The 72,089-nt window shown below is 40.3% G+C and overlaps 1 protein-coding gene across 1 annotated transcript; it reads right to left on the minus strand.

The window, feature by feature from the left end:
• Window positions 1-20,728: 20,728 nt before the first annotated feature.
• LOC114686541 (60S ribosomal protein L26-like) lies at window positions 20,729-21,153 on the minus strand. Its single transcript, XM_037200330.1, has one exon. The coding sequence runs from the start codon at window positions 21,085-21,087 to the stop codon at window positions 20,746-20,748; it is 342 nt and encodes a 113-aa protein (XP_037056225.1). The 5' UTR covers window positions 21,088-21,153; the 3' UTR covers window positions 20,729-20,745.
• Window positions 21,154-72,089: the final 50,936 nt, after the last annotated feature.

Below are 72,089 nucleotides of genomic sequence, written 5' to 3' on the forward strand. Positions count from 1 at the left end.
AGAGACCCACAGAAGTCTTCATACTTAGAAATAATGATCTGGAAGAACTGAGTCCACAGAAGATTCACTTAAAATGGCCCATAACTTTGCAAGGCTGCCATAGAGACATAAATTTGAACTTCTGTGAATCTTTGCTGTGGTTTGGATGTGGATCATCTCTGCCAAAATTCATGATGAAATTTGATTCACAATATAATGGTGTCAAATGATGATGGGAGATTTTGAAGGTAATGACATCATTAAGAGGGATTAATGCTTTTTTTTTATTTACATGATTTATTTCCAAAAGAGCAGCTGGTATACACCAAGATTGCCTGACTCTTGTGTTTTATTTCTTCCTCATGACCCACCAACTCTTCTGCTTCCCATTTGAATTGAAGCACCCATATCCTGAATGGCATCTTGGGTTTTCCAGACCCCAGAGCTAAAGCCACGAGAAGCACCTATTTTAATAAATTAACCAAATCCCAGTGTTTTGTTACCAATAGAAAATGGACTAGAACAATCTCACAGTTGCTTTTTGTTTTTTCACCCCGCGCGCATCCTAAGAGTCACTAAATTTTCTGGCCAGCCTGTAATTTTCTGGAATTTTATCACCACTGGATGAGCTCTTAGTTTCTCTTAGCTTCTGGATGCCCAACTTAGGTGTCAGTTGGCCCCTCAAAATTTCCCCGTGGTTACGTGTTCAATTACTTCCCAAACCATTCACTTTAAGCAGGACACAACCTTGAGCCTTGTAGCTCCAGTTACGTTCACTTGCCAGCTGGGTGTGTGCGTCTTCACTACTAACTTCAAAGACCTGTGCATGTTAAGGGTTAATGCCACAATGTTTAGAAACCAGCACCCCTGCACCTTTTAGATGGTGGCCATAGTTGCTACATTTCTGCTGGTCACCCTGCCACAGAGGGCCGTGTTTATCATTACTATAGTAAAATCCCCGAGGCAGCTCAACTCTACAGGAAATAGATGTATTTAGCTTATAGCTTTGGAAGCTAAAAGGAAAATAGTACATCTCTAGTGATGACCCCATGGTGGGGGGAGATCATATTGCTGTGATTTCATAATCCTTTTCAAGCTCCCAGGTGATTGTAAGGACCTCTTAAAGGTACCACCTCCAAGCGTTACCTGGGGATCAAGTTTTCAATATATGAACAAATAATTTATCTGTTTTCTCTTTTAAGTCTCTACTCTGGCTGATTGTCAATAGCTTTGGACCCCAAGGTAGGTGTCAACTCCAAACCAATGCTTTCAAGTCCTCAAAGTGTTGTAGTAATTTCCCATCTCTGAAAGGCATTGCTGCTGTGGAAGATGAATAGAGGGCCCTTTGGGAAAAGCTAGGAGAAGAATCCATTATATGTGTGCCTTTGTCTTAAGGTCCTGGACATTGATGGATATCCCCTGGGGAGAGAGAGAGAGAGACAGAGACAGAGAGAGAGAGAGAGAGAGAGAGAGAGAGAGAGAGAGAGAGAGAGAGAGAGAAAGTTTCTCCTAGTTGAACAGCACTACTCTAATTATTGAAGGAAATACAGTGGTGTATAGATTTCAGATGAAGAGAGCTATTAAAATCAATTGTTAAAAACACATATAGCTGTTTAAGCTGACACAACAAATTTATTATTTCCTTAAGTGTGCATATGGCAGTACTTTTGAGCTGGTCTAGTGACCTAGCATTCATTTCCAGCACACTTTCTGTGTTTTTTTTTTTCTTTAGGTATGTTGGTAGAATCCTTAAATTATTTGACTCTTTAGTCTGACTGTCCCTTGACAATCACACTCCTGGTTGGTTTTGGACTGAGTTATGTAGCTTAGGGGCAATGTGGAGTCATGGAGGTAGAGCTTGAGTATACCAGTGTCTCCTTGTAAGGCAATTGCATCTGGTGGTGTGGAAGATGTATTTTATGCTCATCAAATGTCCATATGTCCTTTAACTTTTGGTCTCATGACAATGACAAGGGGTAATGACAACAGATAAAATAATAACTGACATTTTTAGGCAGAGGCATTCAGAAATGGCTTGGGATCCCCCCTTTTTCTCTCCCCATGACAGCCACTATGTGTCTCAGCAAAGTAGCAGCAGGATGACGAATCTTCCACCACCACTAAGTTCCCTGTCAATCCATTGAACAGAGCAAATGGCAGAGAAATACAGCTTTGTTTGTTAGACTTGTGGCTGTTACTGTGTCACAGATGACGCATTTTCTGACTTAACCCAGTGAAAGGTGATTAGGGTTTCCAATTATGGACATGTGACCTAAGAGAGGGTGGGTATTTGCTGACAGAGGGGGTACTTCATTCCTAGAAGATATAGTTCATATTTTAAGCAAGCATCTTCCTACAAAGGCAACCAACATTCGTCTTTCTTTTAGTAATGAAGTCCTTATTACTTTCAAGTATAAGCAGATTTGATACATAATCTTAGGTGCCTAAACTCAAAGATTTGCTTCTGATATCATCCCTAGTACAAAATAATTTAGATTAGAGGAAAGTATTCTCATTTATACAAATTTGTTTGTAAACAATTCTGGGAAAAAGTGGTCTCCCAGCTTTTAGAGTCTTCTGTGCCATGGGTAGGATGGCATTAGTATTTCAACAAACATTTTTCTTCAGTATCTGTGTAAACATGTTCTGAATTCCTGGTGTGTACTTTTCTGCCTCTAAAAATGTGGGAACCACAGGAAAAATCTTGTGGGCTTTGAGTAGCTTTCAGATATTAAATGATTAATGTACACAGTGAAAATGATTGATGTGGAGAATACCTTTGTCTAGGAACATAACCATTTTATGCTTAGCATTTCTCAGCAATTATAGAATTGCCTGATTCAGTTCTGGGTTTACAGTGCAGTGAATAGAGCCTGGAATATAATAGGTGTTTACCAGAATTTTGTGGAGTAACTGAATATGTTAGGATTCACTTCAGCAGTTTAGTCCAAAATATGAATATTGAGAGACTACTGGGCTATAATTTAACAAAAAGAGATAATTTTTAATAAATAATGTTGGACAAAATTTTATAAGTTGAAATTCAGAACGTGTTTAAGCATAGCAACCAGAACATAGAAGAAGCAAAAATGGCGGTACCTGATCTAAGTCTTGAAATCCTGGTAGGGATTGTTAAAGGTAAAGTAGGATAGGAAAAGAAAGCATTGCTCTAGAAAGAAGTGACATTCTAATTGGGAAAAAATGGTTCAGGACTCATTCACTGGGGAGTAATGTAGGAAGGAGTCAGTCTGATGCCAGCAGAAGCCAAGTCAAAGCCATGGAGATGACCTAGACCTGACTATTGCTCAGCCTACTGGTAGATGCTTACTTTTTAAAAAAAAAATCGTGTGGTTCCTGTGATGGACGGAATGTTCATGTTCCCTCCTAATTCATAAATTGAAATGTAACCCCAATCTGATGATATTAAAAGGTGCACCCTTAGGGGGTAATTACACAACGAGTTTGGTGTTCTCATGGATAGCATTAGTGTTCATACAAAAGACATCCCATGGCTTCGCTTGCTTTCTGCCCTCCACAAGAAAATGTGAGAACCCATAAAACCTGGAGGATAATTCTCACCAGAAATCACCCATGCCTGTACCACAATGTTGGGATTCTGCTTTCCAGAACAGTGACAGGTACATATCTGTAGTCTGTAAGTCCCCATTTATAGGACTTTGAATTTACTATGGTCACTCCTCTTGTCTCTAATAATAAAGTCCTGATTTGAATGTCAATTATATAACCAAGGAAAAGTAAAATGATGTCAGTGTGAGTTTTAAATCTTCAATGATTATGTAAGCCAGGCAGGGAGAACATTGTACATTTTCCTTGCTTGTGAACTTTGATAGAGGAAATTTCATAAAGTACATCTTTGTATTACAGCTTAATATCGACAATTGTTCAAAAGTGTCTGCTATCTCTAATGGAGAGCCATTTGAAAGCACATTTAAAACCCAGCAAAGACTTGCATACTCAGTTTGCATTTTGATGCTTAGAACAAGCACAGCAGACAATGCATTGGAGACTGTGACACACATACTAATGTTTGTGAAAAGCCTATGGATTCTGAGTTCCCTTGCCTCTTTTTTATTTTTAGGTTACTTCTTGGAAATGATGCATGAGAAAGAAAGCCCAAAGCCTTACAGGCTTTCCCTTGTAGCTATGCTCCCATTCATTTAGGTTTTAAGGTCTTGCAACTGTGACTAATCTGGGTCACCCTTGTCACTTCCTAATTGAATCATAGGTGACTGTAGTTTCTCCAGCTTCTTGGATAAATGGCGGGTCTCACACCAGATATGGTAGGTGCCAACCTGAAGCATATTGTATTAGTGAGTCACAGTGCTGAAGACAGCCATGAGGGAGAGTTACCAAGATTTCAGACTTAGTTTCTTATGTAGCATCGATAAGAAATAATCAATACAACAGGGTCAAAAGATAAGGAGGGATGCATGGATTTCCCTGGGAAGGGGAAATAGATGAGATCTCATGGGTAAACTGGGGGTGGGGTGGGGGGATGTGGCAGAGGGGAGGGGGTGGGGGAAGAGGAACATGAGAGATCTGGTGGTTGGTCAACTTGAGGACATGACGGAGGGTAGAGGAGAGTAATGAAAGAGATATCTTGATAGAGGGGGCCATTTTTGGGTTCGGGAGAAACCTGGTACCAGGGAAACTCCCAGGAATCTGCAAGGATGAACCCAGCTAAGACTCCTAGCAATAGTGGAGAGGGTGCCTGAACTGGCCCCCTCCTATAATCAGATTGATGAATACCCCAATTGTCAACTCTTAAAGAGCCTTCATCTAGTAATTGAAGGAAGAAGATGCAAAGATCCACAGCCAGGCACTGGGCTGAGCTCCTGGTGTCCAGTTGACAGTGAGGAAGGAGGGACTGTATGAGCAAGGGGGATCAAGATCATGACAGGGAAACCCACAGAGAAAGCTGATCCCAGCTCGTGGGAACGCAAGGACCCTAGACCAACAGCTAGGGAGCCTGCATGGGACCAACCTTGGCTCTCTGCATGTGGATGACAGTTGTGTAGCTTGGTCTGTTTGTGGGACCCCTAGAAGTGGGATCAGAACCTGTCCCTGGTGCATAAACTGGCTTTTTGGAACCTATTCCCTGCAGTGATGCCTTGCCGGGCCTTGATGCAGGGGGAGGAGCTTGGTCCTGCCTCAATGTGATATGACATGCTTTGTTGACTCCCATGGGAGGCCTGTCCCTTTCTGAGTGGAGGAGGAGTGGGTGGAGGGATAGATGGGAGGTGTGGGGCAGGGAATGGGAAGGGAGAAGGGAGGGGAAACTGTGGTTGGTATGTAAAATAAATAAAAAATTTCAGTAAAAAACTGAAAAAAAAAGATATTTTTTGAAGGGCTCATTTTCTCCAAATGATAAATTAATACTAAAAATGGAATATATGAAAGTGTGTAAAATGAGAAAAAGGAATCAGATGTTAGCAAAGTTGTTGGTTGAGAGTCTTTGTCTGTATTAAACTCAGGAAGTTCACCCACCAGGCACCCATTGATCACTTAGGAAAGTCCCACTGTCTTTTGAAGTGTTGACCACCAGGATCCCGAACCCTGTTTGCTAGTTTCTAGTTTGCTATTTCTGATCTTATTTCACAGAAGGTAAAGTGGGACAGCTTGAAACAAGATCAGAAACGGGATGAGTCATCTGGCTTCCTTGTCCTGATCAATTCTCATCAGATTTGCAGAGAGGGACTGGAGCCTGGGCAGAGATCTCAAGGCTGCTTGCTGCCAGCACAAAATTTGTGTGACTCGGCAATCTATTAGCAGTGACTTGTGTTTTCCATGTTTTTGTTTTCGTCTGTGTGAGGTCATATATTTTAAATTCCCCAACTCCTTGCTGTCTTATATTCTTCAGCGTGTATTTTTGCATTGTCATTACATTTTAATTAATAGATTTACTTGTAATTGTATATTATTACATTTCATGGCTATGTGATTTTTTTTTTTTAAATTTCCTTTTTGAGACAGGATCTTATGTAGTCCACGTTGGCTTCAAACTTGATATGTAGCCAAAGTTAACTCATCTTTCTGAGAGGTATTGGAAAGTGAGGTCTCAATTTGGGAGTATAGGAGTGTGTCACCATGCCTGGTTCTGTGTAATGCTAATACTTCATGTACATTTTATCTCAAATGAGCTGTGTCTCCAGTCCCATGATGTTCAATAGTTTACCTTTCTATTTTATTTTTTTATATTGCTAGATATTAATTTTTGTTTTCGTTATCTTAATTCATGATGTGATGATTACTTTAGTGTCTAAGGCTTTTGTTGTATTTAGGGTTTTGTTTTCAGTGGTGTGCTGAGAATAAAATGAATTCTTACATTACAGGATAAGGCTGTTGAATAATTACTAGAAGTCTCACCTGAAGGTGACATAACAACTCATGTGCTAAACTCAGTGATGAAAATTACATCTTTATACTATAAGGAATTCATTACAAAAAAAATCTCACATCACATTCTGTTGTCACACAAATCAAAGTGTGCCTTCGGTATTACATGTCATCCTCTGCCATGAGTCTTGTCTTACTTTGTATCTTTCTTTGGTAGTAGATCACCTGCTGTAGGTAATCATACACTCGGGGAGGAATCATTTTATAGAGATCAAAGGTAGCCCACTCTTCTGTGAGACCCTTCCCAGTGGCTTTCTGACAAAGTAACTTCTTCCTCAACGTTCTCAACCTACTATACATCTGTATATTTGTCTTAAGAGATGAACGATAATTTAGAATGTTTAAAAATAAATGTTGCTGTTACATTTCAATCACTGTTTTCATTAATTCACGTATTCCAAGAATATATATTAATGAACAAGACTCATAATATATTATGAATTTGATTAATTATATCACTATGTTGATTAATGTTTGAGTTATGTGCATAGTCCTACAATGACATCTGGCTGAATGTTGTTTTATATCAATTCATATGTTAATTTTAGGTAGGTAGAGTTTTACCATTAAGACATAATGGTACAGGAAAGGTTTAAGAGGAAGAAGGATGGGAGGGCAAGATAGATAAAGGAATATAAGGAAGAATAATTAACACTACAGACATTTCAAAATGGTCATATGAAAACCTGCTACTTTAGAAGCTCCTAAAATATGTACAAACACATATAAAAAAGTTAAAATAGAGTTACCCTATAATGATACAACTATGCCCCTGCTATATACCACAGAATAACAAATAGAAACTCCAGTGTCAGGATTGGGTTGTCTCTTTTGGAGGTACTAGAAAGTGAGGTCTCCTTGACACCCAAACATTACAGGCTAGAGCCAGTGCTCTTGGTTATCCTCCAGAACTTGATGGTAAGATCCTATTGCTGAAGACACTGGCTAGGAGTCACAAAACATGGAGAATTCAAGCTCATACTTACCTGGAAAGCTTCATCTCTGCTTAGGTAGCTTTCATAATGCTAGAAGGTGCTATACACACAACCAGAGGAAAACAAGGATCACCAAATCTCACCCAGCTGTGAGCCTTCCAAGTTATATCAATTAGTCTGGCAAGACATGCCTATTGGTGAAATAGTGTCCCTGAAGTAATCAACTACTTTTGATTAGATTCAATGTTTGCATCACAAGTTAGAACCCATACCTGAAATCATTACCAGGTCCGAGAAATTGTGGCTAAATGGGTCATAGGCCCTAGGGGAGAACCCTACCATTATCACTCTGCTTAAAGAACAAAGTACTAAACTGAATCCTAATGACTTATCATTAAACCCAAAGATTTGTCCTCATCTTTTTTTTTTTTTTCAGTAGATTGTGATTAACACAGAGACCCCCAACTGGCTGAGGTGCAGAGAATAAGAGACTGTGGAAAATTCAGCCCTAAGCCAGACATCTATATTATACTTCTTCCTTCCAAGGCTCAGAAATCTTTGCATACAAGGGAAGAGAAAGATTTTTAAGAACCATAGGTAGTAGATGAGCACAAGGAAACTGTTTTCTGGATGCAGTGGCTGTACATATGAATTCATAGCAGTTGAGACAACGTGCATAAAATTTGTAGAAGACAGAATTCCAGCATTAAGAGTGGAGGTAGGCTTGAAGTCCACACCTCTCTAAAGAGCTGTTGGCCATCAGCTGCTGAGAGAGGGAGAACCAATTTTCCTTAAGTACAGCTTTTGGTCCGTTGACCACCCTGTAGTGAAATTCACTCATCTAAGAACATATGGGCATCCCAAACTGCACTGGATGGATATTTAAAAAGGGGACACAAAGTGGTGTAGATAAGGAAGGTAGAAATGAACCTGGGAGAGGTTGGTGGAGGGATGAATATGATCAAAATGCATTGAACAACATTATAAAAGAACTAACCAAACACAAGAATAAATACTTTAAAAATAAATATGGGGCCTATGCAGGGACACTTTGCTCAGCCTGGGAGGAGGGGACTGGACCTGCCTGGACTGAATATACCAGGTTGAGCTGAATCCTCAGGGGAGTCCTTGCCCTGGAGGAAATGGGAATGGGGGGTGGGCTGGGGGAGGAGGGCATGGGGGCCCGGGAGGAGGGAGGACAGGGGAATCTGTGGCTGATATGTAAAATTAAATCAAATTATAAAATAAAAAAAATTTATTTTCTGCTATATAGGAAATTGGAACAACTGATATAATAGAAATAAGGACTTTGGTTTCATAATAGCATTGAATGAAATTTCTATTAAAAATGACAGTCAATGTTGGAGAGGATGTGGAGCAAAGGGAACACTCCTCCACTGTTGTTGGGAATGTAAACTTGTACAACCACTGTGGAAATCAGTATGGCGGTTTCTCAGAAAATTAGGAATCGAATTACCTCAAGACCCAGCCATCCCACTCTTGGGCATATACCCAAGAAATGCTGATTCATACCATAAAGATACATGCTCAGCTATGTTCATAGCAGCACTATTTGTAATAGCCAGAACCTGGAAACAACCTAGATGCCCGTCAACGGAAGAATGGATGAAAAAAATGTGGTACATATACACAATGGAGTACTACTCAGCAGAGAAAAACAATGAAAGCATGAAATTTGCAGGCAAATGGATGGAACTAGAAAAAATTATCCTGAGTGAGGTAACCCAAACCCAGAAAGACAGTCATGGTATGTACTCACTCATAAGTGGATTCTAGATATAAAATAAAGAACAATCAGACCACAACCCATAGAACCATGGAGGCTATATATATAGCATGGAGGTCCCTAGGACGACTGTGGCTTATAATAAATTTTGGTTTTACTCAATTATTGAAAAAAAAATAGCCAAATGAATGGAAACACATGAACTATGAACCAAAGGCTGAGGGGCCCCCAGATGGATCAGGCCCTCTGAATAGGTGTGACAGTTGATTGGCTTGATCAGTTTGGGAGACAACTAGGCAGTGGGACAAGTCCTGTGCTCATTGCATGAGTTGGCTGTTTGAAACCTGGAGCTTATGCAGGGACGCTTGGCTCAGTCTGGGAGGAAGGGACTGGACCTGCCTGGACTGAGTCTACCAGGTTGATCGTAGTCCTCAGGGGAGGATTTGCCCTGGAGGAGGTGGGAATGGGGGGTGGGCTGGGGGTAAGGGGAGGAGGTGGGAGGGGGGAGAATATGGGAACCTGTGGCTGATATGTAGAACTGAATGGTATTGTAAAATAAAATTAAAAAATATCAATTTTGGTAATTATACTTAATATAGACAAGGAATAAAAGAAAATTATGGCTTCATGGATGGCTGCAACTTATCCTTGGATAGGTGTGATAATTTGAATGTAATTGACCCCCCATAAGCTTATCGGGAGTGGCACTATTAGGAGGTGTGGCGTTGCTGAAATAGGTGTGGCCTTATTGGAGGAAGGGAAGTGTGTCACTGTGAGGCTGGGCTTTGAGGTCTCCTATGCTCAAGCTATGTCTAGTTCAGTTCACTTCCTGTTGCTTGAAGGTCAGTATGTAGCTCCTTCTCCACTCTCAGCTCTCTCAGCACCATGGCTGCCAACATGCTGCCATGTCCCACCATGATGATAACAGACTGACCTCTGAAACTGTAAGCCACCTAATGAAATATTTTCCTTTATAAGAGTTGCTGTGGTAAGCCGGGCGGTGATGGCGCACTCCTTTAATCCCAGCACTTGGGAGGCAGAGCCAGGCGGATCTCTGTGAGTTCGAGGCCAGCCTGGGCTACCAAGCGAGTTCCAGGAAAGGCGCAAAGCTACACAGAGAAACCCTGTCTCGAAAAACCAAAAACCAAAAAAAAAAAAAAAAGAGTTGCTGTGGTCATGGTATCTCTTCACAGCAATAGAAACTCAAAGACAATAGGTAAGAAAAGTGACTTGTATATATTTATACAAATATAATATTCACACATATATGTGTGAATACATGAATGAAGATAAGGAGAAAATGAAGGAGACAAAAAAATTGTTAAATGTCAATATTTGGAGGAATTTATTCATCTGAGTTCTTTGTTTTGGGATCATTCTTCCAATGCTTATATGAATCTCAAATAATTTCAAAATTGAAAACTCACAGAAACAGCAATAAATGAACTAGAAAAAACTCTTCTCCATTGAAAATTCCCTGTACTCATTTGGTATAATTTTAATATTGATTTAATAATTTTAGTATAAAGAACATCTTGAGTGGGGCCTTTATTTCTAAGTTTTGTGCTTCCTCAGTTGTATAAACATCACTATAAAACATTTAAATGAGATATGGTAAAAGTAAAGCTGAAATTAATCACCTGGTTCACTTGTAATCTGTGCTCTGCAGACTAATTATATATTCAAAAGCATTGTAATGCATATTTATAATGAGTATCACTTACCATGAATCTGCATTAGTCTTTGTTCAAGTCAATGTAATGATCATTTACCAAAATCCTGAAGATCCAAGATGCTCATTTCTTATTGATTTCCACATCAACTTGTATGAAACACTATATGAATAATCATGGTTGATGTAGACTGTTCACTGGCTTTTATGGAGTATTTCCAGTTTTCTGGGAATGACTCGCATGACAAGTGACAGCTGTCGTTTAGTTTCAAGGTGCTTTCTTAAGATTGAATAATAAAGTTGGAGCAAGACTGGCACTGGGCCAGGCTTTCAGTAGGCTGTCATGTTCCGCCTTCCAGATGGGGAGAAGGGCACAGCTGACCTGGAGGAGTGAGTGCAAGAAAGCCATTGGGCACCTCCCTGCCATCGTCCTCCCCAGCTGTCATCTCAGCTGCAGGACAGTCAGTCAGTTATTTGGGGATGTGCAGTCATTTAGAGGACACTTCTCCCAGGTTCATCTCAGGATGGCTCTGCAAAAGCAGGCAACTCTTGAAGCTGGAAGACCATGTGCAGTGCGGCAGCTGGCCACCGTGAGAGGGGAGAGGCTTGACTGTGTTCATTTGGCAACCATGGCACAGGGATGTCTGGTGTCAGCAGACTTCCCGCTTCTTTCTCATCACCACCTTAGTTTAGTTTGACACTTAAGGATTTCATCCATCCTGAGTCATGCCACCCACAGCTAGGGAGTGCCAGAGGATCAGCTATGCACTGTCCACCATTAGGCTTTTGTCTTTACCTGTTCATGGCTTTGTTGTCATGCTTAGGAACGAGGTCTTTGATGCTCAATTAAGGAATAAAAACATCATCTCCTAGTTTTTAACGTAAATCCTTTAGATGCCAGTTGTCCACAGCTCAATTTCCAACTCTTCCTTCTACTCCAGTTCCAATACCTTGGACAAGTGTTTAAACTCTTTTATCCTGAGCCCCACACTCACCAAACGATAATAATGAAAACAACAACTATGATTCCTTGCTGTATTAGATTTTAGAGTGAATAGCCTAAATAATTCAGGAGAAAACAAAGGCTATACTAACTTGAGAATTTTAACACCTCTATCACATCGCAAAGAATTTGGATACTTGCCAGATAATGAGTGGTGCAGAATCACACAGGAAGGAAGAATTCATTCTCTTGGCAGGTTATACAGTAGTGTGCCTACTTATCAAGATAAACACAGCTGCCATTGCCCCTTTCTTGCTTCTCCTTATCACACACTAATATGTACTAAGGAGATGATCCCTGGCCAGGTGTAACCACGTGGAAAATTATTCTTCCAAGCATAGAACAGTGTTCTGCTTTGGGGGCGATGAGTCTGCCAGTTATAGGAGCTTTACATACCTACACACCAGTTGGAATGGAGACCATGTCATTGAATTCCACCAGATGGCCACAAAATACTACAGACAGGAAAGACTTAGTAAACAGAATAATTAATAGCTAATTGGGATAACAAAAAGGACAACAGTTCAGAAATGCATAGCCATTGAAAGCCATAGCTCCTTGAATCATTCCAAGTCTGCTCAGGCTGTTTATTGTACCACCTGAAGTATCCTTACGAGTAACATCAGATCTGGAGCTTGGACATTAAGAAAAAATTGGAAGTTTTTCCATTTGTTCCAAATTTATTTGACTGTGAGAACTTTGGTAGTTGTTGTGATGACTCTGTAGTATCAGGAGTCTAGTCTGTACATCACTAAACCACTCAATATCTGTATGTAAATGGACATGGCTGATACCACAGTGTCTAGTATGTGGGACTATTGGGAAAATGATAGCTGCTTTTACTACAAAAAAACCACATGGATCATTCATTATTGCCACACAAGAAATATGTCTCTTTGAAATGCATGTTGTATCTGTTCCAATTATTTCAGCATCTTCAATAATACTTTCCCAGCAAGCAGAATTTACATATATAACTTACCTGACATTTCCCACAAATCAAACTTCATCTACCTGATTATCAATGCCACTCTGTTAACCTTGGCTTACAGAGAAATCCAGTAGAATCGCATGGTAATTCTACACTGTGAATGCTTTCAATGAAGGAGATACACTTTGGCTTTTCTCTCCTGTCTCATGTCTGTTGATGTTTTTCAAAGAATGAAGTATAGGCGTTTTCTGTATCTCTCAGCCTATTGACTTGAGGGTGTTTGATTGAAGACAGAAGGCTCATCAACAAAAACTACAAGCAAGTCACTTTGAAGAGAGATGTCTAGATCTATTCTTGACTCAGTTATAGTTACAGGTCATTTTTTCTCCCGAGCCAGAGAGAAATTTACTATCTGTGTTCATCCTTGGGAGGTGGGGACCTGAGACTTAGGATCAAGAAGGAAGGGCTCAGAAATACGTCTCAAGCCTGCAAATCTCAGGAGACAGAAGTTCACACAAACACATTTATGGTAGGACCCATAAGAACTACAAATAAAATTGCACACTCTTCCACTTGTTCTATGCTTTTGTCTCCTGATGGGCCTGGTAATATTTCTGCAGCCTTTGGTGACAGACCAATAGGGCCACTAGGGTATTGTACTTTATGCCCTTGCTGGTGAGTAATCGTGTAATATGCTTATTAGGTGTTCAGATAAATAGCCAGCTACCCGTACTGCCCAGACGGTTTTAACTTCTAAGTTGTTTCTCTTTGCAGTTTTACTATCTCTACTAGGGTTATAACATCAAAACAGAAGTCATAGAGAATCAAACAGAGAATGATTTCCATGTTCTGGAATTGAGACTGTCCTTCCTATTTATTTCCTTCACTCAAAAGGCTTTGATGAGGGATGTTTTGATGACTGTGCCTCTGAACAGTTGCTGCATCACACAAATGATTGTTCTTCAGCTTTCAAGAGAATTCTGTCACAGTGTCTCACAAGTTCTTTTTACCCAGTTCTAATTACATAGATTGTTATATAAACAGATGTCTGATACACCAAAGTCTACTTCACTTGGGAACTATAATTATTCTGAGTTCATATGCCAGTGGGCTAAAAGAAACCTCTTTTGATATTATCAAGAAACATTTTTATTCAGTCTGAAAGTGTGCATAAAAGGCAGTCATCCATCAGCCTGCCTTGCCTCCATGCTCCAAGGAACAGAGAGAAAGAAAAGGTTCAGAGATAGTGAATGAGAGAGAAAGGCCACTGCAGGTCTCAGCTCCATCCCTAATGGAACTCTTTATCTTGGTTAAATGAATTCTCTCTCTCTCAAGGTACTCATTTCTGTCAATGGTTTCTCTACAACCACAGTAAAGACAATACTATATAATACTATATAGTATATAAAAAGCACTGTTTTATTTGATCTATTTAAAGAAGAGATAAATTTGATGAAGTTTAAGCTATGGTCTTCCACAGGCAAGATGTATGTCAAAGTTGCAGAGCTAACAGTAATTAATGAAGTCAATCATGCATACAAAACTCTTTCTGTGAGTCTGTGCTGCGTATTATGTTCCTGCTTATATGGAATGATAGGAAAGTTTAAGCTAGAGTGCTGCCCCCAAGAGACTTATAGTCTAGTATGAAGGCTGTCATTACTCAACAAAGGACAAAGGTCAGTAATTTTAAATCTTCACCAGTTTATGGCTTGAAAGTGTGAAAGTGTGAGTTTATATATAAATGAATCCTAAATTTAATCTGAATTAATGCGTAGGGTAGAGCAGGTAAAAAGAACATGATTTAGGAAAAATACTTGTATGCTTTGGTATTTTGAAAAAGGCTAACTTGGCTGGAAATTAGACAAGAAGGTATCGGGTGAGATGAGAAAGGGTAGTTGTAGAGAAAACCCTTAGGTGCCATATTTTTTTGTTTTTTTTAAAATCATTTTTTAATGTGTGTGTGTGTGTGTGTGTGTGTGTGTGTGTGTGCATTCATGCAAAGGCTAGAGGTAAAACTTGGCAGTCATTTCTTAGTTTCCATCTCCTTTTTAAAAAACGGGGTCTCTCATGGCACTGGAACTTGCTGTTCGGGCCAGGATACCTTTGTCTCTGTGCCCCCTGAGGTATTTGCAGTATGAACCATTACTCCAGGCTTTTCCATGTTAACGTTTTATTTATCTTGAAAACAACACAAGGATATTATATGTTTTTCAGAAAAGATAATCAAATTTGTATTTCTAAAGCTAAGTACAGCTCCAGTGTAAAGTATTAGATAAGAGGGTCTAAGTGGATAGGATAGGAAATACTTCTCCGTGGGTGCGCAGTCCACAGTCTGTGGTCCATAGAAGGGATGAGTGGAGTCTGAAATAGACTTGGCAATGGAATTTGATAGAAATGGACAGACTTTAAAGGAACTTAGAGGGTCAGATTTAGAGATGAGTGTCCTTAGACACATTTTTTTACAGATGTTTGAACAGAGCCTGCTGGTTACAGCTGCATGTTTTTAGCTTTATTTTGGGGGTCATGAAGTGGTGTGAATAAGAACGGCCCCCATAGACTCATATAGTCACCAGGTAGTGCTACTATTTGAAAGGATTAGAAGGATTAGGAAGTATGGCCTTGTTGGAGGAATTGTGTCTCTATTGGTGGGCTTTGACATTTCAAAAACCATGCCAGGCCCAGTCTCTCTCTCTCTCTCTCTCTCTCTCTCTCTCTCTCTCTCTCTCTCTCTCTCTCTGAATTAGGATGCAGAACTCTCAGTTACTTCTCCAGCACCATGTCTGCCCGTGCGTTGCCATGCTCTCTGCCACGATAATGTACTGAACTCTGAATCTATAAGCAAGCCCCCAATTAAATGTTCTCTTTTGTAAGATCTATGTCTCTTCCCAGCAGCAGAACATGGACTAAAACAGCCTATCCCCTCAGGAATGCACCACTGAAACCACAGTGACCAGCTACACTTGCTCCTCTCTGATCTACGCACCAGTAGATGCTTAGAGACTGACCACACCTAAGTCTCACAAACATTCTCAGCTTCTGGATCTCAACCTTTGGAGATTTTTTTTCCATAGGTATTTCATCATACCATTCTCACTCATCTCAAATTCTTGGATTTGTCTAGTATAGCTTCATGTAGCTTACGCTGGCCTCAAATTCACTATGTAGCTAGGGAGACACTTGACTTTCTGATTATTCTCCCTACATCCATTAAGTGCTACAATTATGGTCACACACCACCATGCCTACCCCCAGCACTCATAATTCACTCCCTTCTCTATCCAAAGTGACCCCTGGAGGCTGCCCTGTCCCATTCTCTGCTAGCCGCCTTATGAGTTCAAATGTTGATCTTCTCTCCTCTGCCTTTCAACTCACTTCTATCAAGCTCCCCACCACTTCAGCAGTGACTATCTCAGGTCTGCTTCCCAGTCATCAGAATGAATTCTAGAATAATCTCACATAGTAATCGGTGATGCAATCTATTTCCTCTTTGGGTTTCACAGACTCTTCTCTCTCTATTTCTCTTATTTTTAATCACTTTCCTTAGGCTTTGTAAACTCTTCATTATACTTTATTTACTGGCTCAAGGTTGGATCCCAAGCAACCTTCCTTTTTTAAATGTGCTAGGAAACCTAGTGCTCTGTTGGTTTTGACTGTCATCCACATGTTAGCATCCTAGCATCCTAGTAATGTGTAGGTCATAGCTGAAATGAGACTTCTAGCCTATTACTCAATCCTCATGGCTAGCACTTAAAAAATACACTATGTAAGTAGTTTACTGAGTTATAGCCAGAAAGCTTTATAGGACTGTCTGTTTCTCTAAGTTATTCAGAAAACCATAAATTCCCCTTTCTTCTTTATATCTTATTCCTAAACACGCTTTCCTAACACTTTCATTTCCCCCAACATTTTGGGCATCCTCACTCTTTCTCTCACATCTGCCCCTTCACCATGTGACTGTTGACCTCTGTCCTGGCTTAAATGTCATGGCCTTTTCCCTTCTTGTCTCCATTCTCCTCCTCTGGGCAGCTGCTGAGATTTACAGCTTGACTGCCTTGGAGGTTTTCTTTTTTTTTCTATTAAACTCTTAATAAAAGTGTTCTTGGATATAAAAAAAGTGATGAACCAGATACTTGCATTGAATTCCAAAAAAACCCAGTAAAAAGTAAAAGTCAGAAATTTTCACTTTGTATATTGAAGTAATTAGTTATATGAAATACTTATCACAAGATGTAGTCAATTGATTGTAGGCAACTATGGCTTGAGGATATTGTAGACAGAATCCAGCCATTAACTTAAGCAGAGAGTTGGTGATTTCCCGTGTGGACATGGCAAGTACAAGCATTTGCTTTATATATTAATCCCTCTGAACAATTCCTTGATGTATTATGTCCATATATTTATACACATAAAAACATCAGATAATTTATTGTTCTATAATCACACAGTAGACCTGGGGCTTGCAGTATTATTTTCCAATTCCAAACCTTACTGCTTTCACATGAGAATTATTGATTCTTCCATGTGCAAAAATGCTGTTTCATCAACAGGATGGTTATCTTTTTGGAAATGATAACAATAAATGATTTTTAAAAATCTGTTAGAATTCACCACTCTGTCAACTTCAGGGATAGACTGGGTTTCAAGTGGGATTAATTCTCTTAAAAGAGCTGGGTACAAAATCATTCTGATAATTTCTAAGATTTCAACAATAATTAATGCATTTTTGAGGTCTGAAACTTAAGTGTGACTCAATAGTAGTTTGTGAGACTAAACAGTCATAACCTAAACAGTTATCCAAATACCAGATCATCATAGAGCCAAGCAAAACTTGTCATTTAGAACTCTTATAAGCATTTTTTAGCTGTTCCTGATCAGGGATGCATTACTTTGATGACTTTGGAAGGGACCAAGATGTTAATCTACATTAGTTACTATTTTGCTTCTATGACAAAATGTTTGATAGGAGAAACTTAAGGATTTATTTTATTTTATAACTTCAATCCATCACAAAAAAAAGCTTGGTGGGATACATGGACACAGGAGATTGTAGGATAGCTTGTTCACATCATGACAGATCAGGAAGCAGGAATCTTGGGTCAGAACCACAGGCAGATATCAAGTTCAAGATCGACCCTTCAGGACCCACTTCTTTAACGTTAAAACCAGGTTCCAAAGTCTCCACAGTCTCCTACAACAGCATGACCAGCTTTGGACCAGGACTTCAAATGAATGAACTCATGGGCAACATTTCACACTCCAAGTATAGCACCATCTCAAAACTGAAGCCCACCAGTAGATCACAAAACTGGCATTCAATACATTAGAATTATTTTTAAATTTTTACCTTTTAGTAGACCGATTCTTCTCATTATGAATCCGTTTAGTGTTTCTAGTTCATCCATTTAGATTTTTGCAGCCCAGAAGTGGAAAATCACTGCTGTTACAGTAGATCCTATGGTGTAGATGTGGGAGGTAAGGATACTGAAGATGAAGGCTTGATAATGGCATCAGCAAGAATGAAATGGCAGTTAAGTTAGCTACAAAGCAGAGAAAGGAAGACATTAACACTGTCAAGACTGTATGGAAATATATGTTGTTTACCGTTACAACTTGTTTCTGACTAGTGTGTAGCTTCTTTCTTTTTTTTCTGGAGTTCTGAGCCAAAGTTACCTTGAAATGTGATCCACTATAATCATGGATGGCCCACTTTCTTACCAGGGTGCAGTCCTCTTAGAGAAGAATGAACTCATACCAATGGTGATCATGTAGTCTTTAGTTGGAATGATGATTGATCATTCTTCTACTTCCTTAAATTCCAACCTCAGAAAACCAAACCAAATAGAGCAGCAAAAATGAATAAACAGTGACAGCATCTTTCTTTAGTTTCCAGCTTTGTTTAAATGGAGACAAAACCCAAATCACTAAATTTTGTTCAATGACGATGTTGACACTTTCTTCTAATGACACTCAACTAAAAACTAAGTGGGACATCAATATTCCTTGAGAGCCGAGTAGTGCTGGAATCATTCAAACAGATTAGATCCCACCTTATTCATTGTAGGTGTGGTGTATGTTTAGGGCATGTGCACACGAGTGTAGAGGTCCGAGTTTGACATTGCGTGTCTTCCACTATCAATCTCCACTTTGTCTTTTGAGAAAGCATGTTTGACTGAACCTAGGACTTGCCAATGGCTAGACTAGTTGGCCAGCAAGCTCTGGGGATCCTCCTGTCTCCACCCACTCAGCAGTATGGTAACAGACGCTCACAACCACATCTGGCTTTCACATGGGTGCTATGGATCTAAACTCTGACATTTGTGCTTGTGTGGTGGGTGCTTTACAGATCGAGTCTTCATCCATGCCCCAGACCACAAGCAACTATGTTTAACCAAATAATATCCACATCTGCTTTCTCCTTAAGAGACAGGGTTAAGACAAGGACCCTTCACGTTTAGTGATGCTGCTTTGGCATTTACTTAAGGGAGTAGAAGAAATCGATGAACTTATGTTTTTCCACTTATTCTTCTAATTATCATTGAGCTGGTCTTGTGCCAATATATAAGAAATAGGTAAGGATTATGTTAGTTAAGAGAATGGAAGATTCCCAAGGTGTGTATCAAAAGAGAAAACAGTTTTATGTCTCATGAAGCTTTCCATGCACCAGATAACTCATTCAGAATTTCCTTTTCACACTTGCCCTTGAAGCTGTTCTTAAAACCACAGCAAAAGCAAGAAAGAATGGCTATAATTCAAGACATAAATAATCAACACAGTGAAACAAACCAGATGAGTGAGTGACAAATGGAATGCTGGAAGCAGACTGTAATGTCTAATGCTGATCTAAAGCTTAAAAAAAAAACCTCACAAAGCAAAATGGGTTCTCCTCGCATTGTCTGTCATGTAGCGCCAGCAAATTTCTGCTTTAAATAGCCAAATGTCAGTGGTTTGTTTTTCACCCCCAGAATAATGCCTTTCCCCAAGAGCTTGACTGCTTTAATGCCTTGCATTGGCAAATGGGCCAGAGCTCCTCATTTCTCACAAGTAAACATTTCATGGAGTGCTTTTTTCATTGTACAGTGGCAATAATTACCTTTATTTAAATAAATAGAGGCTCTTTATTGGTATTCATAAGCCAGAATCCATGACCAAGCAAAGCAAAGACTATTACCTTCTAATAGTCTTTATTGTCAATTGTACATTTAAATGAAAAATAGATGAAAGAATTCTAGTTTTAAAAAGTCAGATATTGTAAATAGCATCAGTGATTACTATATTTACCATGTAGAAGACATTTTTAGCTTCATTACAAACTATTTTTTTTCAAATTGATTTCTTTTAAACATCGGTATTGAAGCTGAGAAGATGGCTGAATGACATTTGGCTAAATAATGATATTTATTATTATTACCCCAGCTAATAGTGCTACTTGAAGTCACAGTAAATCTAAAATTATCACTTGTAAATTTTGTGCTGCGCTGTTTCCCAGGAGAAAATGGAAATGTGCACACATAAAACACAGGGACTCTGCCAGTTGGATGTTTACAGCTCCCCAGAGTAAAGCAGATGAGAAACATCCCATCGGTTTCTTATAGTGTCTTCCCACACACAGAGTGTGCATTCTCCTGTTGAGTCAGGCATAGGATTAGCCTCTGGGTGCTGTTTGATTGTCTCAGTGACTGACCATGTGTGTTTCTTACTTGTATATTCATTCAAATCTATGGCTTATGGGCTGATTGGATTATTCCTGTAGAACCTAGATCATTGGGCTTATTTCAGTGTAGAAAATGTACATATATATACATTTTCAGACACATCCTGTCAGAAAAGTAATGGATCTTAATTTTAGTGCTGACACTTTGTATTGCTGTCGAGATGTAATTCATTATTAAAAAACTTTGTGTTTACTTGTTTTAAATAAGATAAGTAATGAAAATTTTTTGGTCTGAGTTTATCAGATGTTACTGGACTGGACATTGTTACTATATAATGGAGTTTTTATCTGAATCTTTTTTTTTTTGACTATTTAAGCAGTCTTTAATGAAAGCTGTGTAGGTCACACCCCTACTCCTGCATCTTCTCAATCATTTCTTCCTTGTATTTGCCCTTCTCCTTTCCAACTTGTCGAGACTTGGCTTTCCTTTCCAGGATCTTTTTGCGGTCTTTGTCCAGCTTTAGCCTGGTGATAACCACCTTGCTGGGGTGGATGCCCACGTGGACGGTGGTCCCGTTAGCCTTTTCTCGCTGTACTTGTTCGATGTATTTCTTCCTGTACACTTGGACCACTTTGCCAATCTGCTGGCCTTTGTAGTGTCCTCGGACAACCTGAACTTCATCGTCCTTTCCAATGGGCATAGACCGAACATTGTACTTCTGCCTCAGCTCTTTGGAAAGGGGGGAAGACATGATCTTCCTCCGAATGTGAGAAGGTGCATTGAAATGCCGGTTGCGGTTCTTGCTTCAGTCAGAAGTCACAAAGGGATTTCTACCTCTACCCCTCCTCTACCCCTCCTCTACCCCTCCTCTACCCCTCCTCTACCCCTCCTCTACCCCTCCTCTACCCCTCCTCTACCCCTCCTCTACCCCTCCTCTACCCCTCCTCTACCCCTCCTCTACCCCTCCTCTACCTCTCTACCTCTACCCTCCTGTCTGGGAACTGAACTCAGGACCTCTAGACTAGCATTAAATGCTCTTAACCCCTGAGCTATTTCTCCTCCTGTTCTTCTTGTTAGTCTTTCTTGATCTTCTCTCTTCAGCCCAGGTTTCTCCTATTTACTCTCTCTGCCTGCCAGACACACCCATTCTTTCTCTGCCTACCTATTGGCCCTTCAGCTCTTTACTCATCAGGTGCTTAAGCTGGCAGAGACAAACAGATGCAGCACATCTTTACATAATTAAACACACATCCTTGCATCATTAAGCAAATGCTGCATGAACAAAGGTAACATGCTTTTAAACAGTTAAAAGTAATAGTCTGTAGCATAAACAAATGTAAATACATTTTTGCGTAGTTAAAATAATATTCTGCAACAGTCATTTTGTGATGTGATTTGCAAATATATATGCATAGGCACATAAAATAGGATTTAAATCTATGTAAAACCAAAGCCACAGTTTCAGACGCTCCATTGCAAGAGAAGTGCAAACCATCTACCAAAATCTTAGCAGAGGTCATGTGGGGGAGGAGAATTATTAGTGATTTTCTTTTTTTTCCCCCCTCACATTTTCCACATTGTCTATACAGAAGCTTATTAATAGTTATTCTTCTGAGGTGAGCCTTGTCTAACCTTTCCAGCCCCCTACAAAAAAGGTCTGTGTCTGGGTGCTAAGCTTTAATCATATACTATACAGAGGTACAGGAGGAGGGGGAGAAGGAAGGGGAGGATAAGGTTGAGGGGGAGCAGGAGAAGGGGGAGGAAAGACGGCAGAATTGGAAGAGGAGGAGGGGGAGCTGAGCGAGGAGGAGGTGGGGAGATGGGGGAGGAGGGGAGCGGCAGCAGCAGCAGTGTGTCTTCCACTTGTGATCCCCGCACTGAGGAGGTAGTGACAGGCAGATCCCTGGAGCCTGCTGGCCAGTGTGACTAGCCTACTTGGTGACTTATAGGCCAGCAAGAGACCCTGACAGAAGAGAGAAAGGAAGGGAAGGAATGAGGGAGGCAGGGAGGGAGTGAGGGAGAGAGGGCTGAGAGGGGAAGAAATGTAAGGGAGGAAAGAAGGGAAGGGAAGGGTGGAGGAAGGTTGGATGACACCTCAAGACTGACATGTGACATCTGAGGCATTCCTCTGGTCTCTGTGAGCACTCACACACATGCACACTCACACACATGCACACTCACACATATGCACACTCACACATCTGCATACTCACACACATGCACACTCACACACATGCACACTCACACATATGCACACACTCACACATATGCACACTCACACATATGCACACCTACACAGGCACAATCATGAACACATGGACATACAAAAGAGACTTGCTTTGACTCCAGTTAGAATATAGAGCTCCTTCCCATAGAAACCCATTAGTTCGTGGCTCCGTGGGGAAGGACTACCAGTGGATGGGATGCTCCCCCTGGGAAAGCAGCCTGGCCTCCTTGCTGTCTGCGTTCCGCCCACAGGGTGACTGGAACTGAGCAAGCAGAGCAGGTCTTTAGATCTTGACATTCAGACCATCAGGTATTCCGGTGTCACAGAGCTGCCACCTAGCCACATTCTGATTGTCACATCAGCCCTGCATAGCCACCATCTTGACAGGCATGGGAGACAGGACTCAGAGGGGTGACTTGGAAGGTTATGCTGCTAGTGAGTGATGGTTCTACATCATGGATCAAATGTGTGTGACTCTGCCAAGCCATGTTTGGGCCAAGCTCAATGATTTGGGCCAAGTTAGGGTCCCTTCTTCCTGAATGCCCATCATTCTGATGCAAAGCATAGACTGTAAACAGACCGGGCAGATGCACCTTCTCAGCTCTGGGCGAGGTCCCTGGCAACAGCTGCATACTTACTGGATACAGAGGCAGTCCCAGGCCACCGCTGGAGCAAGGCCACGGGACAATCGGAAGGTAATCCCTGCTGGGTGACTCAGATGGCACAATTCCATGTTGACTTTCCAAGTCAAGCTGTGCCAATCTGAGGCATGAGCACCAACACCCTTAGATCCTTCTTGCCTGTGTCTTACCTCAGCAAGGAGAGCTGGGAGGGGCTCAGGTTGTACCAGAGTTGGTAGACTGCATGCCTGGCATTCTTAAAGCCCTGGGTTTGATTCTCAGCGCTTCAAAAATCAGGTGCAGTGGTACACACTTGTTATTCCGGGGTTTGAGAGAGGGAAACCACAGGGTCAACGTTCAACAGCATTCTCTGCACATAGTGACTTTGAGGCCAGCCTGGGAGGCATGAGATCCTGTCTGGGGGAGGAAAAGGTGGAAGGAAATAGCTGAGTAGGTAAGAAAGCTTCCTATGCAAGCCTGGGGGTCTGAGTTCAAATCCCAGCACTCACAAAAAAGGCCAGGCTTGGCTCTATGTGCCTGTAATGACAGCATTAGGGAACAGAGACTGACAGGTCCTGGGAGTTGACAGGCTGGCCAGCCTAGCTGTGACAGACAGAGAAAGAGGCAACTTGAGTAAGAATTTAATTCACTTCTGGTACTGAGGAAAGCCTTCCAAGAGATGGTTGTTATGACAACAATCATGTCACCCTCCACCAGGGAGACATTTTGAAGTTAAACTGGGACCATAAGAGAAGATTACCCAGGTGTTCTTGTGAGACACATTTTGGTGTCCACACACCCGCCGGCAGGCGTGGGCCCAGTGCGAGCAGGCTGCCCTGCCTCTCTGTGGAAGCCCAAAGCACCAACCGCATCCAGGCAACAAAGCTGCCACTCAGACTCAGTGTTACGATGACACAACGTCACCCATCCTTTCTGTCATCTTCTGGACTCAATTTCCCCATTAGCTCCTGCTTGGAGTCATCAGTGAGAAGTCGCTGTTACCAAACACATTGTGCTGGGGTCAGATTCAACATAAGAGGCAGCAGGGAGCCCCTGAGTCCTGTTCTAAGAAGGAATTGCATAGCAATTCCTTGAGGCAGGTAGGTCTAGTACTAGCACGTCCACTTGACAGGTGAAGAAACTGAGACCAAGAAGGGCAGGTGGCTGCCTGGTGATCCATCACTATTATATGTAAACAGATGTTTTCCTGTCCTGGCTGCCTGCTCCCTGTCTTGACAGATACTTCCAAATTACCACACAGAGACTTAGTATTATTTATACATGCTTGGACAATAGCTCAGGCTTGTTACTAGCTAACTCCTACACTTAAATTAACCCATATTTCTATTTAGCCTTTGCCACGTGGCTCATGGCCTGCTACCTCATTTTCCACATGTCCTGCTTGTTCAGCAGCTGGCTGGCATCTCTTCTGACTCCGCCCTCCTCACCATTCTCAGTTTGGCTTTCCCACCTAACTTCCTGCTCAGCTACCAGAATGTCAGCCTTTTATTAACCAATGAGAGTAACACATATTCATAGTGTCCAGAAGGATTGTTCCTCAGCAATTGCATATTGCTAGCAACACTGAATCTCAAGCCTGTAGAGTCCTAGATCCTGATGCCTTCTTCCTCTGGCTAAGGATTCTTTCCTGAAAGACACCAGAATGTGGGGTTTGGGACCATGGGATGGTGGGTGGTACAACCTGCCTCAAATAACAGCAGTGAGGGTGACAAGTCAAGACAGACACCCCCCTCCCCCACCCCATGAGACCCACTGCATAACCAGTGGTGTGTGTGGGGGAGCAAACAATGAAAATGCAGGTCCCCATGTTCAGGCATCAAGAACATGAAGACAAAGACTATGGGGGCTGAGGGGTGACTACTCAAACATGAGGACCTGAGCTCAGGTCTCCAGCACCCACATAAAAGCCAAGCCAGAGGCTTACCTCTGCAACCCCAATGCCGGAGGGGTGGGGGGACAGGTGGATTCTGGAGGCTCACTGGCCAGGCAGTCTAACCTAAATGGTGAAGTCTAGTGAGAGACTTTGTCTCAATATAGAAGGCAGAGGGTAATTGAGAAAGACATCGGACACCAACCTCTAGCTTCCACACACATGTATGAGCACACACATCACACATGTACCACACTCACAAAAGATAGTGACAGACAAGTTCTAAGTGAGCTCTGGCCTTTCTAAGTATGGCTCCCAGGGTGGCTGCAGAGGGTCACACCCCTCTAAGGACAGCCCTGGCTCTGATCCCCGATCCACAGAGGTCTAGCGCTCATGCATTGCAGAGAAACTCTGCTCTCTAGCTCTGACAAGAAGTGGCTTCTCTTGGCTAGGCTCCAAGCCTGCCCTGATGCCAGCCTCCAGCACCCGCCCCCTCCAGCACCCGCCCCCTCCAGCACCCTCTCCCCATCTCCTGGGCAAGCTGACCTAGCACCCTGCACCGCTTTCTGCTTTGCAGATCTGTCCTCTCCTGGCTCACACTGCAGCTGCCTTCTTTGCTGAGAAGCCCAGTCTTTTCAGCCCAGCTTCAACTGCCCTGAGACACACCCCCATTGAGTCATGACACCAGGATGGAAACATCTTGAGGTTGAGGTGTTCTTTGGTTGGGGTATTGAGGGGTTTTCTAAGAAAAGTCCTAAATTCAAAAGTCATAAAGAAAGAAGTTGTTATATTTATCTACATAAAAAAAGAACCACAGCTATCAGTGACAAACTGGGAGACATGTGTTACATGTGAGACAAAGCAAATGCTAGTCTTTCTGATTTGTAAAAGGGCCGTGTATTACGAAACAGGAAAAGCACTCAGCAGTTAACTTACTAAACATCGTGCAAAGATTAGCAGAGAAGATGTTTAACCTCATTAGGAAGCAGCGAGGTAGAAATGAACAGAAAATGATATTTCTTATTAGGGCAGCAACAATTACAAAGCTTGATATTCACAGTAGGTACAAGGAAGTTTAAAAAACACACACACTGTGTGTGTGTGTGTGTGTGTGTGTGTGTGTGTGTGTGTGTGTGTGTGAGAGAGAGAGAGAGAGAGAGAGAGAGAGAGAGAGAGAGAGAGAGAGAGAGAGAGAGAGAGAGCACAATATGTATAAAAGTTTCCCAGACTTTGGGAGAGAAGGTTTTAGCAAAATTTTTTTTCAAAGTAGGTAGCCCTGTGTAGCCCTGGCTGTCCTGGAACTCACTCTAGAGACCAAGTTGGCCTCAAACTCAGAGATCTACCTGCCTCTGTCTGCTGAGTACTGAGAATTATAGGTATGGGCCACCACCACACAGCAGTTTCAGTAAAATTTAATCTGCATAGTCTTTACCCAGGGATTCTGCCTTCAAATATCTTTTCTAGGAGATAATTTCCATTTTCCTAAAGATGCAATGAAAATCTGGAATCTACATTCATGTGTACCAGAGCAGCAACTTGAACTCCAGTGTATTTGTCCTGTAGAATAGCTACATACAACACTCATATAGTCATTATACACCAGTATAGAAAGATCCCTAATATGTATTATGACATGAAAAAAACTTAGATTGTTGATGCTAAGTGTATAATTACGTCCTTTAGGCAAAGAATGTAATTAAAATTATATGTATTCACGTATCTATGTACATTCATGTGTGGAAAGTGATATAGGTGCTTCAACAACTGCCCTTTAACCCCGATTACTTACGAAGACAGGGCTGAGAGTCAGGTGTGTTTTTACTAGAAATAAAACTCAATCACTCATTTTTACTTGACTTGTAAAAGATTTATTTCATTTCAAATTCTGCACATATGTCTGTGTCTGTTTAAGTATATGTGCATCTGAGTGAATCCTAGGTGAGTGAGGACATCAGAGGAAGGCTCTGGATTCCCAGAGTTGGAGTCACAGGTGGCTGTGATGGTGCTGACGACCAAACTAGATCCCTCTGAAGAACCGTATGTGTTTTCAACCTCTGAGACACCTCTCCAATCCCTGAGATTAAAGTTTTAAATATGAGTTTAAAATAATTTAAAATAAACCAAAATAGCTAATGTATAAGCAGAACATACAGCTCAATGTCTGGAGAGAAATCTTGGTGCTAAACCACACCATGGCTTAGCTGGCCATTCTCTGTATTTACCTACTTGAGCTGCATTTGAGGTAAAAACAAAGTATTCTGCAAGCTACTGATGAGAGTAGATTAAGGAACCAAAACACTTCTTTCATTGTCTCTTAGGAAGATAGGCTGACATAGTGCTAGTATTTGTGGGTGATCAAGAGAAGAGAGGCTTTGGGGTGTCAAGACAGTAATTTACTGGGTTCTGGTTGCTTGCACTGTTATTCTCACCTCTCCCCAAATTTCAGTGAACATCTGTTGGGGTCATAGCTGAACTGAATACCAGACTATATTTTAATTTATGAGTAAGAAGCATTGCTTTTACTTAGTCACTAAAGGTAGGTGCACCATACAATGTTTGTTATAAAAATGCTTATGAATGAGTAAGCTATAAATTGCTAGACTTTGGAGCATTGATCAAAGTTAGAATCTCCTTCCTGGAAAAATATACTTATATCTAAAGTTTATTTTGCAATTACTCCAGTAGATCTCCTGCTTGATTTCATGCACAGAGGGAAAGGTGTACTTGCTGCAAGTGTTTAATGCTATCATTTTCAGTAATCTCAACCCTAACTGAACACACACACAAATCCTTTTATATAGTTTCAAGAACCACTCTCAGATCAACATTGTCTCTTTTCTCTCATTCACTGTTGTCTGAAAGAGCTAAAATAGAAGACAGGAATTCTTGCAACATAGTTAACAAATATATATTAAACAACACACATTTGTTGGTCGGCATTTATTGTGTGTGTGTTTGTGTGTGGCATATATGCATAAGTGAGTGTACATGCAAGTGTTTTTGTGTGTATATGTGTGCTTCTGGAGGTCAGATGTCCATGTTATGTGTCTTCCTCAAAACCTTTCCACTTCAGTTTTTCGACAGGGTATCTCACTGAACCTGGAGATCGCTGTTTTCTCTAGGCTGTCCATAGAAATTCATTGTTCCTGCCTTCCCAGTCATAGGATTACAGGCACACATAGCTTCCATTGGCTTTTTATGAACATGCTGGATGTTTGAACTCAAATACTCATGCCTGCATGGCAAGTCCTTTACCAACTGAGACATCGTCCCTGGGTTTGTACACTAACAACAATTGATGCATTCTTGATATATGCTAGTGCCAAGCACTTTTCTAACTTCAAAGAAACAGAGCAAAAGGAAACTTGTCCATGGTCCCATAGCTAATAGGTTGTAGGGCAAGAATGCAAAGCAAGGTGCCTGGGTTTCTGAGTACTATGCTAAGTGGGAATGTTCTATCTCAGGTCTTTTATGGACCCATATCCTGGCTTATGGGGCTGAAGAGCTTTCCAGGAAGGTTTGTTGTGGATGACTTCTTCTTTGTCCTTGAATGTTGTCCTTCTGAGGGGCCTTTTCTCAGGAACTGTACATGCTCACTCTGGATGGGTGGTGACCACACTGTCTTCAAAGCCCGAAGTCTGTGCTGCATGTGAGAGAAAACATTTTTGTTTTTGTACACACCACCATTTCTGCTTGCTCTGCTTCATTGACTTTTTTTTTTATTTATCTGTCCTTTCTTTCCTCCAAAAGGCCCCTTTCAAACTCTTCAGGAGGCCTTCTCTCTTCAGACAATTAACAGCTCTTTCCCTGTGAAACTGTACACAACATATGGCACTGGGATTCAGGTTGATGCTTAACCACTAGATTTCACTGTGGTGTTACGCAGGAATGGAGCATGATCCAGGAAGGTCAGAAACTGTGCTGTGCTTCCCTCCACCCTATATCCTCCCTTTCGTTCACTGCTTTTCTCTTAAGCTGCTGATACAAAAACGGAGCTGATGCCTTTGAAAACTCTTCTCCAAATGCACCAACCTTTCAACTGCCTCCTGTTTCAGGCTCCTTCTCCAATCCCATCTGTACAGATGGAGGTGCATTCCCATCACAGTCACAGCCATTCATCTCCCCTTTCAATCAAGTCCAAATGCCGAGGCTTCTGCAGAACTGACTTAATGCCTATGATTTCTGTTCAAACGCTTAAATTAGGCAGAGATATTTCTTTAGGCTAGAAACATCTCCCAATTTCGTAAATAGACCCAGCTCCCACTTTAAAAGAAAGAGCATAGTTGATAAGCTTTGGGAACTGGAGAGCAAGTTAAATATATTCCCCTCTTTGGTTGATGATGGAGAGGATTGGTGAGGAAGGGGGCCATATTTCAGTCAGAATCTCTGATTGCTAGATAGAAAGGCCACAGAATTTAGAATAAAACCCACTAATTACCTTTTTTGCATTAATATTTTATGTTTATATGTGCCTGTTGAACATTTGATGTGCTAAGTCTACACAAAATTTAGGGCCTTTTTTTGATATGATGTCTAGATTTGACTTGTGAAAGTTAAGCCAATAAAATTGATTATATTAGTGACTTGTCAGAGAAAATATTAGTTCTATTACATGATGAAATACTTCTTCCTCTTGTCCTTTTTTTTTTGGTTTTTGGAGACAGGGTTTCTCTGTGTAGTTTTGTGCTTTTTCTGGAACTCACTTTGTAGACCAGGCTGGCCTTGAACTCACAGAGATCTGCCTGCTTCTGCCTCCCGAGTGCTGGGATTAAAGGCGTGTGCCACCACTGCCTGGCCTTCCTCTTGTTCTTAATGCTTAAATTTTTTAACCATTCCCCCCCCCCCAAGAACCCAGGGAGCATACTTAAAAATTCCAGTTTTATAAGTAATCTATAGTCACCAACAGTCATGAGTGTTTGCCCACCTTGCCCTCTTCTTGTATCTGTTTTTCATCTTCCCTTTCACACCTGAATGCTGGAAGATAGGGAGGAAAAAAAGGAAGGGAGATAGGAAGGAAGTGAGGAATAAAAGATTAAAGAGTTAAATGGAAGAACACACAACACACTGTTACACAAATATTTTACTGATTTATTTTTAGTATTCTTAATTTTATGTATATGTGTGGGGGAGGGTATATGCACCTGTGGACTCCTCCCTAGGCTGTAGTTACAGGCAGTTGTGAGCTGTCCAGTATCCATGCTGGACTTTGAACTCAGGTCCTCTTAAAGAACAAAACCAGTATATACTCTTAACCATTGAGACTTCTCTCCAGCCCTCATGCATAAATTTTTGTTTTCTTTATATATATTTAAATTTAAATTATTTTTAAATTTTAGTATATAAGTACTATATTTACATTATTTCTACTCCTCCTTCTTTCCCTTCCAGCTCCTTCTATGTCCCCCACCCCTTCCAAAGTTCACAACCTGTTGTTCTTTTTAAATGAACACACATACACACACAACATGAACATACAAATATAACTTGCAGAGTCCATTAAGTGTTGCTCCTATGTGTATGCCTTTAGAGTTGACCACTTGTTGTTGAGTAATTGATTTATTATTATTATTATTATTATTATTATTATATTTTCAGTTTTTGTAGAAGAATAAATCTCCCTCACTCAGTAGCCATTGACTGCCTATAGATCATCATCTAGTGTTCCTTGAGTCCAGTTAGACAGCTTGGTTAACTCCAAGATATAAATACCAATGTTGTTCACCCATGGTCATAGTTTGCCTAGTTATTTATTGCTGTGGTTTGTAGTCTTTTCAGCTGGATAGGACTATTAATTGCTTTTCTTATTTTGCAGCTGGCATCACAACTTCAGCTACCAGGAGAGAGATTCCTCAGGGAGCAGGCTTCCAAGTCACTTCCAAATCAGTTTCTTCAAGTCCCGTGTCTGAAACGTGGACTGTCTTCAGCAATAGGGTCTTACCTTCAAGCTCTGTGAGGCAACCAAGCACAATGTCAATCCCTATACTGTCTGAGAGTCTCTTGGATTCCCCCGACCAACAACTCAAGTAAGATGTTCATTCCCAGTGCTGGGGTTTTCTCAGCCTTTCTATGACCCTTGAAAGGAACGCTACCACTCCAAGTAGTATAACTTTATTTCAAATATACATGTATATGTATACACATGGGTACATATGTATATATGTATTTTAAAATACACATAAAATAATGTTTCCCTTTGACCTTTTCAAAATTCTTAGTGTTATTTATTCCCCCTCCCTCCCTCTCCTTCTGTCTTTTGTATTGCTCTCTCTCTCTTTCTCTCTCTCTCTTTTCCCAGTTAATGTTCTCTTCCTCACTTTTCCATTGCCCCCTTCATAGTACCTATGTCCTACTATCTGCCTCTTTAGAACCCTCCTCTCCATTGTCCCTTTTAGCTTTCCTAGTTTCTAAGATTTCTCTAGGTTATATACTCCTGTATAAATATTCAGAGCTAAGATCCACAGATAGTAGGGAGCATATGGCACTTGTCTCTCTGGGTCTAGGTTACCTCATTCAATATATTTTCTATGCATTTACTGAAACCATCATGCTTCCATTTTTTTTTTTTTTTTTTTTTTTTTTTTTTTTACAGCCAACTAGATTTCCATTCATCAGTGGAAGGCCATTTAGGTTGTTTCCACTTCCTGGCTATTGTGAGTAGAGTAGCAATGAATATGGCTGAGAAAGTATCTGTGGAATAAGATTTTGAGTCCTTGCCAAAGCCAGTTAAATACACAACATCAACAACAACAACAACAACAAAATAATAATACTATAGGTAAATAAATATCTTTGATGTACATAGATGCAATAATCCTCAATAAAATACTTGCAAACTGAACACACACACACACACACACACACACACACACACACAACCAGCAACCACGATCATGATCAAGCTGGATTTATCCTAGAAATGATGAGATAGTTCAACATATGTAAATTAATAAATGTAAGAAATCATATAAAAAAACTAAAGACAAAAATTATGTGATTATCTCAATAGATACAGAAGAGGCATAAGACAAACTCCAGTAAGCCATCATGATAAAAGTCTTAGAGAGAGTAGAATTGGAGAGAACACACATCAACACAATAAAGGGTGTATATGACAATCCCACAGCTAACATCATCCTAAATACAGAAAAACTAGAAGCAATCTCGTTAAAATCAGGAGCAAGACAAAACTGTCTCGTCTACAAGCTCCTTTTCAATACTCTGTTCGAAGCATTACCTTCGAAGAGAAGGAAATGAAAGGGATACAAGATGGAAAAGAAGTCAAATTACCCCTATTTTCCAATGTTATATTGTCCATGAGATCCCCAAAATCCCACCAGAAAACTTCCAAAAAGGGTGAATACATTCAACAAAGATATGTGAAACAAATCAACTTACAAAAAATCAGTAGCCTTTCAGTGTGCCAATAACAAACACACCAAAAGGATGTCACGGAAATATGGCCATTCACAGTAACTTCAAAAAAAAGTATCTAGGAATAAATCTCAATAAAGGGGTAAAATACCTCTACAGGGAAACTTTAAATTTCTGAAGAAAGAGATTGAGGAATACAATAGAAGATAAAAATACCTCCCATGCTCATGGATTGACAAAATTAGCATTGTGATAAGGACCATTTTTACCAGAACCAATTTACAGATTTATTGCAATCCTAATCAAAGTCCCCAAGACATTTTTCACTGAAACAGAAAATAAAATGCTGAAATTCACGTGGAACCACAAAAGACTCTGGATAGCCAAATCAATCCTGGGTAAAAAGAACAATTCTGGAGAGATTGCTATTCTTGATTTCAAGCTTTATTAGGGAGCTACAGTAATAAAAATAGCATGGTACTGGGACAAAAAATAGACACAAACATCAATGGGACAAAATAGAAGGCCCCAAAATGAGTGCATGTAACTATAGCCATCTGATATTTGACAGAGATGCCAACAATACAGTTTAGAGAAAAGAGTATTTTCAACAAATGGTTCTGGGAAAACTGGATGCACACATATAGAAGAATGAAATTAGACCCATAACAATCAGCCTGCATAAAAATCAATTAGAAATGGGTCAAAGTCTTCAGAGTGAAATCTGAGATGCTGAAACTGCTAGTACCACATGCAGTGCTTTTTTATACTCCACCTAATTCAGTGCAAGCTATACCAGCATTTTCAAGTATTTTAAGATCTAGATAACGGTCTCTTCCTTGTAGTTAATGAATGGAGAAGACTGTGTTGATGGAGGTTAAGAAAGTTGGCCATGATCACAGAATGGGCTAATGATAAAGTCAGAAATGGACAGCACATCTCTCCCCTACAGGTTTAAGGCTTCCGCTTCATTTCCTATTTATCTTTGAATGAGACTTGACAAATTTAATATAGGTAATATATGCGGTGCAGATTTCAGGATGTACAAAGATCTAGATTGTTTTTTACATTTAGCCAATATTATCCCAACTGCTTAGCTCAAGATGGTATGGACCAGCTCTACTCATCCTCTGAGAGAGGTAGTGTCTTTTGTTATTTTTAGTCTAGGTCTTAGAACTTCCTAATTGTGACTTCTTTTAACACCAGAATGAATATTAGGCTCAAGATACAGAAACATGTTCTTATTCTCAGCTCTTCACTAATGACCCAAACTTAATTAGCTCACTAAGCAGACAGAGCTCTGTTTCCTGGATTACTAATGACAGGGTGGCAGGAGATGCACAGCAAATGTTTCCAGCTGCAGCTCTGTTTCATGAGTTATGGAAACCATTTCCCCTGTAAGTGAATTATAGAGAATGAACCAGGTATTTTTCTATATTCCTTTCCTAAGTCCATATCTGTGTAAAGTTGGTAACATTACATATGCAGACTGGGGAAAGGAGGATACAGCTGAAGAGGAGAAAGTATGAGACAATACCTGACAGCTATTCCAGTAGGCATGAGAATGACTACTTTGAAGGGATTCGCTGATATTGTCGTCAATTATTTGAAAATTGTGCTTTGCATACTTCCTGATTTCATAATATTTTATACTATTTCAGAATATAATATTTGGATAGGGTAAATAAAATAATCGCTACTTTTTGAAATGTGAGGCTACCACTTGAGCAACGAGTAAATAAATCCCAAGCCAAACAATCCGATAGCCTCTCTCTAGATTTTAAAACCTTTACATCCTGACTCCAACCAAAGTGTAACTCATGTTGGTGGCTTCATGTAGAACCATGAGCAGAGTTCTCAGCGATTAAAAAGAACTCTTCTTTTGTGTAAATTTTAGCCAGGGTTCTCTGAGCCTTCTCCTCCATGGGTCTCGGTTTTTGTCTGCCTTTGTCATATCTCCTCTCAGTAACTGTGCACCACTGTGCCCATTGGCTATAGACTCCTCCTCATATATGTTTTGCCTCCCCACATTACAGTTCATTGAGTAAGTGCTTTCTTATTGTTTTATTGTTATATTCTTACAAGCACTTAATATTTTCTTGAGATATGATTTCATATGTGAGACTAGGAACAAAGTCCTTTTCATTGCCCAAGGGCTTGCTTGAATAGCTGCAGAGTACAAGGTGACCTCCTTCAAGACAATGAAGCATGTTTCTTTAGGGATAATGAAATAGTGGTTTGTGCAAAAAAACAAAGTAAAAATTGGATACCTCCTGATTGCTTTAAAATTTATCTTTGAAATCCAGGACATGTATGCCAGAAGCTAAAGAAATCTTAGTGGAGAAACCATCTGGTCACAGTTGTGGCACCAGGGAGGGAGATGCCTATTCCTTCAGGAGATTTCAGTTCCAGACACATGAGAACAGGTGTTCTGGCTGGGTTGGACTATCCTACAGATAAATTCTTCCAGTGAAATTAGATGCTTCCAATTTTCTGTCTCTCCCTCTCCATTTCCCCATAATGAATCTGTTCCTCACTGTGATAAACAAGAGCCTGGGCAACAGAAAGACAGTTTTTATTGTCATTGTGATTCATGGCAGCAAGACTGAACCTAAGGAGAAATACCCTAATGACTGGAGACAAACATTTATCTTTAGGGGAAAAAAAAGGCATCCTGCTTGGAAAATATGGCACAGGAATAGAGCAGTTATGAGTTTTGGGTCTGGAAGCACCTGTGGACCAAAATGAGTATATATTAAGATAAATAGTGTTTTTTTCTAAGTTCAGAGTAACTGAGTGACAAGATGCCTTTGGGTGTCCACAACTGAGCTCATATAGAAGGAAGGAACATTCTTCCTCGTCTAGAGCATTCATTGCTGCAGAAGGAGAGCTAGAAAGTACTACGGTGAATAATGGTGGATGATTATCAGCAATCAATGATTAAGGGTGGTTATAAATGGACATCGATATAAGTAGAACATTAGGAACTTCTGGAAGTACAGTGATGACTAGAACTTCCAAGAGACCAGGACTTCCTACATAGCTTAGTGAAGCCCTGGGTCTTACAGAATTTTACTGGTAATAGATATGGTATAATTGGATTCAGAAACTTAGGGTTACTTGGGACATTTTTAGGTGAGATATTGTAGATGCACAGTACATGTGTTTTACTAATAAATTTCCTAATAAAGCCTTTCTTTGTTTATTCTATTCATTATTATATTTATGATTGAATATGTCAGCGTAACTTAGGCAACTGTATCCTGATAATGTTACAAAAAGACAGGTTTTGTCATGTGTATTACATATTTTCATGACACATTTCAGATTCTGGCTGCTCAGAAGACAGATGAGTCCATACCTGGAGACAGTTCCATTTCCCACATCTTCTAAGTCACTTGTTTTGTGAACTCAAATTCTGACTTCGTTCAGGGACCATTGCTCTTCTATGCCTGCCAGGAAGTAGCCGTGAGTAAAAGAGGCAATGTAAATCTACATGCCTTAATAGAAGAAACACCTTGCTTAAAAATGTAGCAGCAAAAATTGAATGGCTTCTATTACTTTTCAAATAAAAATAATTAATTACTCATTGAACTCATCTGGTTATTATGGAAAATCAGCATGCAGATTTGTGCTAAATTCTTACAAATTTGATAATTAAATGTGTACATTTGATTTTAAAAAGTATTATTTTATTGTAAAGTTTACTAGAATATTTTGATTCTATAGTGTTGTCTTACTACTTTTGATGTTACCTGTAAAATGACTCAAGATAGGAATTTGTAAAAATATGGTGCTGAAAGATGGCTCATCAGTTAAGATTAATTGCTGTTCTTGAAAAGACTGGGTTTGGCTCGGAGTAACCATATGGCAGTTCACAACCACCAGCAGCTCTGTATCTTCTAGCCTCTGTGGACACTGCATACACATGAAGTGCATATAAACAGGCAGGCACACACATATACATAAATAAAAGTAAATTAAAGGAAAAAAGAAATACCTGAAATAAATACATTAAAAATTTCAAGATAATCTATATTTGGTTCAAAATATGAAAGAAATTATGAAGTTTGCAGATATAATTAATGTTTAATTACTCTTTGCTTTTCATTTCGAACTTAATTTCATTGAGGTCAAAGAGATGGATTTTTTTTTTAAAGAGATGGATTTTTATTTCTCATTCTGAACTAATTAGTGTATAGCTTAGGGTCAATTTTTATGGGTGCTCTATATGTTTTGAAAAAAATGATATTCTACAATTGATGAATATAAACTCTTTCCCAATTGTATTTTTGTCAAATTGACACAAGTTAGAGTTATTTGGGAAGAGGAACTTCAGTTGAGAAAATGTCTCCATCTGATTGGCCTATGGGCAAATCCATAGGGCATTTTCTTGATTAATGATTACTGTAGGAGGGTCCACTCCACTGTGGGTCATGTCACCCCTGCACAGGTGGTCCTGGGTGGTATAAGAAAGCAAAATGAACAAGTCACAGGGGAAAAAAAAAACAGTGAGCACTGTTCATCCATGGTTTCTGCTTCAGTTCCTACCTCCAGGTTCCTACCCTGATTTCCTTTGATTAGGATGTGTTATGGTGTGAAAGTTTAAGCCAAACAAATGTTTTCTGCCCCAAATATCTTTTGGTCATGTTGATTTATTACAGCAATAGAAACCTGACTAAGACAAAATTTTATATAGGATCATTGGACTCTACTGTTAGTTGTACTTTATTTTCTACAGCCTCGTCTGAATGCTTTCTATATTAATGTGCAAACTCTGATTCTCTGTATTAATGAGGGAGAATTTTTTTGGTACCATAGTGATCTCCATTTATACCTTTCCACCTTTAACTTTTGTATTATTTGAGTCTACATTATTAAATATATGCCAACTTGTAATTCATATATTTTCCAGTTGAACTTAATCCTTCATCATTATATAGCAACCAATGTTCCTAAAAATATTTTTTTTGTTCCATTTTGCTTGTTACAGCCTTCAATCCCCCCCCCCCCTTTTAGGTCAGTCTTCCTTTGGAGTTCAAGGCCACCCTTGGCAACACGGTGAAACATAATTAAAATAAAATAACCACACACATTAGTTTTTTAATGATTTTCTATTGTTGATTGTTGTTTTGGAATTGGCTATTTTACATTATGTTTTTGTATTTCTTGATCTGTTTTATAGGTTTTCACAGTGAGTCCTTCTCTCCCTCCTTCTTCTTTCTAAGAGATGAACTGCGGTTGAATCCTCACAGAGATTTCCATTTGATTGAGCTGGTTGCCAGGTACCTCTTAGAATGAATCTCTTTCTCGTGGGAGTTCGTGAATCACCCAGGTGGTGCAAATTCAGATATCAACTGCTCTGCAAGGACCAGGTTGGGATTATGAAAATTCTAAGAAGGATTTTCTCCTCCACTTGGCACTGGCCTGGAGATAGGAAATTTCTCTGAGTATCTCCTTTGCACAGCAAGGCTTATTTCTAATTCTCATTTGTCCTGTGAGTCCAAGTTTGGTGGCATTGCCTCTCATTAAATTTCTAGCTCGGGAACATCTTGCAGTCTGTCTCCTCTCTCCATGCCTCACACCACCATGGGGGCTTCAGATAACAGACAAACTAACTCTGACACTTGCTAATTTTCTAAGGCATCTTGGGTTCATTCATTTAGGGACTTTTAGTATTTATTAATATCCCAAAGGTTCAGGAGTACGTGTATAAAGGCATCATATACATTTTTTAAAGTTATTTTAAATATAGTTTCTTCTACTACCTCCAGCACTTTGGAAGATTATTCTCTGTGACTAATCGGCCATATTATTGGAAACTGGAGCACCTGAATATATTCTCAAGAAGGAAGTGACATGCTGAATTTTGAAATCTTTCAGAGAAGACAAATTTAACTTAGCAGTGTAGGCACGTCATTAGATACTCATGGAAACTATCAGGATGGCAGATTTGTCAGGAACAATGGCGAGCATTCTCTCTAAATGGGAATAGTGGGAGGAAATACCTACAAGAGTGCTATGGTTATTCTCCTTCCTTCCTTCCTTCCTTCCTTCCTTCCTTCCTTCCTTCCTTCCTTCCTTCCTTCCTTCCTTCCTTCCTTCCTTCCTCCCTCCCTCCCTCCCTCCCTCCCTCCCTCCTCCCTCCCTCCCTCCCTCCCTCTCTCTCTCTCTCTCTGTATTAAATGACAACAGCATTAGATAAACTAAAAGTGAAATATACTTATGGACGGGGACAACAGCACAAATGGTTAAGAACAATCTTCAAGAAAATACAATTACTACCTCTGAACAGTCATTCTGAGAGCTTGTTTCTCGGAAGCACAAGCCCCGGTAGCACTTGAGGGTGAACTTGGACCATCAGAGCTTGACTTCGTTAACTCATCCCCACAGAGCCGCATGTCCAGCGTTAAGCACTGACAGGCTAAGCACTTTGGTTGTGTTTTGTTGAGATTGTCAGTCTGGGATGAGGAGGGAAACAGTGCCTGAATGAAAAAGACATTTCCTCAGGCTTTCCCACTCTTCTTCCTAACGCAATGTTTACAGCTATATAGACAAGGAGTACAAAGGACTGTTACAGAAAATGGGGTTTCGTTTTTGTTTCTGACCCCATGAAATTTTATCCTCCAGGAAAAAATGTAGATTGCTTTTTTTCTAAAACAACAACAATAACAAAAATCCCGAATTTTTCTTTTATTTCTGTTTTAAATTTTCTGAACAGAGAATAAGTTGGTATCTTGATAGAAAACCTAATGGTGAGATTTCTTCCTCTCCACCTCCATTCCCTCAAAGAAATGAAAGGACTAATCTGATGAAATGTTTTTATACAACCTGATAAGAGAAACCTAGAAACAATCATATCTGGAGATTGAATTTTATAATCATGGAATAAATAGTTGAGAAGGATTGTCAGGTTGGCATGGAATATTTTGGGAATAAATCATTGCAAAAATATGAAACTTTTGAAGACAATTTGAGCAATATTTGCAGGATTATAGTCTTCTAACTACTTTTTATAATATATAACTAACTACTTTTTATAATATATAAAACACTTGAGAGTCCTGAACACCCATTATCTGAAGCCAGACACTCTTCTCTATATCATTGCAATTGAGTGGGTAAGGTTATAGATTCCTACACACAAGGTAGACATTTTCAGATTTCAAAACACCATCATAATTTCTCTAAAGAACTCTTCTATCCCCAATACGAGCTAATCCAGCTCTCCTGGAAGACACATTTCACTACCAGGGGTAACTAAAACCACTTCATGCTTCTGCAGAACAGTGTTTAGTCCAAACACTCCTTGATAATAACATAATTTTTCTCTGTCAAATCTGGATTGAGGTGTGGAAAATAGCTCAGTTGGTTAAGTGTTTCCATACAAGTCTGGGGACATGAGTTTGAGCTCCAGCATTGGTGTTAAAAAAATAAGCTGAGCATGGTGTCTCTCACTTCTAATCCCATTGCCGAAAAGGAAGAAGCAAGTGAGTGCTTGGGGTTCACTGGCCAGCCTAGCTGTATCAGTGAGTTCTAGGTCAGGTAGAGACGGTATCAAATCATATAGAATAAAAACAAAAAGCAAGAGAACAGCATCCTGAGGAATAACATCCAATGTTTATCTCTGGATCCCCATATGTATGTATATGTTTATCCTCCTTAGCCCTGCCCCATACACCTCAAATTAATCTCTATTGGTAAATTAGGAAAGAACAGCGGACACAGACAGACATAGTCGTATTAACCTCAGGTGGTCAGATCAATGAGATGAAAGGCCTTTGGAGACCTTCACACAGCTCACACAGCAAGTAAGGAAGAGGCACACAGTGCTGTGGAGTCTGAACTTTTGTTATTGTGAAGCCAGGGTAGAGATCTGCGTAAGCCCACAGTCACGTGGACCTCTGTCTTCCATGGCTGGTGCCTGGATTTGGAAATTAGAACTCGATTCTTAATTCTGTGAGGCATCTAGATAGGATCCTTTTAACAGAGCCAGGATGATTGGAGAATGCAAGGTATGACTGGCAGGAAAAAGGCTAGGAAGATGTTTCAAGTGAGACAAGAATAAGGAAAGGAAATCTGGAGGAAGGTGGTTTTTGTATGGCAGAGACTCAGTAAGCCTTTGGTCTCTGGACACTGTTATACTCGTTTAATGATTGTAAATCTTTGAATTTTTTAAAAATCTGTTTCACAGTAAATGTTGGTATTTTCCAAATTGAAACTGAAATTAGGAATTTGCTTGAAATTATATATTCATTAACCAAAAGTAATCCCAGTATTAGTTAACATAATTGACTTCTTTCAAGAAAAGTCTATTTTTTTCTTTTTTTGTTTTTCTTTTATTTTATTTTACAATACCATTCAGTTCTACATATCAGCTACAGATTCCCTTGTTCTCCCCCCCCCCCGCCCCCCTCCCTTCCCCCCAGCCCACCCCCCATTCCCACCTCCTCCAGGGCAAAGCCTCCCCTGAGGACTGAGATCGACCTGGTAGACTCAGTCCAGGCAGGTCCAGTCCCCTCTTCCCAGACTGAGCCAAGTGTCCCTGCATAAGCCCCAGGTTTCAAACAGCCAACTCATGCAGTGAGCACAGGACCCAGTACCACTGCCTAGATGCCTCCCAAACAGATCAAGCCAATCAACTGTCTCACCTATTCAGAGGGCCTGATCCAGTTGGGGGCCCCTTAGCCTTTGGTTCATAGTTCATGTGTTTCCATTCGTTTGGCTATTTGTCCCTGTGCTTTATCCAACCTTGGTTTCAACAATTCTCACTCATATAAACCCTCCTCTTTCTCACTAATTAGACTCCCGGAGCTCCACCCGGGGCCAAGCCGTGGATCTCTGCATCCAGATTCCTCAGTCCTTGGATGGGGTTTCTGGCATGACTATTAGGGTGATTGGCCATCCCATCACCAGAGTAGGTCAGTTCGGGCTATCTCTTGACCATTGCCAGCAGTCTATTGTGGGGGTATCTTTGTGTGTTGCTGGAGGGCTTCTCTCCAGGTTTCACCAAGCCCCGCAGTCCCACAATCCAAGTATAAAATAATCACTCAGACGCTTATATTACTTATAAACTGTATGGCCGTGGCAGGCTTCTTGCTAACTGTTCTTATATCTTAAATTAACCCATTTCTATAAATCTATACCTTGCCACGTGGCTCATGGCTTATCGGCATCTTTACATGTTGCTTGTCCTGGCGGTGGCTGCAGTGTCTCCCCCTCCTTCTTCCTGTTTTCCCAATTCTCCTCTCTCCTTGTCCCGCCTATACTTCCTGTCTGGTTACTGGCCATCAGTGTTTTATTTATATAGTGATATCCGTAGCATTTGTGGATTTCTGTGGGCCTCTCTAGCACCTTGTTTCTTCCTTTTCTCATGTGGTCTTCATTTACCATGGTCTCCTATTCCTTGTTCTCTCTCTCTGTTCTTGATCCAGCTGGGATCTCCCGCCCTCTTTCCCTCGACACTCGCCATTCATTACTTCCACTCATGTCCAGGTTGTTCATGTAGATCTCAGCCATTTTCCATCATTGGGAGGTCCTCGTGTCTTTCTTGGGGTCCTGTTTTCCAGGTAGCCTCCCTGGTGATGTGAGTAGCAGTCCAGTCATCCTTGTTCCACATCTACAACCACTTTGGAAATCAATATGGCGCTTTCTTAGAAAATTGGGAATCAATCTCCCCCAAGATCCAGCTATACCACTCTTGGGCATATACCCAAGAAGTGCTCAATCATACCACAAGAGCACTTGCTCAGCTATGTTCATATCAGCATTGTTTGTAATAGCCAAAACCTGGAAACAACCTAGATGCCCTTCAACTGAAGAATGGATAAATAAATTATGGCACATATACACAATGGAATACTACTCAGCAGAGAAAAACAATGACATCATGAGGTTTGCAGGCAAAAGAAAAGTCTATTTTTTCAAATGTAGCAGGAAGATTGACATTAGTTTCCACTATGCAAATCAATTGAATATGCAGCTTAATAGAATATATCTGTACTTATCAACTTTTGCAATCTCTCATAGTTTTGTTTAAAAGTATAAAGAAAACATAGCAACATTAATATGTATCTGAAAAAGGAAACCATAGTCTTTTTTTTTTTTTTTTTTTTTTTTAATTTTTCGAGACAGGGTTTCTCTGTGTAGTTTTGCGCCTTTCCTGGGACTCACTTGGTAGCCCAGGCTGGCCTCGAACTCACAGAGATCCACCTGCCTCTGCCTCGCGAGTGCTGGGATTAAAGGCGTGCACCACCACCACCCAGCTAAACCATAGTCTTTTAAGATAACCACAAATTATTATCTTTGAGACTTAATCAAAACTCAAAAATTGGGTGGACAAGATGTCTCAGTGGGTCTAAGCCCGATGACCTGAGTTAAATTTCTAGTACCTACATGTTGGAAAGAGAGAACTGACTCCTCAAAGTTGTCTTCTGACCTCGACAACCATACTGTGGAATGAACATGTCCATACCTACACACACACACACACACACACACACAAAATAAGTAAAACTGAAAACTCAAAAAGTGGTAGTTTCTTAAAATCGTGAGTATGAAATATGAAGATATGTCAATGATGCTGTTTATAGTTTCGTCCATACATCTTGTACTTAACATTGAGTTGTTACTCATTTTATGACACCAGCCATTGGCCATCTGGGAAATTTGGGTGCACAAAGTCACGAAGAATTCATTTATCATGTAGACACATTCACACAACATCCCAAACCCCAAGTGATGAAATCACACAGCTTCATTGGGCACCTTTCTCAATGTCGGGAAACCATCAAGCTGATGGCAACAGATACATTTTCTCAAATTTTAAATTTGGGGATAACTTTAAAATGTATTGTTAACCATAATATTATCACTTTTTTTAAAAAGTGATAGACCAGGCTTGTTGATTTTGAATGAGAATGTCTGTCAAATACCTAATCCAAAACGACCATTGTTTCTTAAATGTCCTTTCTGGTAAAAATGTTACTTCTAAGGAGTTTAGCTTCTATAAAGATGTAAGAACAAGGACTGGATTTACACATCTGGCTGAGAAAGAAAAGTACAAAGCTCCCCTAAGCTCTTATCGCCTGCCCCTTGCCCTCCATTATCTCCTCTCACCCCAGTTTGCTCATGTAGATCACATGCATTTCTCCATCGCTGGGTGATCCATGCGTCCTTCCAAGGGTCCTCCATATTAGCTAGCCTCCCTGGAGCTGTGGGTTGCAATAGTCGACAATAGTCAAGAGGGTGCCTTAGCTGGCCTACTCTGGTGATCGGATGGCTGAAACCTAACTGTCATCATAGAGCCCTCATCCAGTGACTGATGGAAGCAGAGGCAGAGATTTTCTACCGGGTCCCAGGCAGAGCTCCAGGAGTCCAATCGACATCGACGAGAAAGAGAGGAGGGATGCTATGAGCAAGAGATATCGAGACCATGATTGGAAAAAGTACAGAGACAACTAGCCAAAGTAGTGGAAACACATGAACTGTGTACCAATAGCTGAGGAGCTCCCATGGTACTGCACTAGACCCTCTGGATAAGCAAGACAGGTGTTTAGCTTCAACTGTTTAGGGGGCCCCCAAGCAGTGGGATCCGGATCTGTCCCTAGTGCATGAACTGACGTTTTACATCCTAGTGCTTATGGTGAGACACTTTACGTAGCCTTGGTGCAGGGAGGAGGGGCTTGGACCTGCCTCAACTGAATGTACCAGGCTTTCCTGACTCCCCATGAGATACCTTGCCTTGGAGGAGGTGGGAATGAGGGGTGAATTGGGGGGCAGGAAGAGGGAGAAAAAAATTTAAAAAAGAAAAATACAAAGCATTGTATTTAAGCATATTTATTTATTTATTTATTTATTTATTTATTTATTTATTTATTTATTTATTTATTAGTTTTAGGGCTGCAGAAATGGCTCAGCAGTTAAAAAGCATGTACTGTTCATACAGAGGATCTGAATTCAGTTTCTTCATGTACATCTAGTGGCTCACAACTGCCTGTAATTCTAGTTCAGGGGATCTGAAGCCTCTGGCCTCCACAAACATCTGCACCCAGGTAAATGCGCTCTCTCTCTCTCTCTCTCTCTCTCTCTCTCTCTCTCTCTCTCTCTCTCTCTCTCTCTCACACACACACACACACACACACACACGCATATGCATGTATGCTCACTTAAAAATAATAAAAATAAATCATCTGATTTACTAGTAGACAAAAGCCTTACAACACACTCCCTGACCCTCTGGTTTTTTTCTACCTTTCCACCTCCTCTTCTGTGCTGACCCCTGAGGTTTAGGGGCAAGAGTGTTTGCGGATGTATCCACTGGGACTGGGCTCCACAACTCTTTATTTTGGTCGGTTATGGTTTTCTGTAATGGTCTCCATCCATAAATGGAAAATCCAACAAACCCTCGACCCTACACTAAGAATCATAGGCAACTAAGGAATTCTGAGAGCGGGAGAAACAGTCTTCCCCAGGGAGTGCCACACCAGTTGGTTATCCAGTATCAAAAGGTCAGCTCTGAAAATATGCATGCAAGTAACATCATGTAGACTGAGCAGCTGTGTTTATGTATTCAGGCGTACATATGTATGCAACAACAAGTAGTGAAAAGGGAGGCCGTGGCATTGAAAAAGAGCAAGGAGGGGCATATGGGAGGGTTTGGGGGGAGGAAAGGGAAGAGGGAAATGATGTAATTGTATTACAATTTCAAAAAAAGATAAATGATGTAGCTGGAGAATTTCTCTCCAGCTCCCACCAAGTCCCACCAGTCCCAGAACCCACTTATAAAATAAACACACAGACTCTTACATTATTTAAACTGCTTGGCCATTAGCTCAGGCCTATCATTGTCTAGCTCTTACTCTTATATTTAGCCCATGTCTATGAATCTATACTTTGCCACATGGCTCATGGCTTATCGGTACCTTACATCTTCCTTGTCCTGGCGGTGGCTCCCACCATCTCCTCCTCTGCCTTCCTGTTCCCTCAATTCTCTCTGTTAGTCCTGCCTATACTTCCTGTCTGGCTACCAGCCAATCAGTGTTTATTTATACAGAGCAATATCCACAGCAAAATAATTAAAAATATAAATCTTAATTTTAAAAAATAACCTCAAAATAAAGGGTAGGGGCGATGTCTCTGAGCATGAGAGCACTGTCTGAGTTTGATTCTCCAGCATCCATATAGCAGCCAGGCAAAGCCACGTGCAACCTTGGTATTGAGGTAGGTGGAGAGAGGCAGATCCCAGGAGCTTACTGGCTATCCAGTCCAGAGAAAACAGCAGGTTTCAGGTTCAGTGAGAGACGCTGTCTCAAAAGTTAATGGGGAGAAAACAATAGAGGAAGACACCCAACACTCTCTTCTAGCCTCCATTTGTGTCCACATGCATATCCACCTACATACATTCACACACATGCTCCTATTTACACATGCACTCAAAACCAACCAGAAAAAACAACAACAAAAGAACCAAAGCCAAATGGGAAAGTGATCTTTGGGCGATGGAAAACAGAGGCTGTGCATCTATAATCACTGTAGTTTAACACTTTAGTGCAAGTCCCTGGTTACGGGGTAGAGAATGGAAACTGAGGCACAATTTGTCATATTTCTGAATTTGAGGAGTCAATTTGGGGAGCTGATAAGATCTAAGCAGGCAGAGTTTGCAGCACAGAGTAGAAGGAGAAAGGGAACCATGTATACAAAGCTTAAAATGTACACCTTTCCCCAGGGATGTCAACTGCTTTGTTGATCAGCACATGATTACAAAAAACTACTTAAGTTAGAAAAGAATTACCCGAAACAATGAAAAGCGATAGGGCTGTGTTCATTTTTGCTTATGCCTTTTGGTATCAATGTAGACTTCTGCTCAGTGCATGCCTATAAGTGAAATTACTGATTGAGTGTTCATGTGTTAATTACTGGGATGGTACTAGTTTATGATCCCACCAATGACTCCATTTTTTTGCATTCTCTTTATTATTTATGCCATCCACATCTTCTATTTTCATCATTATAATGGGTGTATAATGTTATCTCATCTGGTTTTAATTTCTACTTTTCTTATTACTATGGAATTGAATTTCTTTTATATGTTCATATGACCATTATGATATAATTAATAACTAAAATGACTAATAAAACCAATTTCTTATTATACTGAATTAAAAAGCTTCCCCCCATGCTTTACAACACATGTAAACATCTACTATTTAGAGGAAAGTGTTTATCAGAGTTATTTGACTATTTTGGGAAACCTCCACTGTAAATCTAAAAATCTGAGAAAATGTCACTATTTAGTTAGTAACTACAGAAAGGCCTCACTGGTTGCACTAACTAGTAATAATCTGATAATCTGAAGTCTGCTGAAGTATTAATTATCGGGTGGGTCAGAAAATCCCTAAAGGAACACAATTGTAAAGCGATCCCTGAATCAGCCTATGTGAAAAGTTTGTTGTTTCTGACTTTTATGAGTGGTCAACACCCCTCTCACCAAGGGAGACCCTGAGATAAATGTGGTAGAAAATGCTATCACGTGAGTCTGGAAAAAGTATTTCCGCAAAATTAGAATAAATAAGTCAGTCCTCCATCAACTTTAAATAACACATCTATGTAAATAGAAATAAAACGACAGTGAGAGGGCATCTGGTCGACCAAAAATAGTCTGCACATGGCCCAGTGAAAATTAGCTCTCATGAAAGAGTTGGCTAATTATTTTTTATTTGGTCTTGACATTCCTGAAATACCTTCACCACCTGAGGCCTTGTGCTTGACTTTTCTCAAACTGCTTGATTTGCATGTTTAGAAAATTATAGTGGGTGTCTAAATATGCCAGGAGCAGAATTCTGATGAACATAAATAGTCTGTAAATCGCAGTAGGACTGTAGAAGTATGAATGGTCGCCATTACATGTCATGGACATTGCTTCTGTGGAACACAAAGTCTGTGAAATACCCCACAGAAAATAAAACACTGCCATGTGAACATACACAAATTGCTCCTGGGATTCAGTTTGATGAGACATAGATATTTTTTTAGGCCAATTCTGATGCCACTTACTTGGAGAGAACACCATGGTGACTCGTGAGCTGGATGACCCAGGCAATGTTCTGAGGAAGAGGGAGGAACATTGCGTAGACCTTGTCTATTAAGGACACAGGAGAACAAATCTGTAGAATTTCCAATTTTGAGTCTTTGTGGCATGGTTATGTGCTCATTTTCCTATGTAAATGAGACTAATGATTCAAAGAGCCGACATTCAGGGGCTGTGACAGGGAAGTTAGCTTTTGCTCTAGCTGTAGGTGTGGGCAACGGAGCACCAGTCATTACTGTTTTCAGTTCACAGAAGTCAATGACACCATGAGCTCTTAATGAAACATCAGGCATCTAATGAACAGGTCTGTTTGCACTAATCCTTCGTTCACAACAATGGCTGTGCAAGTTACATGTTATTATCCCATGGTGCCGGTACAGAAATTGAGAAGTAAAAGGGTCACATCCCTCTCCTCCTTCTTTAGTTCTCTGCTTCTCTGAACTTACTTGCTGGCCTCTTCTACCTTGCTAGAATCTTGTTTCCACAAATCTCTGGACACTCTGCATTGTAGATGTAAAGGAAAAATTGAATTATATGGGAGTTTTCTAGAGTTTTGGTAATCAGATAGAAAATACCAGTAATTAAATATGCAAACACATGACAGATGAAGGAGTATTTCATTATAGAAGTGTAGAGTTTTTTTTTCTCCATGTATTTTAAGCAAAAACTCCAAGTTAGAACAAAGGAAAGGAAAGTAATTGCTACACTGTATTAACTTCAATTAATCAATATTGTGCAATGGCCATTCTGTGCCTTTTCCAAGTAGAAAAGAACTGTAAGCAATATAAAAATAATTATATATATTTATACATCATGATATATATCTATTGTGTATATGTGTGTGTGTTTTATCATTTCACATCTGGTAGAAGAGCTTGTAGAAAATTAAACAAAACAGGAAGACTTTTCCATAATAGTATGGGAGGGAATGTAAATGAGGATAGCCTTTATGAAAACAATGTAGAGGTTCCTGCAAAAACTGAAAATAGAATTACCACATGATCTAGTTATCCAGCCTCCTGATACATAGCCACAGGAGCCAAAATCACTATGTTAAAGGCATTCCCATGCTAGCTGCAGCATTATTCATGATAGCCACATTTTGGAATTAACTGGTGTACATCCATGCACAAATGTGTAAAAAAAAATGTGATATTCACACACAGTAGAACACTGCTCAGCCTTAAAAACAGTGAAGTCAATCTGGTCATTTGCAGCAAGGTGGGTGAAGCTGGAGGAGACACCGAAAGACAAGTACTGAATCATTTCATGCCATGCGAAATCTAAAAAATAAAAACTGGGCTTACAGCAGTAGGAGGTGGCCTGAAGGGTACTAAAGGCGGAGGGTAGAGTATGGAGGGAGAATGAGAAGTCGTTGGTTTTACCTGGTGTGCTGTTTCAGGCTGACATGAGGGATAGATTTAGAGATCTGTTGTACAACAAGGTGACTGTGATCAATAACTATGGACTGCGTAGTCCACAATAACTGAGAGTAATTTTAAATGTCTTACAAATGAAAAACGACAGATAAGAGAAACAATGCATATTTAATTCACTCGATTTACTCATCTCACATTGAATATGTATGTCAAAACATGATGTATCCCATATTTGTATACAATAATGACTTGTCCGTCAAAAATAGTGATTAAAAATGAAAAAGTGGTTCAGTGCAAGGCAAGCCTTTTAGGAATTTTTAAGTGTGTATGTTTGCGATAAATATGGCTTCTATCTTTCCCTTCCTTCAATCTAATCTCTAGTTATATTTACTCTAATAATTGCTCCTCAGAGTTTATTTTTTCCCTCTATTTTGGTCTCAGAATTTCAGATATTTAGAATGGACCTTATGATGGTTGGTAGAGTTGCTACTTGTCATTGTAATGTGTGTTGAAAGTTTTGCATTCCATGTAAAAAATTCAATATTTATCTTGTACACAGGGTTACTTGACATTTTAAACGGTTGAAACAAAAACAATTTGTGTTGAGAAAACAGAATGTGAGGGAAAGCTGGAAAAAAGAAACAGAACTAGAGGTAAGACATCAACTAGCACATTTAGGTAATAGACTGTGAAGACACGATGGCTGCCTGGACTCAGATAGAAAAGACTAATTTGAGGGTAGAGTGGGAAACCCATAGGTACACTGGATAAACAGAACCTAATGGCTATTTCAATGTATAGAGTAGGGTAGAGGAGATGATTTTAAAATTTAAACTTAGAAGAAAAATAAAAATCCATAGGCCAACTTTCTGGGTTTTTGTTGTCTGTCTGTCTATTTTTGGAGATAGGATCTTCTCAGCATGGAGCTCAGGCTGTCCTCAAACTTGCATATCCTGCTTCAGTGCCTATAGAGTATTGGGATTGGAGTCATCTACCACTATCCCTGGCCAAGTTTCTCAGCTGTATACTTAGGTGAAAGACTATTAGGAGGGCAGCAAAAAGCATATTGGTTTCCTCCCTTCAAAAATTTTATTTTTGTGTTGAGATCAAAATCCAGTCCTTGCAGAATGTGGTGGTATATGCCTTTTATCGGAGAACTTGGGAGGCAGAGAGGCAGACTGATCCCGGAGTTCAAGGCTAGCCTGGTCTATAGCCAGGACTACACAGAAAAACCTTGTCTCAAAAACAACAACAACAACAACAACAACAACCCAAAACCAAACCAAAGCAAAGCAAAACAAAACAAAACAAAAAAACCAACCAAACAAAAACAAAATAAAACAACAAAAAACCTGGTCCTTATATATGGTAGTCAAATACTCTATTACTGAACCACATTCTCAGCTCCCACATATTTACTGAATACTTTATGCTAACAAGCTCTCTAGGCTTTGGGATGACAGGGTGAAGAAAACTAAGCTCTGACTCTCAAGACACATGTAGCATATGAACAAATGAACAGAGACTCTGTGACACACTCCAGAGAAAAACATAGCTGGATAAACATTTGCTTGCTGCTGTGACACAGTAATCAATACCAAATCAACATGTCACCAAGAACACCTGTAAAGATCGGGTTAAATAAAGTGGAAAAATAACAGTTGTCTGGAGGCATCAGGAAACATCCCAGGCAGCAGAAACTTTGGAACAAAGACTCCAGAGGAAAGAGATAACAGAGATAGGAGCCTGACTCAGCACAGATGCTTTGGAGCATCCTCTTGAGACATTGCTGACTCAATGTATACTTGGGGAAATTTTCCAAACGTATAAATGGAAACAGTGAGACAGGCTGAAAATCCACAAAGAGCTTTAGTGTACCAAGGCACTAAAGAGAAACAAACAAACAAAATAATCTAATAAAGAGGCAAAATCTTAAACATTCCAAGAGTAGGAAACAGGAAGAGAATCTCAAAAAGAAAAAAATTAGACAACTATTAACTGGGTGAAGATGATTTATCAACATTGAATACTGTTTGCTAGAAGCCAGCAGCACACAGATCTAAAAAATTTCCCTATGTGATGTCTGCCTTCCAAAGCAAATAATTCTATGGTATATGCTAACATGACCAAGTTGAAAAACATGACAAAAGAAACATCTCAACATCCCAGTCACATCTGATAAATAATATAATATACACTAAAACTAAAACTTGGTGGCAAATTACGTATTTATGATATTGAGAGTCAAGAAGTGGGAAGCAGCTGGGTGTGCCGTTTTCTTTTTGGGTCTCTCATCCTGGGAGGTTTTGAATTTCTATTTATAGAAATTATTATGCTGGGTTTCCAAGGTGGCTCATGTGCATGTCTACCAATTGGTTCTGCCTGTTGGCTGTGAGGTCAACTTGGACTGTTAACTTGAGGTGTTAGAACTAATTTCCATAGTATCACAGTCTTGCTGTAGTTGGATGGACTTTTTTTTTTTTTTTTTTTTTTTTTTATCTACAACCACTCTGAAACATGCAGTCAGAAACCTTAAATACTTGCCATAGAAATTCCCAATGTCCCTTGCATATGTTTATGTCTACAAGTTTTTAGCTAGAACATGGCCTCTTTTATAATTATTATTATTATGCACACACGTAAACACACATGTTGTTTTAACTTTACCATAGTGGCTGTGCCTTAATCTACTGCTATCTCAGCCAGCAATTTCAACTCTGCCGTTCCTGGTCTGCTTCTCTAGCAGTGGCTTGGCCACTCCAGCCACAGCCTGGTAGAAATTCTGTTCCCACAGACACCAGCTCTGTGGCTGTAAAGGTAGATTTAACTAAATCTCTATCATTTGTTTATAAATAATACTCAAGATTCAAAGGCTGGGTGAAAAACCTGCTAGCGCAGAGAGACTGAGTGGCAACTAGCTAACCTTCTCTTCTTGCTGGCGTCTCCCAAAGCCCCATGCTTCCCCTTCACCAAACCTGTGCCACTCCAAATCCCTTCCTACTACTTCCTGTGTTTCTCTATCTCTCTCAGATGCCCTCTGATGCTCTATGATTACTTTCTGTCAACTAATTGCTAATTCAACCTCCTGACCCAAGGTTTAATTTTATTTAATCAACACAAATGCAAACTCAGGGTTCACAATATTCTCCAGTATCACTACACACACACACACACACACACACACACACACACACACACACACACACACACCTACTGAATCCATTTATGTTGCTTATATGTACATGTGTTTAGGTTTGACCCCTTAGGATCAGTGAACCTCTCTCTAGAGAAGATTGATTGTCTCTCCCTCAGCAGTCATTGATTGCCGATAGTTCTTCATCCAGGCATAGGGCCTTGTGAAAGACATTTTAAAAATAATGTTGTTAATTTTTTAAGGCAGCATACAAAGAACTGGATTTTAATACTTTATTTTAAAAATCATGTTTATTTTATTTCCTATATATACAGATGCATCACTATGCGCCTGGTGCCCTCAGAGGCCAGAAAAGGCCATCACAGCCCCGGGAACTAGAGTTACAAATGTTTGTGAGCTGCTAACGGGTGTTGGAAAACAAACTCTGTTCAAGTGGCAGCAAGTGCTCCTGACTATTGAGCCCCACTGTCCTCCTCATCCCTCCTGTCTTCCTCTTCCTGGTCTCCCCATCCCCACATACTGCTCCCTTCTGTTTTTACGTGTTCTATTACTCTTTTTTCTGCCCTCCCTATTCCCTTAAGAATTCTTCCATCTCTCTAACTGTATCCTTCCTAATTCCATGAACTACACACACACACACACACACACACACACACACACACACACACACACACACACGAGAGAGAGAGAGAGAGAGAGAGAGAGAGAGAGAGAGAGAGATATTTAAATCTACATTCTGCATATAAGAAGAAATGTGTGGTTCTCATCTTTCTGAATCTAGTTAAGCCTTTGTTAAATTACTGCATGGGACTACCAGATACAGATTTTGAATATATTTGATTGGAATGCTGTCAGGGAAAACACTAGAGTAAGGAATTTTAAAATTCATTCTTTCCTAAAAGGAAATAGGAATGGGCTCAAACTACCAGAATCAAACTTTTACGAGTTCTAGAAACTAATTTATGACTTAAAGGCCCGAGAAAAGCCCATTCAAGAAAATTGGTTGTGTCTTAGTAGGCACATGAGCTCTGTGACATTTTAACTTATCCCAGTTCTGCACCCAACTCTTCAAGATCAGCCTCCTGCAAATAATAGTCTGGATTGTGCACTCTAGAGAGAGTAGAGCAGACTTTATCTGTAGTAGAATATTATTTTGAGGTGTGTTACTTTTGTTTATGTTGCATTTGTTTAACTCTGTGAAGCTGTGTTACTAAGTTTGAAACATCTGATGGTCTAATAAAGAACTGAACAGCCAATAGCAAGGCAAGAGAATGAGATACTCAGAACCGAAAGGCAGAGATATATAGAAGGAGAAATCTGGGAGGAGAGAGAAGTATCCAGAGAAGGAGGAGGACTCCAGGGGCCAGCCACCCAGCTACACAGCAAGCAAGCCATGGAGTAAGAGTAAGATTTACAGCCAGGCGGTGGTGGCGCATGCCTTTAATCCCAGCACTCTGGAGGCAGAGCCAGGCGGATCTCTGTGAGTTCGAGGCCAGCCTGGGCTACCAAGTGAGCTCCAGGAAAGGCGCAAAGCTACACAGAGAAACGCTGTCTCAAAAAACCAAAAAAAAAAAAAAAAAAAAAAAAAATGTAAGAGTAAGATTTACAGAATTAAGAGAAGATTTACAGAAGTAAGAGAACGGGAAAAGTCCAGAGGCAAAAGGTAGACGGGATAATTTAAGAAAAGCTGGCAAAGAACAAGCCAAGCTAAGACCAGGCATTCATAATTAAGACTAAGCCTCCATGTGTGATTTATTTGGGAGCTGAATAGAGGGCACCCCAAAAGAGAGTAAAAAATAACCAACAACACTTTTTCACAGAGAAGTTGTAATAAGTCCCGTTGAGTTCTTTTGTGTCACTCTGGAAGTTCGGCTTAAATATTTTTATTTTTCCTGGCTGGAACAGGTCAAGTGCTGAACTTGTTACTTTTTGGTCATTTCCAAAAGTTAAAATAAAAATTAAAGACAATTTTTTTTGTCATTGCCACCAGGAACATTAGATATCCGTTTGGGATTAACTAGAAGAAAATAATGATGAGTCTGATGTTGATGGGCTTTTGAAAGCTTTTGCCATATTTTGATACTCTAAATTTTAAAGTCTAAGGACTCAGGCTTGTTTTGGGCTGTGTGCATTCTGAGAGTGCCATAGGCTTTCCACTGACAGTAGTAAGGAGTGAAGACTGAGACATATTGTGAACTGATAGTGTTCAAGATGTGGAAAAGTACACACACACACACATACACACACACACACACATACACACACACATACACACATACACACACACATACACACACACACATACACACACACACACACACACACACACACACACACACACACACACACTTAGAACTCCTTCAGAGAATAAGAGATGTTACTTCTGTCATTTATAGACATTTAGTCTAATATTTTCCTGACTATCAACCAGATGGAAGAGAAGTTTTAATGGGCACACTTGACAAAAATACCTTAGAGGATTATTTCAGAAAATTGATAAACAATGAAGAAAACAAAACTCATGTGTATTTGTATGTATGTGATTGTGTGTTTGTGTGAATGTATATGTGTATATATTTTAGGTATGTGTATATGTGTGCATGTGTGGTCTATTGTGGATGTGTGTGTGTATATTTGTGCATGTATGTGTGCATGTGTGTTTGTGAGTGTGTGTATGTGTATGTGTTTTAGGTTTGTGTATATGTATGGGGTATTGTGTATCTGTGTGTGTGAGTATGTGTGTCTATCATTGTGAAGTACAGTTTTTTAAAATAAGAGTATATGTCTGGGAACTGAAGTCAGGCATCCCCTTTGCCCTATGGAAAGCTAGAAGCTTGACTTTCTTCTAGCAGCCCTCATGATTGAAGTGAGGGAGCTTGGAGAGACATCTATAAAAATCCAATTTTACAACTGCTGACCACCCCACTATACTATGTTATAATTTTATATTTTGTTAAAACTTTTTTGCTCAAAGAATAAACTTATATACATATATATTTCTGCATTCTCCTGCCCTTAGATTTAGTTCTTCGGCATCGGTTCATTTGAAACTAATTTGGGTAATTCATTTTTTTTTTTCATATTCATCTCCAATGGAAGAGGAACAAGTTGACTTTTTAAAATGAGATCTAATCTCAGATTCTAGACAGATGGAGTTAAGAAACAGGGAATCTGATTCCCCCGTCTTCTGTCGAGCTCTGCTGCGGGGATTTTACCTTGTCCTGTCACCGTCGTGTCTGTAGCTGCAAGTTTTCCCACGGGTAAGAGGCAGACAGCTGCCCTCTCCACGGAGCTCCAGACTGGAGAACGTTCATTCCTTCTCTTTCCCCCTACATCTTTGTGCAAGAATCGACTCAACATGCAGAGAAGTTTGTGGGACTACTTGCCTTTCTACTGAGCCGTTAAACCAAGACAAGTCCACCTGCTTCTTCCTTTTTAAAAATTCTTCTCTCATACATTCCATCCCAACCACAGTTTCCCCTCTCTCCACTCATCCAAGTCCTCCCTCCCACCTCCCCTCTCCCCTAGATCCACTCTTCTTCTGTTTCCTTTCAAAAAAAAAAAAAAAAAAAAAAAGTAGCAGTCTTCCCAGGGATTTCAACCGAACACGGCATAACGAGTTACAACTACACGGGGCACAAACCCTTATATCAAGGCTGGACAAGGCAACCCAGTAGGAGGGAAAGGGTCCTGGGAGCAGGCAAAAGAGACAGAGACAGCCCCACTCCCACTGTTAGGAGCCCCACAAGAACACCAAACTACACAATAACAATTTATATGCAGAGGACCTAGCGCAGACCCATACAGGCTCCCTGATTCCCACTTCAGTCTCCGTGAGCCACTATGAGCCTGGCTAAGTTGATTCTGTGGGCTGTGCTCTCATGGTGTCCTTGACCACGCTGGCTCCTATAATCCTTCTTCCCTCTCTTTTTTTGGGGTTTCTCTGGCTCTGTCTAGTGTTGGACTGTGGGTCTCTGTATCGGCTCCCAACAGTTGCTGGATGACGCCTCTCTGATGACAAATGGGCTAGGCACTGATCTATGAATATAGCAAATATCATTGGGAATCATTTCATTGACTTTTTTTTTCCCCATCATGTTTGGTTCTATCCTGTCTCTCTGGGCTGCCCAGTCTCTGGTTCCTGGCCATCCAGGCAGTGCCAGGCACGGGCTCCTTATAAGGCAGCAAATCTGATGATTCATATTGTATAGTCTCCTGTCACCTCTATGTGACACACACTTACTTTAAATGTGTCTATAGCTTCCCTCATTAAAATCTTCTTCAACAGATGTGGAGTAGCCCTCTGAACAATATTATACAACTGCTTTGAAGACTTTTTTTGCCATCTTAAAAATAATTAGGAAGAATGGAAATTCTAAATTCCATTAAATGTTAGATGAAAATATTATTGAATCTAGGATATTTGATTTGGCGGTGATATACATTATACAATTAAAGCCTATTCATCATTTCAAGATGTTATGTTATTCAAAGGATAAATATAAATTATTTTTAAATATTATAATATTCATTATATTTGGAGAAGAATATATTAAGCATCTACTACGTGTGCTAATCTATTCAATGTTCAAAGTTTAGATAGGAAAATAAACAGATTCATAGATAAAAGGAAATATTTAGATCTGTGATCAATTTGTGTTTAAGAATGAAAATAAAATGTTTTGTGGTAGCTGTTATGTAATTGGATTTTTAAGGTGGAGAATCTTCAAAATTTATGGACTCAGTTTATCAAAAATAAAAATATACTCTATATTGTCAGAAGATGGCTCAGGGCTAAGAGAGTCTATTTCTTTCTTCCTTATAAGTGGGACCACCAATTTAGAGTAAATTAATATTTGTGTAAATAATAATAATATGTGTTTCATCTAATAATCGGGCAATTCCCCACCTCACTGATTAGATCATTTGTCATGGAGTACTCCAGCTTGCTCTTTTGTTTCAGAGGTCTCTCCTACTAAAGAGATATTAGCAATGTGGTACTAAGAAAACACAGCTCTCCCTAAAAAGACTTTTTCCCTAAGGGCAGCTATTCAGTGTGAGCAGCTGGGTAGCTCCCTACTTTAATGGTAAGTTGTGATGAAGCCAAGAGAATGCATTACCTGCCTCTGCAGCCTTCCAAATGATCCTTGAGCTCCTACCACAGGGGCAACAAGATGATGCAGTAGTTTGCCTTGGAATGTTAAGGTCCCCTTGAGGACTTTCTCTTCCTTACTATATTATAAAACATATATAACAGCATCTACTGCAGCAAAAATAGCTACATAAACAAATAACACTTTCTTTCAAAGAAAGCCTAAAGCCAGGCAGTGGTGGCACACGCCTTTAATCCCAGCACTCGGGAGGCAGAGGCAGGAGGATCTCTGTGAGTTTGAGGCCAGCCTGGGCTACCAAGTGAGTTCCAGGAAAGGCACCAAAGCTACACAGAGAAACCCTGTCTCGAAAAACCAAAAAAAAACAAAAAAAACAAAAAAAACAAAAACCACCAACAACAAAACCCAAAACCAAAAAAAAAAAAAAAAAAAAAAAGCCTAAATATGTATAATAAGATCTTTGTGTAGGAATGTACATATAATATAAGCTACATTTTTTTTAAATGAGGAAAATAATCTAAGTTCACATGACAAGGGCAATTACATCCTGTTCTAACAATTATTATGATAAGTGTTCTATCAAGAATAGTTAATGTTTGTTAATGTGAAAGCTCCATCTGTGTGTTTGATTCTATTCAAAATAATAGATACTCACGGGAAGCATAAGGAGGAAAGGGAAGGGAAGGCTTAGTTATACAATAAGAAGGAAGATATGGAAAAAATATATAGTGCAGGGAGCCTGATAGAAAAAAAAGATAAAAGGTAAGTTTCTCTATATATGCAGGTAGATGTAAACAGATGAGAAATCTCTAAGGCACATTTTGAAAAACTAAAGGGATTATGATGCATAATGAGAACGGAAAACTTGCAGATAATATCAACTTGATTAGTAGCCAATTATACATGTTGAAAAAAGTACAAGTTTAAACATGAGATGCCTAACTTTTGAAGCTAAAAAATCTGAAAAGACATGGAACAGCACCAATAGCAAAAATGAAATGACCAAACATGATCATAAAAAGAAGACATTAATAAGACCTTATAAACAGGAAACACACAAGAAAGTGACAACAACATGTTGCTTCTATAGAAACGCTGGATTGCTTCTGCATAACATGTACATTAGTCATTTTCTGTGGCTGTGATGAAATACCATGACAAAAAGCAACTTAAGGAAAAGTTTGTTTTGCCACGTGGTTCTAGAGGGCTGGATGTCTATGATGGCAGGGAATGCACGGTAACAGGAGTGGGAAACTCGGAGGTCACATCTCAACCGCACACAGTAAGCGAAAGAAAGAACAGGAAGTGAGGTGAAGCTGTACACCTCCAAACCCCGCCCTTTGTTTCTTCTTCTGTATTTTCTTTGAGCTGGTTTTGGTATGATAATGATGTTATCGTTATGATGTTGTTTAGTGCGTATCAATTCCTTTTCCAGTTGTCTTTTTCAAATGTCCATTTGCTTTAGATAAGCCATCCATAATCTTGTATAACTTTTATTCTTAATCTAAATCTGATATTATCTTCCTTTGTAATCAAATATGTTTCTATTTGAAGCTAGTTGCACATTTTTATTTTGGTTTTATGTTTATCTTTTCCTTTTCTCTTGATTTTTTTAAAAAAAGTCTTATTATATTTTTCTAGAAACTAAATACACTGTAATACTTTATCTTGAATTTTTTTTGAGGCAGGGTCTCACTGTGTATCCAGCTCTATATAGACTAGGCTGGCTTCAAACTCACAGAGATCTGCCTTCCTGGCATTGGGATTAAGGGCCTGACCCATCACATCTTGTTTTGATCTTGAATTTTTATGAGCATCTCTGTGTTCTTCCCCACAATCCAAAGTAACCACAGAAATTTTTCTTTCAATGACTTTTTGTGGTGCATGCAAGAGTTGGCCAACATGGTGGTAAGACATTATTTTCTTCACTTCCCACACATTGCAGGATAACATTGAAAGAGTGGGTATAATGTGTTATTCAGTGGTAAGCTAAATGCATGATTTAAAATTTGAGTGTGCCATGGGTTCAACCCTATACAACAGAATGATCTCCCAAGTCACCACACTTTTTTCTTGGTACTTCCCAGTCCATTTATGAGATGCTGTATCTTATACCTCATGCTTCTTAGCAGAATAGTGATGGAACCACTTTGAAGCCAGCTAGAGTATAACCAAAGCATCACTTCTCAAAGCAAATTGCTTAGGTAAATCAGACTCCACAAGAGTAAAATTATTATCATTATGTATCCATCATCCTCACGCCAATATAATTATTGTTAAAATCATTAGAAGTTTCCTGAGTAGATGTTCATTGCCAGGATGAGGAACTGCTTAGATTCATGACTGACTTAGAAAAATGTAATTACTTTATTTCTTTGAGCAAATGTATCCCATCTGTTACATAAAAAGAACTTATAAAAGGTACACAAAAAATTGAAGTTACACCCATCTTCAAAAGCGTGCATGAACTGCTGAGATTCTTAATACAGCCAGGGTTCAACATAGTTTTAAATGTTCTCATAACACCATATGGTGAACAATTTGCAGAAATTGCAGACCATCATAAACATATGGGTTTATCCCACATGAGCCGAGGCAATTTTAGGGTCTGAGAATATCTAATTAAAGAGCATGCTCTTTTAAGTGTCTAAATAGATCTGTATTAAATATTGTTAGCCTGAGCACTCTCGTGTTCCTAGTGTATGTATGTTCTTGGGTGTGTAAAATATAAAGAGAACAGGAAAAAACTCAACATTTGATTTCATGTAAAAATATGTCATTACAAACGTTGAATTGGGTTGTGTCAAAGCCGAGCAGTCATTTAAGGCTGTGGCTTTGTGGTTTTGATGTCAGTATTCCTGACATTTTTCCAGTGAACAAAGCCAGTAACTGCAAACAGAAACAATGGTTATTAGCATGGTACATTTTAAATTTTCATTTTTATATTTTTTCAAAATCATAATGATTTAATGTTTAATTCATGTTTCATTTTAGCTCATTAGTCTACGTTTGATTTATTTGATCTATCTTTCTTTTTTTGTATCACATTTGTAATATATTTCACTAATGTAAAATAAATTATTCAAGAACATCTGATACCAAGTTCTTTGAGGTATTAGTTGTCTGTGAAAATCCTCTGAAATATTTCTAATTAGATACTTATTTTCTGTGTGCATATGTATATGTGTGCAACTGTATGTGGTCATATGGGTATGCACGTGTGTGTGTGTGTGTGTGTGTGTGTGTGTGTGTGGTGTGTGTGCGTGTGCGTGTGCGTGTGCGTGTGTGTGTGTGTGTGTGTGTGTGTGTGTGTGTGAGTGTGCAGGCCAGAGGATAATAACAGTGATTGTTATTCCACAAGGGTAATTTACTTTTGTGGTTTGAGACAGGGACTTTCATTGACCTGAAGAGAACCATAAGGCCCACCTGTCTCTAGCTCCTTAGCATGTCTGTTATGTGTATGACACTGCTGGGTATGGTGGCACATGCCTTTAACCCTAGAATATGGGAGGAAGAAGCAGATAGATCTCTGTGAGTTCAGCCCAGTCTACAGAGCAAATTCTAAGCCAGCTACAAAGGGAGACTGTGTGTACCACCACACCCAGCTTTTTACATGGGACCTGAACATAAAACTCAGGTTCCCATGCTTGCATGACAAATACTTTATTAACTGAGACATTTCCTAGCCCCTTTATTAAGTACTTTGTAGCTGGAAGTTTCTCTCCTGCCTGCCTGTTCCCAAATACCCAGCAGCCACTTCCCAAATAATTGACTCAGAGGCTTAATATTATTTTTAAATACTCAGCTGGTAGCTCAGGTTTATTACTAACTAGTTCTTACACTTATATTAACCCATAATTCTTATCTACGTTTAGCCACGTGGCTTGGTACCCTTTCTCAACAGGGCATTCTCATCTTGCTTTCTCTGTGTCTGGCTGGTGACTCCTGACTCTGCCCTTCCTCTTCCCAGAATTCTCCTAGTCTGCTCACCTTGCCTATACTTCCTGCCTGGCTACTGGTGAATCAGTGTTTTATTAAACCAACTCAAGTAACAAATCTTTACAGTGTATAAGAGCGTTAACCCACAAAAGTACTTAATATTGCTTATGGTGATGTCTATTTTGGTTGTCAACTTGAATACATGAATACATCTGGAATTAACTAAAACCCAAAAATGGCTGGGCACACCTGTGGGGAATTTTTTGTTTAATTAAATCATTTTAAGTGGGAAGAGCCACTTCTCACCTAGATCTTTGAGGTGGGAAGTATAGACAAAATTCTAAATGGTCTATTAAATAAGAAACACAGAGCCAAATACAGAATTAAAAGCCCAAGATATCTGAACACTAGCAAAGAGCCAAGACCACCTTATCTTACCACTCGCTGCCATCCTTCCCCTGAGAGAGAGACCTTCTTCCTGTGTGTCTTGCATTTTATTACTTTCCTGTTCTGCCTTTTCATTGTCTCTAAGCCCAGCCACATGACTTTCTCTTCACTGTTTGTCTATACAGACCTCCTGGTCTCTATGGTTGATACTAGGATTAAAGCTCAATGGTCACCACGCTTGGTTGTATCCTTGACCACATGGAGTCTCTGCCTGCCACATGATTGGATTAAGGGTGTGGGCTACCACCACCTGACTTCGATTCCTGGCTTGCTAATGACCTCTGATCTCCAGGCAAACTTTATTTATTAACATAAAAATAAAATCACATTTCAGCACAATTAAAGTATCACCACAGGGAAGACACATCTTTAATATGGGTCACACCTTCTGATGTAAGCCTGTGTAAGGATATGGAAGAATGAAGCTCTCTTTCTCTTTTCTTGCTTGCTCTTGCCTTGCTAACAAATCTGTTTCTTCATCGGTATTAGAGTCTTACTTCTTTGGGATACTAAAGACCAGTTGAGACATTCATCTCATGGGCTGAACAGCTACTGGATTCTTGGACCTTCCATTCACAGACAGCTCTTTTTGGGTTAGCTGGACCACAGCCTATAAGGCATTCTAATAAATATGTATATATATATATATATATATATATATATATATATATATATATATGTATATCCTGTTGCTCTAAAGAACCCTAACTAATACACATTTATTATATGACCACAATAATAACTTTAATGTTTAGTTCAGTAAAATTTTTCTAAATACAAGATGGGTAATTATATCTCAAGATTTTTTTCCTTCTAATTTCAGTAAACCCCTGTGCTAGAGCTCAAAAATACAGTGAGTCTTCTGATTGCTAGCTGCATATTTGCTACAATTTATGGTTACATTTAAAGTAACTCACACCAAAATTTTTTATACTCTTGCCTCCAATTTTTTTGAGATTTGATCTCTGCTTCTATTCTTGGGTTCCCTTCTGCTTGGCTTTAAATTGACTTTATAACCTGTCTGAAGCAGTTATACTTTTACAAACCTGTATCCCTCAGCTCCAAGACAGACAACCAAGAAGGGCCTTTGAAATGCACTAGTCCTAGAGAATATCATTCCCACTAACACCTCTGAAGGACAGAGCACATTTCTGTCGGACACATCAGTGAACTGGACTCCTAAGTTTTTATTGGTGTGGCCAGCCATAGTGGGGTAAGGAGGCGAATTTGCACAGAGGAGAGTGTGGGTTAAGGAGACACCCGGGAGACGCAGATGTGATGAGTGAAGAGACTCTTCCAATCCAGAATCCTAGCTCTTACGGTGAAGTCACAGGGCTGGAAACCTATTGTTTCAGTTTGTGTCAGAAGTGCAGCTGGGACCAGGCTTTTTGACCACTCATCCAAAACTCTTGTCTGCAACACTGTGTCACGTCCCACATTCATGTCCTAAAACATTTCGTGTCTTTGTTTGCTAACAATATCAACTGATTTTTGAGTAACTTAATTTGAAAAGACACTTTTAAAATTACACTGAATAATTCATGACAGTGGGCAAGCAGGCTCTGACCAGATGCCCGGCTCCCCATCCCCAGGGGGGAGGAGACATCCTTTCTTAGGATGAGTCAGCAGCAGTGGCCTGTCCTCTGCTCAAAGTGCCACACAGCAGCCATGTTGGTGTCATGTCCCCACACGCTGGCAGGTCAGGAATTGGATGTACTGGTCAGGGGTCTCAACAGACAACATCCAAGAACGAGGAACCACATTCCCCAGGAATAATTAGATATTGCTGATCCAGGAAAGCAGAGCTGAGAGTTGGCATTCAGAACAGTAGCCATCCACTCAAACCCCTTCCCTAGGAAGTCTCCTTCCAGCATGATCTTCAAAGCCTTCCCTTTCATTATGGTCACTGAAAGGATCATAAGTGGCACTGGTGGCAGCGCGTTGTACTGGTCACCGCATGGAAAGGTCACTCACGACAGAACCCAGTGTTAGTTTTCAGAGCTTTATTAGGAGGGAAATGGCGGGGGGGGGGGGGAGAGGGGAGCCAGGCCTGTTAGAGAGAGAAAGATGGTGGGAAGGGGGAGCAGAGCAGGGCAGACAGCAGAGAGCAGAGGGTGGGTGTGCATTCGGCTTTTAAGGCGCAGATTGTGTGACCACGCTGTGTGCATGCATACGTAGTGGCCAACGCCCCCTAATGACGTAAGACGCAAGACCCTGAGCTGCGCATGTGCTGGAGTGAGGGCAGGATCTTAACAGTCCCTCCTGGTAGAACTTCTCTGCATGCCTCTGCCGTGTTCACAATAGGTTTGCCGCCCCTCCCGCCAACACACACATTTCACCACCACTCAGGGGTAGGATGTGCAACGGGGGGGGGGGGGGTGTTCCTGCAAGGGAGGTTTGTGCAAAGGAATTACATAAGAGCAGGCAAGTCTCAAGCACTTATCGCTAGAGGGGAGGGCTTTGCAGGGAACTTGTATCAGCTTTTCTTTTCTCGGCCAGGGTGAGTTTTTGAGGAGGAGACTTCGGAAAGTAGGATCCAGAGCAGGGCCTGTTTAAGGCCGCTGAGAAGCACGGGGAGGGCACAGGAGCACACATGTGTAGTGGTCAGACAAAGGACATCTTCATGTCCACCCCCTCAAGCTCTGCTCTTCTTTCTATGAGACTGAAAGGAAGATCAAGAAGAGGGCGGAAACAAAGTAAGATTGGAGCTGATCACAGGGTGGAGGCCATGGCCTGCTGCGAGGCGAATGTAGTTTCCGGCTTGGCCCTGGAGTCCAGGAGGGAATAGGGACAGGAAAGCTCACCAACTTGGTCTTGACGTCGCCTCAGCCTGTGCTAGGCTTGCCCAGGTTTGAGACCCAGAATGAACACGTCAGGCAGCCGCTCCCCGGGTGTGTGCAGAGGTAACCATGTATGCCCCTGGAGTGCCTGAACACAGGGGTGCGAGAGGACATCTGTGAGAAGAGGCAGAGCAGAGGAGGTAGGTGTGATGTGTCACTCTGACAGAAAAAGCCACCTCCCTAGTTTTAAGAAAAACAGGAATATAAAATTGAGTGATGAGAATTAATAAGGTGTTGCCTTGAGTCGTACTTGGAGTCAAGTTATATTGGAGATCTGGATAGAAAAATCCATCTTAGAGCTCCTTTCTGGAAGGGTTATTTTTTTTACCTGCATATATTAATATATGCTCTGTCATGAAAAATGCACTTTTTGAAGAGAATTTTAGCCCCTGAGCCTCACTACCTCCATAGTCCATTTTTTAAAAGCTGTAAAACGGAAGGAAAGCAACAGGCCAAATGCCTGGATGCTTAAGGATCACGGCATTTGTGAGCCTGCCAATATTTACAGCCATATTCCCCAGCAGGAGATGCAAAAATGTGGGATTTTTTTTTTCCGTGTGAAGCAGAGCAATACAGTTTTATAGACTGCTTTAGGATTTGGTACTATGGGAAAGCAGAATAGTAACAAAAGCTTGAAAAGCTAAGTAGGAGGCAGCTGAGGAGAAATCCACATTGGAACAAGTGAGGCGCCATTTACACCTCGGGGGAATCTCATCTACATTCTGAACTGCACAGCCATTCTAACAAGCTTTGGGGGCGTCCTCAGAAACACCAGAGTGGCTTGACATTGCCTTGGCTGACATTGGGTTTGCTCAGGTCTCAAAGAGAGAGGGCTCAGCCCCTGGAGGAAGAGATTAAATTCCAGGACAGACGGAGTGTCCCATTCCTTTAAACATTTTGTAGGAACTAGTAGTTTTGAACGTGTCTCCAAGTGTGTTGTGCAGGCATCTATGTCTGTATTACATGTTTTGTGTGTTGGGGGAGGTACATGCATGTAGAAGCCTGTAGATGATGTCTCAGGTCCTCCTGGGGTGCTCTCTACCTTTTATATGGAAACAGGATCTCTCAATTAAACCCAGAACTCACAGTCTGGGTAGTCTGTGAGCCAGAATGCTCACAGGGTACCCTCTCTCTGTCTCCAACCCCTATAATTATAGGCAGGCTGCCATGTCCAGCTGGCATTCACATGGGTGCCGGAATGCTCACACTTGTATGGCAATGCTTCACTCACTGAGCCAGCTCCCCAGGAACTCTTTTATGGATGTTTTTTTAAAAAAATAATTTCCCCTTTCTTTTCACAAGAAGAACTGACTCTGGGAGTATAGGGATAAAAAAGAAATCAATTTGTTTTTGTTATAAACCCGTAAAATAAATCACATTCAAATTTTACTGGTTTGCCTGTTTTGTAATGAATCACCTATATAGTGATAACTTAAAAGTCTATCTTGGAATACTTTAAACTAAGTACCAACAACCTGAAGGCTTCCTCTCAGGAAATATGGGATGACTTATTCTGAATAGAAATTCTCCTGTCTGACTAAGAGGACCTTGTGCAAACTTTTTCCACTGAGGCAGCCCACAGTGACCTGCCGTCCCCTTCCATTCTTTAGGATCTCTCCAGACCTGGCATCTTTCTGCTTGGCTTTTAAATCTTGCAGGTCAGTGACTCTCTTGTTGCTGACTAATAGGAAGAATTTGTAAAAACAAAAAACAAAAAACCTGAAAAATATGTCTTTGGTATAGAAAACAAATTTGCAGTAGCAATGGTAAAATAAGGAAGAATATTGTGGGCCAGGGAGATGACTTACTTCCAAAACACTTGCCACACAAGGATAGAGGCCTGAATTTGATCCCCAGAATTCACATTAAAGAAGCTCGGCTCGGTGGTGTGTCCCTGTAATCTTAGATGTGGGAAAGTGGAGAAAGGAGAATCTCTGGGCCTTGTTGGCCAGAAAGTCAAGCAGAATTAATGGCTCCCTACGTTCAGCAAGAGATTTCTTTGTCTCAGAAAATAAGGCAAAGAGCAATTGAAGAAAATCAACATTGACTTCCAGCCTTGACTCATACACAAATACATGGACACCTGCATACACATGTGCGAGGGCGCACACGCGCGCGCGCGCACACACACACACACACACACACACACACACACACACACACAAACACGTACACACATTGAGAAAACTCTGAGCTGTGAGATTGGACCTTGTTTAACATTTCTCCACAGTTCCATGTTTAAAAAGATCAGAGATGTTCAAACTTTCCCTTAATTTTTTATAGATATCAAATGCACATTCAATCAAACAAACAAACAACAGAAACCCACAGGCTGCCCGCCTTCAGAGTCATGTGCATATTTCATTGGAGCTCTTGTATTCAAACACTATGCTTCCCCGTGCGAAGAATATTGTGATCCATTTAGGGTCTCTAAACTGGACAGTGACGATTCCTCCTTTTTCTGTCCATTGTCCTGATAGCTCCTGTCCTAATTCAGAAGGGTGAGTACTGTTATTTCCTGCTCAGTGGCTTTGAGTAGGCAGGGAGAACATTCCTCCACAGAGCAGAAGTCATCGAAGAACCAGTCTGGCATTTTTCTTGACAAAGCCAGGCTCCAGAAGCAAGCATCCTTGTCAACCCTGCAGGAGAAGGTGGAGGAAGAGTGGGAACCAAACCAGGTACAGCGGCTCATGCCTGTAATCTAAGGCAGGAGGTGGCTATGAGTGTGTTTGAGGCTAGCCTTGGCTACAGCATGAATTTCACAGAGATTCCCCCGCCTCTGCCTCCCCAGTGTTAGGATTAAATGCATGTACCATCACACCCTGCAAGAGATTCTTTACCCAACAATTTTGAAATTAAATATCAGTTTCAGATACCAACAGAAGTAAAATTTACAGATATGTATAAACTTAAAATTTAAGATGTCTCAAGTACATATTCAGGGAAAGTTTATGTGAGCTCAGGTTTCAGCCTGTACATCTATGGACTTTATATGTCCAACCCTGAGGAAAACCGGTATTTCTCTGAACAAGGTGGGAAGATTTTACAGGTCATGAGGACTTCAGAATTTCTCAGAATTTTATGAAGGTCAGCTCTGTGGCTTAGGTGAGAAACATCCCATTGGCAGACCACACAGAGAGAGGTCTGTCTCTCTCACTGTTTTTTAATGTATCGAGTCCTGAGCAACAGAGATTGAATTCTAGGAGGTCAGATCTTAAATCTCTCTGATGCTCATCTTTTTTTTCTCTCTCTCCAAGAAACGTTGCTGAACCATCTCTAAGGGATTCAGAAAGCACTTGGTGACTGTGAAGTGCCAAGGTGGCCAGAGTACCAGTCAATGTTGACAAAGGAAACAGACAATGGAGGGAACACACCATCCAGATCCAATAGGTGACAAAAGACAATGTAAGGAATGTGGCTGGGGAGTGAGAGCCAAGTAAACTTTTATTTATTCATTTATTTTTAATAAATAAGCCCTTTGAACCTGTAGAAAGCCAACATGGAACTCTCTAGAATGAGTCACAAAGGAAAAGTAGGTTGAAAACAGCTTGATGCGGCAGCTGGGTGAGAAAGCTAATTCTCAAAGGGAGGAAGGCCAGTGGGGAGAAGAGATGGTATGGGGTAGAGTGGAGGAGAGAAGTACTGTCCATAATTCAGCTATCAGATTTCATATCAGTTACTTTTCTCATTGCTGACAAAATCCTCGACAAGAGGCAACTAAGCAGAAGACAGGTTAATTTAAGAAGGAGCACAGTCTGTCCTGGTGTGGAAGGTGTGGTGGCAGGGGCTTGCGGCAGATGGTCACAGTGTCTCTTCCGTCAAGAAGCACAGAGAGAGGAATACTGGTGTTGAACTTGCCTCCTCCCTTTTATTTAGTTTTTTGGGCCAGGATCGAAGTTGATAGACAGGGCTACCTCTTTGGGGAGCTCAGCTGATGAACCCCTCAATTCTGAGATGGTTTTAGGTGGGTAAAACTCTGAAATGGAGGGGAGTCTTAAGTCATCAGTAGTGTTTTACACTTCCCTTCCTGTTTTAATTTTGTATATATGTATTATAAGAAGGTGAGTGTGTGTGTGTGTGTGTGTGTGTGTGTGTGTGTGTGTGTGTGTGTGTGTTCATGTGTGTGTTTAGAGATGGGATAAGTAGAGAAGTTAATAAGAGAGATAGATCTTCCCAGTTCAATTAAACCTCACTGGGGAACTCTTTGACAGATATGAGTAAGAGTATGTTTCTCTAGTGACTCTAAAGCATGTCAATTTGACAATCAATGTAACCTATAACTACACACCCAAACTGGTCCTGTGGATCAAAGGATGAGAAGAGCAAGGGAGTACACAGTGACGTGTGTATGATAAGACCTTAGTATGGGATTCCTTCTGCCTTAGTGTTGGCTGTGACCTCAATGAAGGAGGGCGAAGCAGAAATGCTGATCCCTATTCTTAAAACTTTGAAATATGGTCCTCTTTACAGGGATTAAAAGAGAAATAATGAACAAAGAGAACAAACAAAACCTATAGATATTTAGGAGACTGAAAGAACTGTGCACCAGACTGGTTTGGAAGGTAATATTTAGAGAACCAAATGAGTGCGTGCTATGAAATTCTTTGCCACCATATCTGCACCTCAGGTAAACCAGAAGATGCATGTGTATAGTTCCCACATCAAGCAAAGATAGATAGGTATCAAGAAAGTCAAGGAGGAACTTTAAAAAACAGAGGGGGTCTAAAGGCAAAAGACTGTGAGTGGCCAGCCATCTGGGTCATGTGTGAAGTTGGAGCTGGATATGGAGAGCGCAGGCCAGGAGTTGTTCTGATTCTGTCCAGGAGGATTATCTGGGGAGGTCACAGAGCAGATGCCCAATTCTTCTGGATAGCGCTTTTCTCCTCTACCCTACTTCATGCTCTCATTCTCTCCACTGAACTCCCTCCCTTTAAAAACAGCCCGTTCCTCTCTCTGTCCATGTCAACCGCCTGCCATAGCTCTCTCTTCTCAGCTCACTGTTTCCTCTGGCTCATTCTTGCCAGTGAAGCCCTGACTGCTACCTAATTCATCCCTAGAAGAAATAAGGAAGCCCGGAGAGGAAGATTTGTGAAGCATGAAGATTGCCACAACAACCTGTCAACCTTTCCCCTTTTCCCACTTTAGGGGGTCTAAGACCAGGAGGAAAGAAATGTTTCAGTCACTCTTAGCAGGGATGGTTGTCTTGGAGGATCTGCAGAAATGGTTCTAGCATATGCTGAAAAAATGGACCATGTAACTTTGAGATCTCTCTACCTTATCTCCTGCTAGGATCCCGTGAGGATAAGGCTTGGGGAATTATCTGTTCTTACCTTCAAGTGTTACACTTCACTTTATGGGATATGGGTAATCTCAAACAGCATGGTAAAACTTAAGTTTTCATTATATAATGTCATCATAACCTCTTAATGGTCCCCATGAATGCTTTTGAAAATAATTTGGCTTGCTCTTTGCTCTTAATTGTGAATCATGCTGTGAAATACAGCCATGTAGCTAAGTTTTTAACAAAGCTTTCTCCTTGACACCCAAGGTCTCACTCTAGACTAGAATTGCTCCATATTTAGCAGCAGCATTTTATTACAACCGATCCAGTGCAATAACCTTCAAACTGTGAGTTGTTTTTCCCCAATGGACTGCATTATGCTTATGCATTTCTTTCTTCATAGACGTTATTGATCTCACCAACCTTAGTAAAATAGAAAATGGATAAGATATAAAGGGTAAATTATAAAGATATAAATATAGATATAGATATAAATATAGATAAGATATAAACTCTGGTTAGCCCTTAGCATATCTAAGTCACAATAGAATTCTTCTTGGCATCCATGATGGAAGCAAATGGTAGAACATGAAAAAAAAGACTCAAAACAAAACAAAAACATACAAGATAGTAGCCAGCTAGCTGAGATGTCTCCTCCTTATTCTGTTGCCTTGGCAACAGTTACAGATAAAACCTATCATTTCAGGCCTATTTTGAAAACACATTTCCTGAACCCTGTAAGTGTGACAAGCACAAGAGGCTGCTCATTTGTTTAGCATGACAGTTCTGACAGTAGTTATACATTTCCCCTTGACAATAGAAGCTGTGGGGTGGATGAACAACAAGAGCCATGTGAATCTCAGGCAACATGGTGAACCTCTCATCAAATATATTCTGAGTTCTGTTGATGTCCTGGGTGCAGTTCTAGGTTCCATGAGGAGGTCAAATAGATTTCAGATATGACTCTCATACTATAACCTAATCCACAATCCAAACCACACTCAAGATTGAAGGACAGTGCTAAACATATAGGGGTCAGGAAGCAAGCAATTCCATGTTAATATACAGACCCAGTTGACACACTCTATAGACTTCCCTACTCTTTCTTCCCACATATGTGTATTTGCATTTCACTTGAGATCTTTCTGTATGATATCCATAACATATTAGACCCATGTATTCATGCACCCCACATATTTGTTATCAATATGTATTATGTGTGCCTGACATCCAATAATGTGTTTATTGTTCATTATCTTTCTTTTTCTGTATAGAATCTAATTAATGTACATGTGCCAACATCTCTGAGGTGAGACTAAAATCTATTATATTAGATCAGGTATTTTTAAAGGTTGTAGTATCCTGAGCTTAGAAAGAGCCAGCACACTGAAATGCACAGAGATAAACTTAAACACCAGCTTGCCCTTGGGTTTTTTTGTTTTTTTTTTTTTTTTTACATTTTATTTTTTTTTATTTTACAATACTATTCAGTTCCACATAATAGCCACAGATCCCCTCGTTCTCTCCCCTCCCGCCCCCCTCCACTCCCCCCAGCATACCCCCCATTCCCATCTCCTCCAGATCAAGGTCTCCCCCAAGGACTGGGATCGACCCGATAGACCCAGTCCAGGCAGGTCCAGTCCCCTCCTCCCAGACTGAGCCAAGCGTCCCTGCATAAGTCCCAGGCTTCAAACAGCCAACTCATACAACAAGCCCAGGACCTGGTACTTGGGTTGGTTTTTTACCCTCTTTGTGTTCCAGTATCCAACACTTGGCATACATGGGTCAATGATTTTTGTAGCTGGCTGTAGTGCACTGGGCTTTGTTGTATGTTGTTTATGACTGAACTTTTTTTTTTTTTGTAATGAAAAGACTTTATAATGCCTAGGCAATGCAGTATTATACTTTCTAGAACATTTTGAGCACCCTTTTATCCCATTGCTCCACATTTCTAGACTTCATTGGTTTTTTCTGATGGTCTCAATCACATTTACCACCTGCACTGATATTGTAAAACTGATCTTGTTTTTGCCTACGTGTGCATGTGAACTGTTCCAAGTAATTATGGCTCAGCTCTTTGTGTAATGAGATATTTAGCAAATATGTCTTGATGATGATTGTTTCCATCTTTAAATCAATCAAGTCATTATGCTGGGAGCAATACCATGGAAAGCTTGTAGGAGCTGCGCTTTTTAAAAAGGGAACATATTGAGAAATATCTATTGTCATCATAAGAAGACTTGAAATTTTCTACATTCATAAGACAAGGTCACTAGCTGATAAAGAAAACACTGGCCAAGCAAGTAAAGACAAACACTGGCCAAGTTTCAGCCCCAATTTTTGTTTGGCCTTGGTGTCAAAAGTGATGATTACTGGAGTCATTTAAACAAGCTTCCCTTACCTCA

This window comes from Peromyscus leucopus, chromosome 8a (assembly GCF_004664715.2).
Source record: "Peromyscus leucopus breed LL Stock chromosome 8a, UCI_PerLeu_2.1, whole genome shotgun sequence".
Lineage (NCBI taxonomy): Eukaryota > Metazoa > Chordata > Mammalia > Rodentia > Cricetidae > Peromyscus > Peromyscus leucopus.

Coding starts and splice junctions, on each gene's coding strand:
- LOC114686541 (XM_037200330.1), bottom strand. CDS start 21,087: ATGTCTTCCCCCCTTTCCAAAGAGCTGAGGCAGAAGTACAATGTTCGG.